General features: G+C 32.5%; 2 protein-coding genes and 1 long non-coding RNA gene across 3 annotated transcripts; 1 reads left to right on the top strand and 2 right to left on the bottom strand.

The window, feature by feature from the left end:
- The first annotated feature begins 6,801 nt into the window (after positions 1-6,801).
- LOC105346443 (uncharacterized) lies at positions 6,802-37,682 on the top strand. The gene is made up of 26 exons (XM_034462458.2): positions 6,802-6,859; positions 7,064-7,236; positions 7,646-7,716; positions 8,062-8,096; positions 8,831-8,891; positions 11,244-11,307; positions 12,278-12,358; positions 12,674-12,783; positions 13,412-13,449; positions 21,174-21,256; positions 22,931-22,970; positions 23,978-24,088; positions 24,329-24,567; positions 24,879-28,048; positions 29,209-29,287; positions 29,526-29,595; positions 30,063-30,190; positions 30,431-30,583; positions 32,074-32,162; positions 32,783-32,814; positions 33,377-33,499; positions 33,703-33,779; positions 34,177-34,297; positions 34,659-34,829; positions 35,293-35,385; positions 35,754-37,682. Exons 2-26 carry the CDS (start codon positions 7,111-7,113, stop codon positions 35,984-35,986), a joined length of 5,598 nt encoding a protein of 1,865 aa, XP_034318349.2. The 5' UTR covers positions 6,802-6,859; positions 7,064-7,110; the 3' UTR covers positions 35,987-37,682.
- On the bottom strand, positions 16,350-20,278 carry LOC105346439 (uncharacterized). The gene is made up of 2 exons (XR_010708294.1): positions 19,696-20,278; positions 16,350-17,067 (listed from the first exon to the last, which is right to left on the bottom strand). It is a non-coding gene; the product is annotated as an uncharacterized lncRNA (long non-coding RNA).
- An 11,406-nt stretch (positions 37,683-49,088) lies between the features above and the next one.
- On the bottom strand, positions 49,089-51,136 carry LOC136271065 (uncharacterized). The gene has a single exon (XM_066070167.1). It carries the CDS (start codon positions 51,115-51,117, stop codon positions 49,645-49,647), a length of 1,473 nt encoding a protein of 490 aa, XP_065926239.1. The 5' UTR covers positions 51,118-51,136; the 3' UTR covers positions 49,089-49,644.
- Between the last annotated feature and the right edge of the window lie 20,953 nt (positions 51,137-72,089).

Consider the following 72,089-nt stretch of genomic DNA (forward strand, 5'->3'; position numbering starts at 1 on the left):
AACAGATTTTTATTTGTAGGTGATGAATTATTCAAAATAAGAAGGTTATTTAGAAAACTGAAATCTTAAAGGCATTCTCGGTACATATGGCTGACATACAAACACAAACATTATTGTACGTGTACATAGATATACACTGTAAGTACAATGTGTGCGCTAAGTGCAGGTTTCATTCTTGATTACATGTAATTAAACTTGCGGGTTACCACTGTGCTTGCATTTTCTCTGCGTTTTTGAATGTTTTTATTCTATATGACCTTATTTGATGCTTTATTGTAAAAAGTAGGACACATCACAATAAAATATAAATCATGCGTTTTTATTGCAAATTTTAAGCATATTTTCTCGCTCTTTTCTACGAATTTGACGTCACACTAGCAAAATAATTAACATTAAACAGCTGTGCATTATTCAGCAGTAAGAAAAATCAACGCTAAATGGACTTTCTCATTTTTCGTACATTCCGAATGCAACACATAGAATTATTAGTTTATCCACTGTAATTGATATAAGAGAGAGAGAGAGAGAGAGAGAGAGAGAGAGAGAGAGAGAGAGAGAGAGAGATTTGTACCTCTTTTACAGTAGTCTAAACTGAAAAGTATGGAATTTATTTTCCTAATTAGGACCGCAATGCAATGGGACAATAATGATTACATATAAACTTCATAAATACACATATAGTTGGAGAGTTTTGTAGAATAATATTATGCAATGGCATTATGCATAAAATTGTACTCAATTTGGCTCAAAGAAAACTGTACAGGCACATCTATATTATATATCTTTTTAAATCAATGGTAATTAAACAAGTTAAAAATCAATAGATAAATGCAGAAATATAGTTACATTTACAAAGAAAAATAGCAGGGAGTAACAAGGGGGTGCTAAAAGACATCAGTTACTTAAAGCAGTCTTTCAATGTTAAATTTTTAAACATGTTGATGGTCAATTTCATAATATTTACACGCATGTGTCTATTCTCATATACACCGAAAGTGGAATGGGACTTAAGACAAATAATGAATGACAGATGGAAAGACAGAGGAGTGGACCAGCGAACGGTTATAATCACGAGGTTTACTCGGATTGTCCAACTCAGTGCATACTTTAACGTCCTTCCATCGGTCATTTCACGTTCCCTTATATTTACCTAATGCCGTTTCCATGTTTACGATTTTGTAAATATTCTGAATGGCGGCCAATAAAACACACATGACATGATCCATTAATGTCCGTGTGACGTCACTAAATCACCGCGTGGCGGCACCTCCCTCCCTAATGTCATACGATAGTTAACACACATCACCGTTGACTTGCAATGAGGAAGGGACAATAAAAAGTTGGACATTTACTGCCAGAGAAAATCGCAAGCACGGCCCTACTGAGATTTCTTTGAGCACGGAGAGCGAATTTCATTTGCTGTTATTTAAACTTTTGTATATATTTGTCCTGCTTTTTGTTCAGTCAAACTTTATGGTCCTTCTACTCGATGAATTTGGAAGAAATGTATTGGTGAAAAAAAAATACGTAGGTGAAAGACAAAATAAAAATATAAATATTTATACACTTTATTAAATGGAACCACCCAGATAACTGTAGATAACGAGCAAAAACAAACGTCAATGAAAAGAATATCATTTAAGACGACATTCTAATCATTCAGGGGAAGATTCAAAAAGAGAAGTAATGCAATCAAAGTGCGCAAAATGTACCAGAAAAATACACCAAAAAAAACACCAAATGATTTTACGTACAATTGCCAGTATGTGATATTTACCTTATTTGGTTCAGAAAAGAAGAGTCGCTTGTAATATTTTTTTTTCTCTTTAACATTATAATTGATTATCTGACTAGGTTTAAAAAAAAAGAAGTCAGATTTTCATTGTGAATGCATTCAGAAGTGTAGGTCTAAGCTGCGGTGAGGCAGTGTGTAAGTCTGCGGTAAATCCGGAAACATAGTAAATGTTGTACAACATTAACAAGGGGTGACTAAGCACATCTCCCTGTCGTACTCCGGGGAATTACTCGCCGATTCACTAGAGCGGATAACTTCTATTTTCATAAGTATATACCAATGACAGTTTTACGAGTTATTAACTATCAATGTATGTATCAATCAAATCACAATTTTCCCCTCAAATGCGTAAAAAAATTTAATGACAGATGTATAGAAATAATTCGTTTATCGTAAATTAAAAAAAAAATTCTTATTAAAACATTTGATCTTGTTAATAAAAAAGACTGCGCTCTTTCATCCTCCGATAATATTAAATATACATATATTGCAGATAAGTCAATACCTAATGGACAAAAATGGAAACAGGATTTAACGAAAATTTACTTTTAAAAAAATCAATAGGTCTAACAATAATGTAAAGAAACAATCTCCATTTAAAAGCAATTATTTTTGATAATGATTGATGATCAAGTTGATCTTTCTAAATAATTATACACAATCTAGGATGCAATCGAAAAATGGAATATTTCTTAAGGTGGTATGGGACACCTGTCGATTATAATGTGGATAAAAGTACATTATAATCAAAATACTTTCACCGATTTAGAATTTTCAAATTTTACAATACTTGGCTAAAAATATGTTTGAAATTTCAAAGGAAAGGTAAAAACTACAAAGCCCCAGAGGGACTCGAACACATAACTTAGAGGTTTGTAGTTGCATGATTCTCTAAACTATTACGCTGCGCTGTTTGGTACCAAACTTGGGAAGGAAAAAAATATACATCATAATACTTGATTTTATTGCTTATTTCGGAAGAACGACATGGAAGTATCACATACCACCTTAATTCGAAAAATAAGAAGGTAGCATGGAGAAATTTCATTCATTCATTTTTCCTGCTAATCTTCAATATGCATATATAGTTCAACCTCAATCGCAGCTTCTCGGGCCTTTCCGGAAGAGCTCGGAAAAACACCTCGAGGTGTTTTTCCGAGCCCTGCCGGAAAAACCCGAGAAGCTGCGATTGAGTTAAAACCATATACCTCTTATATTGTTAAGGGTGTCCATTCCTGAAAGAATATTAAGCCAGACTCTTTTAATTAAGACTTATCTCTGAAACTGTATGAAATGTAAGCACTTCATAGAACATAAATCAATCAACTCAAAGTTGAGTAAATGTATTCAATAAACATTAATTTATTATGGTTTTGAACCCTTGTCAGTTATCCAAGGTTATTGTTTCATTTTATGGAGAAAAAATATCAAACCGTTCTATTTTTATAATCATTTTATTCAAATATTATTCAAATTGACAATATGTAAAACAAATTTCGTTGTGTTAATGCTCTAGGGAAAGGTTTGGTGGTTTCTAAGGCTTTGGAATAAACTTGATCAAAAATTATAATTAACATTTGTTTTATATCACACAAAAACAATCGTAGATCATGCTGAAGTTGATGTGACAGCAAAAATACGAGGCTTGAATGTATTAAAATAATTATCATACTTTCGAAGTTTTATGTTCATGTATTTCTGTTTACCTCTCTCTCTCTCTCTCTCTCTCTCTCTCTCTCTCTCTCTCTCTCTCTCTCTCTGTGCAAGATACCAGACAGCAGCCTAAAGTACCTCTATGGAGGTAAAACATCTAGGGTAATTGTTGTTCGTGTTCAAAGTCTAACCAGTAAAAGCTTTCAACGTCAAAAAGACATCATTATTGAAGGTAAAAAATCAAAAGTCATTGCTTTGCCTTGTAATTATAACCTGTCATTTCGAAATTTCAAAGAGATGAAATGGCGGAGTGTCGCTAGGGGCGCTGTTAATTTGAGTCTGCGCAGTGTAAACCGGGAACCATTAGAGGGAATTAAGGAGACGAAAATACGGTCCAGGATGCCCAGGGGAGTAATCAAAGGACCACAACAGAGAAATACGAACCGTTTGATTTAAGCAGCGTTTATTGATATTTCAAAATGTTGGCTGAAAATATCAAATTCCAGTTGATCTACTAGCTTATTCTATTTCCAATAAAATTTGGACTTTTGGGGGAGTAAAGTTAAAAGTATATATTCTGCTTTTGTGTAAAATTGGAGAATGACGTCAGTTTTTGCGCCATTACTCATAACATGAACATCAATATTTTAAAAAGTACAAAAAAATATTATTATAATAATTAAATAATCTTAGGATTACTGAGAGATTATTACACAGAAAAGCGTCTCTATGTAATTGTATGAACTAAGAACCATCACAAATGTCTGTTCTTCCAAGACTCATTTCCAGGGACGTAGCTAAGGACTGGTTTCAATGTGTTAGAATTGCAAGGCTTTTGCAAAAGGTGATTTACGTGAAAGCAAATAAACCAAAATGGTTGTGTCGCGTAAAGGTCCCCTAGAGGTCCAGGGTAAAGCCCTAGTGGGTTAAATAATAATAAAAAAAGAACTCTTCTATTTGTGTCGTTTTTTCATATTTCATCGAAAATGACAGTATTTTAAATAACGCCCCGATACATCTTTTTTAACAAGGCTATTATCTCGTTTATATCATATGTAAATCGAACGCGTACGACTTGGTATCTCGTGATAACAACATACATGTACAATCTCGAACGTTCGACTTATTATCTCGCAAGTACGACTAAGTACATGTACCTCGTACGTACGATTAAGTACGACTTGCACCGTAATTTTGCAGTTGCATTGTAAATTATTAATATAAACGTACGTCCACGCAGTAATTCTAAGTGAACAAGCATGATCAAAGACAAATATATAAGTACATGTACAGCTTGTCGTTTTTTGGAGTTGATTTTAATCAACTCTTCTATGCAGTTACTCTGGCAAACCGAAAGTGAAACAGTGTTTGGACCTAAGCACAAATCATCACCGCTGACAAGACTAATTTCTTGAAAATAATAGAAAAAAAAATTCGATGTAATATATGCTGAAGCATTGTTTTTCAAGGAAACATATCTATAAACACTTTGAAAATAGTCAAATTTTATATACTACAAACAATTTAGATATTTTTGTAGTCTCATGTATTCTTACGCCAGAGTTAATATAGTCTCGTTCAACCAGACGCTCGGCTGTCTCCGTAAATCTGCGAAAAGCAGAGAGGGAGCTCTTAACGGATTAACGGAGACAGCCAAGCGTCTAGTTAAACGAGACTAGAGTTCGATATCAATAGCGCTTGGATCCATACAATTTTTAGAATTGTTTCGATAACTAAAACATACTATAGTAGTTGAAATCTATCTTTAAATATTACACAACATGATTCATATGGGGTTTCTCGTAATTCTTGTCGGAAAAGTCTAAATTTCATATTATAAAAAAGTGCGTAATTCAAATACAAACTAGAAACTAATTGCCATGCAAGATAAATTGCTTTTAAAAGAAATGATAATCGATAAAATCAACTCCCGTCAGTACTTCAGTACTTTGATTCAGTATTTTAACTTGCTAAATATTTTTAATTCAGAGTTTACTTATCTATCTTTTTCAGGAGAATGGTGTTGAAGAACCTAGGTACGCCTTCAGATCTTACAACAGGCACGTAGCATCAGGGGGGGGGGGGGGGGGGGCACTTTTTCTCGCAGCAAGTACATTTTTAAAATTTACATATGAAAAATTGAATTATCATGGAGTTGCCCCCCCCCCCCCACTTTTTTGGGGGATGTAAAAAATTAAATTAATATGAAAATAAAGAAAATAAATTGAAGTTATATATTACGCCATCTGGGGAAAAAACCCTCGTCTGTATGTTGGTTCGATTGACCGCAATATCTTTACCTCCCTGTTCTTGTCCATGGGTGGCAGAGGTCAAACGAGGGCCAACGATCTCGATCATATACAATTAACCAAGGTTATAATTCTGTTATACATTTATTGGAAAAGAATATGGGCGCCTTGATGGTGAAAGAAAGGAACTTTTAATATTATTTTTGTTGATTTGTACATGTACGTCGCGTCGTAGACATTTTGTTTTCGTCTTGTAGTCATTTATTTCATTTTTTTAGATGATATGTCATTTACATTTGTCAATTGCAGATAAAAAAGTAATATTTTTACCGATGAGTTATTTTTCTTGAAAACGGACAGTCTTGAATCTTGTTTTTCTTAATTTATTAAGTCGATTCCTTTACAGTAAAAAGAAGGAGTTTTATGTAAAAAAAAAAAAAGTATACCTGTATAAAAACAAAATAACATACATTTTCAGGTTAAGTTGGAAGCACTATCTCATTATTTTATAAGACAATTAATTAAACAGAATTTAGCGCTCGTCTTGGTTAAAGATGTACTCTGTACAAATGTATACTATTAGGGGCAAGGTATACAGATAATAAATTGTGTAATTCTAAATTCTGCATATATGCGTGGGTGCATTTGAATTCATAATTATTATCATTCTGGAAGTAGACAAAGATAACCCGGATGAAGGTTATATAGAGATCATGCCATAGCAAAGAGAATATGTGTACTTTAGATAAATAATTTTGAATGAACAAAATATATAAATGTATAAACCGCGTGTCTTAGACTTTTACTTAATGATTTTTAAATCACACTTGCCATATAGAAGACATGTCTTTAAGCCATGCATACTATTTAAGGAATTTAATATTACATCAATTTAATAATAAATCATATTTTTTTCTCAATTAAAAAACTTTCGAGTTTTAAAATGTTTTTTGGTATATATTGTACATAAATAAATATGTATAACCTATATTTGCACAAGAAAACGAGATGAAAATTCAAAAAACCAGAATGTCTGTGCACACGTGCGTTTGTCAAGGGCTTTGATCTTTTCCGGATTAAAAGCGTATACCGTTTTTAGGTTAATATTTTAGTTATCCGTTGGTGTTACTTTTACTTCCGGTCTGGGAAATCTCGTATTTTGGTGAGTGAAGTTTGCAAAATTCCTAAGTCTGAAACCGAAACTTGATCAAATACATTGTTTTTCTCGTTCATAACTCTCTATTTGTCAATGCACAAGGTAATATAAAGAGCTGCCATTAATAAAAATCCCCAAATAGTTCGTGTTTCAATTACGACCCTACGTTTTACGCACGTGTGTTTTGATTTGACATTTGTGTATCTTCAGTGAGATGTGATTCTCTGGTGCTTTGGTACTATGTCCAACCTGCACATATGGACGTGGTGGACAGTTTATCAACAGCGTCGGGGGCTGACACAGTTCCCTCCCTTGATTTTGACCTGATCACGACGGTGGAGTCAGAAAACCTATGGTGTGAGCAGTGTAAAGTATTTAAGAAGGTTGGTGTATATCTCTGATGCATGATGTAGATTGTAGATGTTATTTTTATTGTGGAATGTTTGTCATTATGAAGCAAGGAAGATGACGTAAATTTTCCACATTCATAGTCTGTTCACTGATGTTAGGTATTGTAAGTGTGCATTATAAATTTGAAAAGTAATATTGTTGACGCATGATGAACTTCTATGGAAGGGAATTGCCACCATTTGTGATAAACTTTTTTTGTTTCATTAATTAAATATTGTAACATCCTCAAAAGCCATGAAGTTGTTGAATCCTGAAACTTTGCTGCCTTCGTTATGATGATTATTTGCATCGTGTTATCTGGACATTTTCAGCAGAGTGATAAGAATTAAGATCGTGATTTGATGTGTATGTGATTCTCTGTTTCATTTGGTTCATTTACAGAACTACGAAAAACTTCAAGAGGAGCATGCTTTGAGCTACAACACTTTAAAGAAGAAGATTATTTCCACAGAGTAATTAAGGCTAAATTTTTGCTGAAATAGTACAAAAAGTTAATAAAACAAAACATGAGAAATTGCAAAATATCAATGAAGCTAATAGGAGTAATCAAATTTTAGATATTAAAAATTGATGAAAATGAAAGTAATGTGTAAATATTATTATAAAAACAAGATAATAAGTAATTGTAAAGACATCTTGTTGGACCTGCATGTGCAACTTGACATTTTTCAAGAATTTAGAAACGTTCCTCATCTTGCTTGATCAAAGTTCAGATGGGCATGATCAGAAATTTGCATTTGTAATAAAAATGGTAATCCTACACTTGCTAAATTCTGTGCATTTGTTTTATTTTGCAGTTTGCTGATCAAGAAATACAAGTCTAAATGTGAAGATATCCTTTTTGAAATGTTTATAATGATTTTGTTGCTACTACATGTATAACCATTTCACATGATAAAATTGATGATAAGTCATGAAAACCACAGTGGGATTGGTGATAAGCACTATTTCATTATTATTAATATTTGTAATTAGCACCATGCCATTGTAGCATGTCTAATCTCCAAAGTTATAGGTGAATTATTTCTTGAAATATCTGATATCATCAAGTATAACTTATATATACAACTCAAATTTTATGTAAAAGTTAACTGTTATTATAGAACACAATAAGCAAATGAGTAAACACTGCTAACTTTGAATCACAAGACATTAGAAAAGCATTTCTTCTTGTTAAGGGACGTTTCGCTGTTTTGTTTTACTCAGTTTATTTTGAAAAATATGAAATGACACATACATGTATAGAACCATTTTAACAAGAGCTTGGACTTTGGGTAGTTGTGTCAAACTGCACTGTGATGTAGGGCTGCCTTTTTCACGCCGGTTGGCCACTAAGCCATGGCTTTTTGAAATATACAAGATTTGTCTGGCTTTAAGCTAGGACTACACAATCCATGCATATTTTGCTGGAAACCTATGTAATTTTATCCTTGTTTTGAATTTTTGAATGATGCTTATATTTACTATTTATGTGTATCGAACTACATCTGAATTAATTTCTGTAAAAATTAAAGCCAAAAATAATTTAAGATTTTGAATACTTAATTTGACCTTGACCTGTGCTACATCATGACCAGCAAACCAGAAAACTTGAAGACTCTGTCAAGAAGCAGGAACAACTCCAGAGGTTTGTATTATCTTGGCTTATTTGTGTCAATACTCTTAAACCAATTTATTTACTATGTGTATTGTGATGTTTGGTTAAATACTGATAGGTTAAAATATTGACAAACTAAATTTACATGTAATAAACATATGCACTTTGTAATTGGTTTCTTTTTTCTATATTACATATTTTTAGAAAATGGAATAAATCTGTAACTTTTTAATTACATTTTTGTGATGTAAAAATTATAAGGTAGTGCATAATAGCTAGCAGAAGAAGTTAAATTAAAAAAAAACACCACCAAAATGTTTGGATAACTAAGAATGTCTTGATGTGGGATTTCAATTATAGACCTACAGACCCTGAAACGTACTACTACACCAAAAAAGCGTGCAACTTTCGTGCGAGAAACGTTTCGTGTAAACCGTTTAGCGTTTCGTGTAAACCGTTTAGCGTTTCGTGTGAATCGTGAAGCGTTTCGTGTAAACCGTTTAGCGTTTTGGGCAAAGGGTGCAACGTTTCGGGCAAAGCGTGTAAATCGTTTCGGGCGAAGCGTGCGAGAACCGTGTGAAACGTTCATCACATTTCATTCGGAACTCTCTGACAATTTAATTGTTTCAAAATAGCGCTCGTGTTAAACATTACGTTAAACTGATTGGCAAAACTTCTTTAAGATATTCTCGTAAAAAAAATCTATAAGAAATGATATACTTATCTTTTTACAAAATTGAATTAATTTTTAACAAACAAAAGAAAAGTACGCGTATTGAATGAAGACTAGTTACTGAGACTATTCGGCTGTGTACAACCAGTACACATAACCTCGGACATCGGGTAACATGCACCTGGCTGAACCTGTCGATCAAACTCTGTGTATTCGTTTTCATTGGATGGTCACGCGTCTGTTTTTATGTGAATAGCCAATAGAAATTTAAGACTTCAAGGCAGTCGGAATCAGTATTTGATGATGCACACAATTTCAATGATATAGATTATTTAACATTAATTTGAACAAAATTTAATGTAAACATAGAAAGAAAATATACTGTTCATTTCTATGAAATGCGGGAAGTAAATTCTTCTGAATCCTGATTAAAAATATTTCTACAAGTTATTATTTTAATTATTTAAACACTGATAACGGAAAACAACAAATAATTAACACACTGAAATTTTCCTAAAATGTACACATGCAATTAATTATTATGGGAATCTATATGCATGGTACTTAAATCAAATAGATTATGATAGATATATTGTACGCCGTTATGCGGGGCGCCGGTTATGTATACGAATATTGAGACAAAAATATAAATCATTTTTTTAATTTTTTGTTCTTTCCAAAATAGTAATGACAACTTTTTTTATTGTTTAATCCATTGATTTTTCTCTCTGATATTATTGTCGGAACATTTATTTACGCGAATGATTCGACATAAAAAAAAATCGGTTGTTTTACATGTATAGCTTATGTGACTAATTTTATTTTACATAAATCATCAATGTTAATAATTACAGGTTTATTTACAGTTAGTATTTTTACATCGTATTCTCTGAAACCAATAAAAATATTAATGTGAGAAGAAAAAACAAATCCCGCCGAATACTGAAAAACCGATTTCAGTTTGTAATCATACGCATTTTATTTTTGGTATTGAATATTGTGTTACGGTAACTTTTTTCTCTGGAATTTTTATTATTTACGGGACTAATAAGAATCATGGATATTTCTTTTGAGCAATAACTATATTTAGAGAAGTAATATTTTTGGCTAATTCTATGAATAAATAATTTTTTCCTTTAAATATAAGTACCAAATTAATTTAATTAAACAATTCAATACTTATGTACATATATGTTTCTTATATCAGTATTTCTATTATTTCGTGTTTTCTTAAAATTAATTCTTACTAACAGAGTCAGGGTAAAAATCTGAGAGAACCCGAATCGGTCAGAATAAAATTGTGTCCAAAGCGTGTGAAAAGCGAGCAAATCGTTTCGTGCGAGAATCGTTTCGTGTAAACCGTTCAGCGTTTCGTGTAAATCGTTTAGCGTTTCGGGCAAAGCGTGCAGCGTTTCGTGTAAACCGTTCAGCGTTTCTTGTGAACTGTTTAGCGAGCGTGTAGCGAGCGTGCAGCGAGCGTGTGGTGTAGTAGTACGTTTCAGGGTCTGTACATGATTGTAAATTTGTACCAAACCTATGTACCATTTTATCTTCTATTATTTATGATTTTGAAAGACTCTTTTAAATGTATTTTATTTTAATTGTATTCTGAAGTAGAATGTAAGCTTCGTGTATTATGGTATGCTGTATTGAGCTGGAATGAAGACCGACTACCATCAGTCATTTGTTGAATGTTGATCGTTTTTCAGGGAGGCGGAGACGTTGCAGTCCCAGCTGTCAGCAGCCCTACGTCAGATAGAGCCACTAAAACAGGTCAGTGATTTATTGACAATATTGGAACGAGTCACTTACACTACAGGAACAAGTCTGTTACACTACAGGAATGTGTCAATTACACTACTGGAACAAGTCACTTACACTACAGGAACAAGTCACTTACACTAAAGGAACAAGTCAGTTACACTACAGGAACAAGTCAACTACACTAATGTGTCTGCTACATTTCAGGCTCAAGTCAATTACCCTACAGGAACATGTCAGTTACACTAATGTGTGGGTTACACTAAAGGAACAAGTCAATTACACTACAGGAACATTTCAGTTACACTACAGGATCAAGTCAGATACACTAATGTTTCAGTTACATTTCAGGCACAAGTCAGTTACACAACATGAACAAGTTACCGGTAGTTATGGAATATAAATGAGTCATTTGAACCGTAGAGAAATGAGTCAATTACCTATGTTTTACACTTGAGAAATGAGTTGGTTACAGATATGCATGAGTAACAGTAGAGAAAAGATTCAAATATAGGGGGAAAATGTACAAATATTGTGAAAGAAAATGGTCAGTTACAAATAAAAGTTGAGTTGGCCACTATCAGGAATTTGACCAGTGACAGTAGGGAAATGGTCATGGGGTCAGTGTAAAATAAATCTGCCAGTTACTTAACAGGTCAAACCAACTTGTACATGTAATAAAACACACTTGAAATCAAGCTCCCTTGTTATTTGCTACTGATGATTTTAAGATGGTATTAAACTACATGTACATTAATTACTACAAGGATGTCACAATAGAAGACATTTTAAAGAACAACGAGCATTAAGCACAGTTTTGGTTTATGACACATTATCATATTACATTTACAAGTTTTGGTTTATGACACATTATCATATTACATTTAAATGTGAACTATATTGCTCTTAATCATTTTCCTCCCTCCAAAAACCACATTAGTACGTGTAATTCTCACATTTTTAAAAAAATTTCTTCTTACAGGAAAAATTGGTCCATGACCAGGAGAAGAGGAGACAGCTCCAGGAAATCCAAACTTTACGAGACCAGATAGTAGCAGGAGAGGTAACTCCTCCACATTTGTTTACATTCCTTTAATAATGTTCAAATTTTACACAGTTTTGTATTATTTTATCACTTTTTTTTTTTTGAAGAACTTTAAAATGTGTAGCTGATCAGTACTGATATATGGATTATTTTATATATATTGTAGCTATATATATAATTATAATATTATGTTATAAAGCTAGCATACATGTACTAGCAGATTTATGTTATTCATTGATTAATAAAAGGCTATTTTGCTAGATATGATAAGGCCCCCAAAAAATCACTTGAAATAAATGAAACTGCAATTTTAAAGTAAGACCTTTTTTTCAGAGTTTTAAAACTCAGTACGAACAGTTGAATCGTTCACTGCTCGAAGGGAAGGAGAAACACGATCAGGAAATAAAGGATGCCAACAGGAGAATCCGTGAACTGGAACAGAGGTACGTGAGAGTACATCTAAAGGGAGAAACAAAATATAAAACCTGAGATAAAAAGTTAAAATTTAAACTTTTTAGTATGCATGTATTTAAAACACTGAAACTGAGTTATGTACCTTTAGATACAATTTTTCATCCAATTTGGCAGAATGATTTCGTTCCATTTATTGTAACAAATTTTGCATTATATCATTTGATAATTATTAGGTATTATTAATTAATTAATTAATTAGTTCTTTCATTCATTAATTTGCTTATTTGTTCATTCAAAATGTTTCATCAGCAGAACTTGTCATCTTTTGTTGTTATATAAATAAAGTTTGTTAGTTTTATTTTTCTTTAAACTGTGTCTTTTTTGCCGATAAAAAGGAGATGCATTGTTTTTTACTTTTGTCATCTTCACTTGTGTTATAAATGTTGCCAAAGCAACTAAGATATAAACAATTAAAGTTAAGAATTTCAAGGAGTTTGAGTTGTAGGAATTTCAGTCAATAAACAATGTTTTTGAGTAGTCAGAATTTCAGTCAATGAACTAGATGAAAACAATATATGTGTACTGTAATTATCCATTCATCGATCTATTGAATAAATTGGATTGCTTTTAACTTTAGAAATATTTTTAAATTTTCAGTCAACAGAAACAGGAAATACAACTTACAAAGTTAAAAGGTGAGTCAAGAAATCTACATTATCGAATTGCTTCCAAAAGCTTTATTGAAACTCCCTGTGACAACTGAATAGTTTTTGATAAAAATCCCCAGACCACAAGGAATCTTTATTCACATCACAGGGCGAAAAACCATCTTTAAGCAAGTCCTTAAAGGTGGCTTAAAGGTGACTTAAAGGAGCTTAAAGGCTATACAACCTTTAAGCCGCCTTTAAGTCACCTTTAAGCAAGTGCTTATAGGTCCTTAATGTCCAAACTTCTTTAAGCCACCTTTAAGCCATCTTTAAGCATCTTTAAGTGGCATTTACGCTCTCTTTACACTGCCTTTACACTGTCTTTAAGTGGCCTTTAAGTCAATAATGATCAAGCTGAACAATAAAAACATATATCTAATGCAAAAGCTTTTTTATAGAGATGGGAGGGGGTCATCCGAGTGATAATATAATTTCCAAGGAAGGGGGGGGTGTTCAAGGCGGTTTTAATCGTCGCTCCATTAAACACAGATCGCTATCATCAGCACCGCTCCGATGGACACAGATTGCCGTTATAAAATTATTTATAATTTTTTGGGGGTTTCAAAATTATTGTAGGGATGAGCGCAGTCTCTGTATCTTAATATGTGCATAAAACTAATTAAAGTATGTTTGTTTCCTATTATAAATTAATTGGTAAAAAAAATCTCTCTCTCTCTCTCTCTTTCTCTCTCTCTCTCTCTCTCTCTCTCTCTATCTCTCTCTCTCTCTCTCTGTTACTCCGGTTATTAAACAAAATAAAGATAATGAACCAAAAATGCATGATTTAATTTGATAATCGGTTTAAAGTTTGTATTTTTTTTTTCAATATTCATTATTTCTAACTCTAGATCTGCTAGATACATGTTAAAGATGAAAAGACTCTCAACTGCCTTTGTTATATCGGGCAGGATATTACTGCTTTGTTTGTCTAGACATAGTTTTGTTCGTTTGTGTATATCTAATTAGAGTCTATTGTTTGTCCAACTTAAGAAAACCCCTGGAACTAACACAGAATATACAAGATATACACAACAGTTGTGTCGTGTGCCCAGGTGCCTGTTTGTGTATATCTAATTAAAGTCTATTGTTTGTCCAACTTAAGAAAACCCCTGGAACTAACACAGAATATACAAGATATACACAACAGGTGTGTCGTGTGCCCAGGTGCACGTCAGGGTTTCTAAAGGCGTTGAATCTTAGTATCTACGAGTATACGATAAGTCTAGTGAATAAAAGTTAATTTACATTTGTAATTCATTTTCAAAGTATTATTTCCTAGCTCTGGGTTTCAAAGATGTTACGTCTACAAATTAACGATACATGTATGTAAGAGTAAAATCTTGAGGCTAATTAATTAATGTACCGGTGATCATAAATAGGGGTTGATTATTTAAATATATGTATAAGGGTAAATATGTCAAATATACCCGGCCTGGCACATCATACAATTGTATATACAAGTCATTTGCAATTGCCACATGCAGTAAATACGTCACCGGTAATTGGTAATTTTGTTTGTTATAGAATTGATAGTTCAAAAATCATGTACATACAATTACATGTAAATATTTAAACATATTGGAACGGCGCCGCGATCATGAAAACCGGGAAATTGCGGGAAATTGAACAAATACCCTAATAGTATCAATGCATTTCATAAAAGAAATGATTTCATTTTCTTTCTTACATTTTTATAGCTATAAATTAGATGAACGTATATCTACTCGGTTTAAATTTATTAACTAAGAAAGCCTACTATAGTGAACCTAACGGTTTCCATTTAGGTATAATATATTTTTGTTCACTGAAGACCAAGTTCCGTATTTCATTCTAAATACACGCATGCATGTAAATTAGATATAATTGATTGTTACAAACTGAATGGTTTGTCAAAATCTTTTCAAGTAAACACATTCAATACAGTGATTCAATATCCACTGATATATAGGATATAAAAACGATCATTCACATGTAAGTTACCGTGGCGCAGAGGAAGTGTGGTGATGCTAGTAAACTAGGGGTCCCGGGTTCAGTTCTCGCCGTGGCCGGTTTATTTTTTGTGTTTTTTTTTTCATTTTTCTTTCTAGAACAAAAACCGTTTTAATACCTTTTCTTTCATAAAGTTAATACATTTTGTTGGAAATTAAGCACAATATTGAAATATTTTTTTTTAATGGCTTAAAGGTGGCTTAAAGGTAGCTTAAAGGTGGCTTAAAGAAGTTTGGACATTAAGGACCTATAAGTTGTCCTTAAAGGTGGCTTAAAGGTGGCTTAAAGATAGTCTTTAAGCTGCCTTTAAGCCATCTTTACGCTTTCTTTAAGCCATCTTTAAGCAACACATATAGCTTAAAGGTAGCTTAAAGGTGGCTTAAAGATCGTCTTTAAGCTACCTTTAAGCATCTTTGAGCTATCTTTAAGGAGAACTTAAAGATGGTCATTCATCCTGTGGCATTCTCATGTATATAGGATTTCTGTAATCTGTATTCTTTTTCATATAAAGGTCTTTTTGGTTCATTTTTAGAAAATGTTTTTCAGTAAAAAAAAAATAAAATCTCTGTAAACATGATAAATGTGCAGTATTGTAAAGGTTTGATGCAATTTTTAACCATTAATGACTTTTAGCAATAGTGCTGCTTCTTTTCAATGAATGCAATAAAACCGGTGGTGTTATCAGACACTTTTTAAAAGGCTGCATGCATGGAATGTGATACCAGCAGTATAATATGGGCAATTCTCAGAGTATGGAGTAAACATTTATTGTTAACGAGTATATTTATTTTTGATGCATGAAAAATATGCGCACTACCTGTGCAGTAGATAAGAATATGCATTATGCTGTAAAAAGAAAACAATCATCAGACACAAAATACAAACTTAATCAATCAATCAATTAACTAGAGAGTTTATGATATAAATCAGGAAATTTATGCATAATTGTGATTTGTGTATGTATTCAATATCTTCTTTTAATTGATTGATTGATGATTTATACTGGGTATTTCATTTGATAATTTTAAAACTGAAATTTTGTTTAGATAACTTGGTCATTGTTCCTTAAATGTCATGAGCGATAGACTTTTTGAAGTTTCTTTTTTCCTTTTTGGTCTGTATATACTGGTTTACCCCACAACCAATGAATATCAAAACGAGCACAATGTTTATACCCATCACAACCATGGCCTCCGTAAAATACGACGGCATGACGAAAATCTTTAATGTTCCCGTGGCGTTCATGTCGCGTGACAGAGTCGTACAGACATACTCCCCTTCGTCACTATTCATGACATCAGAGATGGTCAATTTTCCTTCCGAGTCTAAAAACCGGGAATGGGCGGTCTGATTTACAGAAGTTTCATTGGGGAACAACCAAAGGAGTGTCTTTACTTCATCACCCGAGTAAGTGCATTCAAACTCGGCACTCTCGCCTACTCGAGCAGCGATTTGAGACGGTGAGACCTTTAATGTTGGTTCCTCTTCTTGGGCGCTGGCAATGGAGATAACAAACAGAACGGCAAACACCACCCCCTGGTTGCAAATCATCTTGTTTCAGAAAACGGCCTGGAAATGATGCAGGAAAGTTATTGTCCACTTGGATGTGTTCTACCACTATGAATAGAGAAACCAATGTACATTGCTTATTTTTGTTAGAAACGCGCATACATATGAATTCAAATATGATATTTAATTAGATATTAATTGATTTAAGTAAACAAATTGTCAGAAATTATGGGTACCAATTATAAGCTGTTGATAGATCTCTACATAGTTCAGTATTATTGCATTATTTCAGTGATTATATTTTTGAGTTGTAACATATAGCCTTTCATCGGAGAGCTTTCTAATACATGACAGACAGTATGAGCTTACAGTTGATGATTTAAAAAGATTGAATGAATTGTACAAAGTGAGAGTTAATTATTTTTTTAAAGCCACAAATGGCTTATACACATAATGTTCATCCATGAGCAAAATATTTAAAAAAAAACCATTTTAATTTTTTTTTATTGCCCCTGGCATGAAATGGCTGAGGCATTATGATATAGTGTTACCCTGTTCCGTCATTTTGTCCTTATATATCCTTCTGTCATGCCTTAATTTATCATTTACTTTCCGATCATTTTCTCAACAACCATTGCACACATTCAGCTCAAATTTGATATATGGATGTGGCTTATGAATATACAGGTTAAGTTTATGATTTTTGGCAGAATTATGCCCCTTAAACTTAGAAAAAAATGGGAAATTCACTTTCCAATCATTTTCTCGCATTATCACCGGTGTGAGATCGGTTTGTCCGGTGTGAGACAGCAGTGTGAGATTTTTCTGTCTTACACTGTGTATTACTACGCCGTTTTAAAATGTAAACAAATGTTGTCTACTGTAGGGAAATGCAAAATGGTGCATTGAGATTATCCATTAAGTAATTGTGTTGCTTAATTAATTACAATTTATCATTTTTTTATTTAAAAAACTGTCGTATGCTCTCATTTTGACTTGCACTATTTGAAGGACGCGGAGGGATAAACCGAAAGTAATCTTTTGGACGTCATAACAGAAAGTTGTCAAACATCATGTTTTAAGGAAATATAATGCAAGAAAAATAATCATTCATTATATACTCATGTGGGATAATGAAATTCCATCTCGGGGCCAAGATTCACAGTCTAGGACTCGGCAAAGCCTCGTCCTAGACCGTGAATCTTGTCCCCTCGGTGGAATTTCACCATCCCCCACTCGTAATAATGAATGATTCTATTAATCTCAACAACCATTGCAAACATATAACTCAATTGTCATATATGGATGTGTTATACTTATAGAAATATATACACTCAGGTTGAGTTCAATTATTATATAGTTTGGGTCCAATGATTTTTAACAGACTTGTGCCTATTGAACTTTGAAAAAAATGAAAAATTCTCAGTTTCCGCCCTCTATCTTTTGAAGGGATGCATATATATAAAATTGATATTTCTTTAAATGTAGGTTAATTACTAGAAAGTACAGTTCAAGTTTGAATTTAGTTCAGGTTCGATGAATTTTGACAGAGTTATGCCCCTTTGAACTTAAAAAAAAAAAAAAAAAATATATATATATATATATATATATATATATATATATATATATATATATATATATATATATATATATATATATATATATATATATTTCATATAAGATGAATATATTAGAAAATACAGGTCAAGTTTGAACTTTGTTTCAGTTCAATGATTTTTGACAGAGCTGTGCCTCTTGAACTTATAAGAAAATGGTGATATACATGTACTATATTTGGCATTGGAAGTTTTGGTCACCTTGGGGGCATTTGTGGCATTACAACACATCTAGTATATCATTGTATTAAAAAGGTAATTATGTTATCAATTGAACAACAATTCAATTTAAACCAAATGTATTGCTGTAACATTTAAATAAAAGTGGCTTTATTTGCCACCTCCCCCCCCCCCCCCCCCCCCAAAAAAAAAATAAATAAACAAAAAATTAAAACTGCATAAAGCATATAACTGCCCACCCTGCTTCCATACTTGCTTGTTTCAATTTATATGAGAGAAAAAAATGAGTTGTGAAAAAAAAAACGTAAAAATGTCATCTATGAGGTTGGCATGTGAATTTTTAATACCAGACTTCTGCTATTAAAGTGTGACTTTTATTTCAAGCTCATTTAAAATGACATGCATGTAGCTACATGTATTCTGTGCAACTTTTCTGACTAGGTAATTATTGACATATATGTTATCAAACATCAACATCATTACATTTCAACATGATGTGTTTTGTAGATATAGATAAATGAGTTGGGGGAGGGGGGATGTTTAGGTTGCTACCTTTGTAGAACTTATCTTTTCATCTGAGCTAGCTAGGCCATGTTTCAGATTATTTGAATTTAGCTACAACAAATATGATTATGAAGCCTAGATATATATCACTACCGAGCATGTATTTTTTTTTCACCATAATTTTTAGTTGTAAGGCATGCACATGTAATGCAATACAGTGTATATATGATTGGGAAAATTAAACTTACATGTGCTTAAAGTATTAATGCAACATTCAATGACATGAAGGTAAAACTTATCAGCTGGCAGGTCAAATATCAGGGCAACGAAAAGTATGTCAAAAGTGACTTTGAAATATCTCAAAACAAAAAGCCTAATGAATTTGAATAAAATTTAAAAAAAAAAAGATGGATAAATTGAAAACTAATTGTCTTACCTTTACTTGCATAGATTCCTGTCCATTACATAATCCCAGTCTTGAAGATGTTTCAAACTCGTGATATATATTTGGTTTAGCAAAACAAACTCAGGTGAATCTTATTGTACGCATCTACGGTATGTGTTCATACAGCCGTGGACTCAGATTATAGGGTTCAAGTTACATCTGGTGATAGCGAAATAAGACAGACACCACAGGGGGATTTAAATGCTTGCTTATCTATACATGTTATGAGCAAATTAAGGGATATATATACTTTTCCAATACACATTGACAGCTATGTGTTAATTGCTTGATAAGTGAAGTTTGCACGTTGTTCAAGTATTGTTGCACATGTTTTGTTATAAAAAATATGATACACATTCACGTGACATATTAAGTTTTAGTGTGCATGTCCATAGTATACTTATTTATTTACTCAAGGATGGGTCGGATATTTTAGGTGAATGTGACAGTAACTCTGTGTATGCTTAAAGGACCTTGGAAAAAAAGTTCATTTCCTGGGAGACAATTTGGGCATTTATCAGTTGTACAATGCATCAATTGATTGGTCATGTGATACATGTACATGTGGTTGAAACTTGACATCAGATTACGTGAACCTGAGGTTTTGTAAGACCAGTTTGTTAGAATGCCCAGAGAAATATTTCACCATGTCTGCAGTTAAAGATAAGCAAAAATTATCATTGAAATGAAGAAGCAGGGGAAGATAATTCAGAAATTTGTAATGTTCGTAAAATGTATTATTGTGAAGTTTTTCATGAGTAGCTTTGAAAATTGCTGCTAAATGAATTTTGAAATCTTAAAATCATGCAATTACAATTGGTTAAAATTGTTCATATTCACAAAAAAAATTAAACTTGGATGCTTAAAAAACAAATGCTGATCTTTTGAATCTGAATAATGTATTGATCAAATAGCTGCTGTATCACATGTAATTGATGTAACTGAAAATAAGCAGTTATAAGTGCAGCACCAATGTCCCTGGGATATGAATAAACTGTAGATTTCTCCCCACCCGAATCTTAGTTACTTCTAATTATTCATGATCATGCTCCCTAGTTTTAGTTTAATAGAATATAAACAAGCAATTTTGATCATTCAATGTTTTGCAGCAGATTAAATTTGTACTTAGGTCAGCATAACTATGCATGTACTTCTATATTATTCAGGCAATGCCTGGAAGGTACATGCATGTACACATTATGTATCTACATGTGCATGTGTCAGGTTTTAAGAAATTTAATTCTCAGATGTTATAAAGACTTTTAAGTTAATAATTAACATTCAATTTCCAGCTAGTATATACAGTAAAACTCATTTAGTTTGAACATGGATATAGTGAAATCTTGAATATAGTGAATGGTTTTCATCTTTTTCACAACACAATATATTAACTGAAACACCTGGGTCAGTAGGGGTTTTTATACCACATCTTTGTTTACATTTAGTTATTTTACTCTCGTTTTTTCCAGAGGAAAACAAAGTGTTAAAGAAAGAAAACAGCAGATTCCAGAAGAGAGAAAAGAAGACAGAGGAAAGTCTGACTAAGGCTCAGGTAGGTCTGTTAAGGTTATCAGAGGTCACAAAGGTCATGCTATCTAAAGGTCAAGGAAGTTCACTCTTACTTTACATATTGTACATGTAAGAATTCATGTACTAATAATGCATGCAGATTTGTCTCTAGATGGAAACTGCACTTCTATCAAAAGATCTTGTATACTAGATAATAACAGTTCTGTTAGATTGTTACAGTACTTTTTAAAAAAGCATATAAAGTTTTTGATGGCCGGGGATGGGGACAAGATAGGGTGGGATGGGGTTTCATATAGGTACTGTTACTGTTTCACATTTTATTGCTAACTTTGACTGTCTGTTGTACATGATTTATTATTTTTCAGTTCATTTGTTTTCTTTAATAGTTATTTTAACTTAAGAGTGCATCTTTAAAATTCTTTCCAAATTTCCTATTTAAATTTATTGCTGTTTTTAATGCAATATGACAGTCTGTGTATTTTCATAATTATTAGTGGGTGTTATTGCTGGGTTCACAAAATAAACGAAAATGGAATTCATTAATTGATTATTTATGTCGGTTGCAATGTTCCATCTCTTACATACTTGAATGCAATTCCGTGAGAAAATTTCCTCTATTGAAAGTTATTGTTTTCAATTTGCCAATCTAATTTGCCTCAAGAAATACATTGTGGATTTTTTTCACCCAGGTGACTTGATCTGTGTGTATGTGTGTAAGGATCATTTTAAATTGTTTATCTGTACACAATGTGACATGTTTATCTTCTTGAGTTTTGAAGTTTAGACAGTTGAGATAAGATTATTGGTTGTCATGCTCTGTCACACAGTCCAGAAGAAACAATTACAATTATGTTCAAACATTTCTAGTTTGTTGCAAGCCAGTGCATGTGTTTTTAAAAAACTGCTCTCCCAAAAATTATTGCCAGTGTGTGTTTTGGGGTATTTTAATTTGCTGCTGATTTGATTTTTAAGGAAATATTGTACAGTATTTTCTATGTTTATCTTTCACTGTGTTTCTTAATGTAGTTTTGTGAGTCAACAAAAAAGTAGTACAATTGCACTTAAAGAATAAAAGGAAAAATGCAAAAAAAAATAAATATCAATTTTGAAATATAAACAGTAGATCTTTGATTGGTTTTGTTACAAGCTGATACATGTTTGTCATTTTGTTAAAATTAGGGAAAATCTTTAATTAAACATCTTAATTGTCATTTAGTATTTAGTGGTATCAATTAACATTATTTAATATCTGACTGACAAGTACATATATGTACCTCAACATCTCTCTTTAGGATTTTAAACATTGACATTAATATTGAGCATGCATCATTATCAGATCTGTGCATAACAATACACAATTTCCAGTAAATGAGAGAGAGAGAGAGAGAGAGAGAGAGAGACAAGTACATATATGTACCTCAACATCTCTCTTTAGGATTTTAAACATTGACATTAATATTGAGCATGCATCATTAGTCACACCAGAGTAGTGTCCCCTCACTATTGTACATGTTAAGTACTTTAGTATTCTTAAATTACATGAACACACTGATATAAAGACAGTATACTGATATAGATATCGTTATACATGTATATAGTCTTTTTTTCAAGTAACTAAGTGCCTGATTTAGTTAAGAATTTATAAGATTAATAAGCAACTGTTAATGATTTTCAGTACTGATTATTTTTGTTTCAGGAGAATGTGGAGAGATTCGGGGAGATACTGTTTCAGAATGGTAAGTGTGATGATAATAATCAATCAACAATATTTTCAGATGAATGTAAAGTATGTGTGCCAAGTAGTGCTCAGCACATGCATCCACTGAAAGCTGTAAGTTCACCCAAACTGAAAGAATTCTGAATTCTAGCTTTTATAAATGCATTAATGAATTGAGAGATATTAAAATACTTAACATATAAATTTACATGGACATGTATAATTTCATATATTACATAACCTATACACAATTGTGTTTCATAGCTGTAACAGTTAGCCTATAAGCCTGTTATCATTTGTATCAATAAAGGATGGGTGTGTGTTGGCGATAACTGATATTTTGTTATTTTACCCACATGCATGTGAGTGAGTGAATATAAGCCAATTATTTTATCTTATTGACCAGTAATAGACAACGTTTACTTCCAGTGAAATATTTTTCTATTTTATTTTCCCATTGTAAATACATGTACAGGTAGTTATCAAAACATATAAATAGCATTAGGTCCCCCCCCCCAGTTTTTTCCTAGAATACATGTATATCTGGTGTTATCCTGATTGCAAGGTTTAATTCAAAGTCCAATAACTGGTACCTCTTTACTAACACCAAACTCTGCATCAAATTAAGTTGAATTTCTTCTGTATTACTTAAGTTTATAATTATTTAACTCCACACACACAAACTATTTGTAAAATTGCAAGTTTATTGTCTAACTCGAATTCAACTGTTTTCTTTGGTGCACCTTTGGTAATTTGAGTATGACAAAATTGTCCTCCAAGCCAGGTTAATAGGTAGATATTGCAATACTTTTAATGTTCATTCAACTTCACTGACAATGTGCAAGGATATACTTACTGTGTGTGTGATAAACTTGCATGTTCTAGCTGTACTAAATTGGTACAGACATCTTTCTATCTTAAAATTGTTATGTTTGTTTTCTAGTGCAAACGATGAACATGGTTAAAGTAATCAAACATGCATGATAGTACAAGTTACTTCAATACAACAGTCTTGTTTTCAAACAGGTCTCTTACCAAAGAAAGACAGACTTCAGTGGAACAAGAGAAGGGTGTTGCTTAATGGAAAGGGGGCGGGGCCAGCTACTGTTACCGAGGGGTCCTCATCACTGGAGGAGGGTGTGTATATCATGTGACCTCATATGTGCTGGGTCAAGAAATCTAGATCTCTAAAAGACTCACTTTGAGTCTTTCCTGATTTTGTGTATTAGAAAATATACTATTTAAACTAATTGTGTCTTAGTATAAGATGTGATCAGAGTGTATATAATGATTATTATTTTATTTATGAAAAATAAAAAATGTAGTTCCCAAATTTTATGTTTCTTTTGATGAAAAACATCTTTGCATGTTTTCTAGATGACCTGGTGGATCCCGGGTTTGTCTCTGACCAGGAAACGGACCTACCCCAGACCAAGGCCCGCTGTCAGCACACCCTGACAGTCAGGAAGATCGGGATAACCCACACAGAGGGGGAGAGGAAGGCCCCGATGGAACCCCCCGAGGAGGAGGGAAGCTTGATGGAGTTCCCCTTCGCCTTCAGTCCCCTGGTGTCCGTCCTCTCCCCTCTACCCCCATCCCCACAGTCCTACAGAAAGGTGAGACACAAACCTAATGGGAAGTTTCTCCTCTAAGTGTAAAATAATTGAAACATAATTGTATTTTATAAATCATCTCCGCTGAGCTAAAATATCTTTTGATATAAAATGTCAAGTTTTAGATTTTTTAAATGAATGTTCCTATTGTTAATTTACAAGGAATTCAATTGTCCAAACTTGCCATCTGTATAAAATCTTTCTTTCTTTAGCTTTTATGCATGTCTATGACTTTTGGGAATTTTTCATTTTTAATATGTTTTGCAATAAATCACTTATCTATTAGGTTTCACTTATTCTTTTTTTTTTGTCAGGAGGTGGAAGACAATGAAGACAGCGATGAAGATTTGGAAGAGATGGCTGAACAGCTGGAGCAGGTCTTCACAAACAGTCCAAGACGATCTCCAAGGAAACGGGTACCCCCATCTCCCCTCTCGAGAGACCCAAACACCACCCTGAAGACAGACAGAGGAGGTATCTCCAAGGAAGCTGGTCAGGAAATGATGAAAGATGGAAAACAGGTCACAGTGCACAATCGGAGAGAAGATGGAAGTCTGAAAGGAAGTCAAGATGGAATTCTGGGTGGAAAAAGTGGCGGGCCTGTCGGGCTGAAGGGAATCAAGAGGATAACATTTACCTGTGAGGAGATGGATACACAGGGAGAGGTGGTCAACTCTGAGGTAGCCCTGGTCAATCCCAAGCCCATTCTCAGCGGGCATCACAACTCGGCCTTCCAGAAGTTCTCAAAGAGTAACACTCCTAAACAGGAGAGAAAAACAGAGGAGAAATCGGTGCTTCAACCATCCAGTGAAGCAGATATCAATGAATGTTCTAGAATGAAAAGTGAGGATGGGAAGGAAAGAGTGGGTAACCACACCAACATGCACCACAAGAGAATCAGGTGCCTTAGACAGCATGCCTTCAGACCAGTCTCTGTGTCCCAGGAAGATTCCAATGCATCAGATTCAGTGGAGTCCACAGGGTTCACTATAAAACTGACTGAATCACAAAGTGATAGCAAAGAGAAAAAAGGCAATGATGTACAAAACCATCAGAATGGAGAGGAAACCTTCAGGATTGAACAGCATTCTCAAGATAAGGATATGGATATTGATTCTGTGTTGTCCATTAGAACTTTGAGAAAGTCCCTCAGCTTGCCAGAAGGCAAAACTTGTTTTGAGAATGTGGGGGCTAGTTCCCCTGGAAATCGGAAAAAAAGAATATCTTCAGTACCTCACAAAGGTTCGAACAAAGATTCAAGAAAATTTGTGTCAGAATTAAAAATAGTGCCAGAAAATCCTAGATTGACTCTTACAAATAAGACAGATGATAGAAATGGACAGAAAATAATTGAAAATAATGAATTAAGTGAAGAGACTTGTAGCAAGGAAACTATACAATGTGATGAAACTTCATCAAGCAGACTAGCCAGAACGCAGACTTTACCTCTGTCTACAAGTGACGTAGACACTTTATGTCAAAGGTCAAGGTCAAGAATGAAAATCCCCAGTGGAAGGAAAAGGGACGAAGGAGTTTCTGTAACTGCGGAAACATTGACAAATACAAAAGAAATCAAGAAGGAAAATATTGGAAACAAGTGTGGACATAGTGTTGTGAAAGATGCTGAAAAAGTAGAAGATTCGGAGAGTTCCAAACTGTTGGTGACCACATTAAGACAAGACAGCCTTGGGTTCGCCCTGAGGTCTCCACCTGTTCTCAAGTCCCCTCCTATTGTATTGCCCTCTCATAAGGGGTTAGGAATAGGTGCATCAGCATCCAAAGCTCAACAAAATGGGCCACTGTTTGGCAAAGAGAAAAATACATCAACTAAAGCGGATGGAGAGCTTATCTCTGAGGATTCTAGCATGTCATCGTGTGCTGTTAAAGGATCAATGGAGAAAAACTCTGCAGAGATTCTAGAAGAAAAGGATGGAAAAAATCGAGATTATTCTAACTCTGCAACAAAATTCAAATCAACTGTTGAAATTAGTGATAATAGTAACAAAAATGACATGTGTAAAGTGCATGTGATTTCAGACAGAAATATAAGTGTAGACTTGCTAAATAAGGTATGTAGTAAACCCAGTGAAAATGAGTCGAGCAAAGAAAAGAATGAGGGGGTCATTGAAGAACCAGAATTACCTCGTCAGGAGAGCATGGGGTTTGTCCTGAGTGGAGATTCAATGGTAGAGGCGGAGATGGTACCATCAGACAGTGATAAAGTGGAGCAAGATCTGTTTATAAACATCAAGGATTCATCAGGGATAATCTCTCAGGAAGAGAAAGAACAATTAAGCAGTGCATGTGACCAGGAAAGGATTTTGCAAACAGATAGTGGGACAAAAGTTTCAGTGCAGCAGGTGTCTGAGATAGTGGTCTTGAAGACAATGGAAGATGAGCAAAGTGTGAATGTAAAGTCAGATCTTCAGCTCGTTTCTCAAGATGCTTCAAAAATGAACAGGCTGAAACATCCTGGATCGGATAGAGACATTCATGGAGAAGATGCCAGGAAATCAGTAGATCAGAATGAGGGATCTGCTGGAGAGACATTGAGTGAAGGGAATTCTGGGACAGTCTGTGATGTGAAGGGTGGTAAGTTTGATGGAGCTAGTGAACAAGTCATTGGGAGGAGAGTGTTACAAACCTCAAAATCCAGTGGAGAATCTGTGAACACTTTAAATCAACCTTCAGTGTGCCTAAGAGGCAGTGTCTCTACTAACTTGTCCCAATCAACTTCTGCTAATTTGAGTGGTGATAGTGACTCCCTTGCTCAAATGAAGCAACAGAAGGACGTTGGAAATTCAAAAACTGCAATTAATGCCCCAAGTTCTATCCAAGCATCTACTGGTGCTTCCAGAAGGCCTCCCACCTCGTTTCCCCCAGAAGGCAGCAGAAGTAGTTCCATCCCAGTGTATATACCTAGTCTTTCAAAGTTTGTTCAGAAGTCCAGGTTTTCGGCTGTGGTGGCATCCAGCACTGTGGTGTCACCAGAGATGGAGGATCTTCCCTCTCATCATCCACACACACACAGTTCCCCTACTCCCCGGTCACCCTCTTCCCTCTCAGCAGGGGGACCAGTATCACCCCTTCCACCCTCTCCATATCATTTTTTCCTACCAAATCCTATCTCCCCTCTTCCACCTTCCCCAGTAGGAGAGGTTGTCCCAATATCACCTTTATGTACATCGCCTTTTGATTTAGAAGAATCATCCATTAACATTCACATAGCATCATCTGAATCGCAGAGATTAAGCCATCAGAGTGTTAGTACTAAAACATCCATTGCCTCATCAGTGAAACAGACTTCCATTGTTCATCATCGTACAGCCGCAGTTCAAATCGCCAAAGAAACCAGGCCAAGCCAATCATGTCCTTCAGGGAAAAAAATTGTCCAATCAGATGCTAGTCCTCGAACATTTCACGCAGTGGCACCACCAGATGCAATACCAGTCAAAGCCCAGACAGCTGTGAAAGGAAAATCAGGGTATGTTTCTTAATAAGAATGACAAAACAGTTTTCTGTAGATTTCCTAGATTTAATGATAATTAGGGTTCTATGGGCCTCCTATAGTAATCCATTTGTATGACCAACATCACTTGTTTGGAACATACATGTACTTTCCTTTGCCTCAATTTTGCTTCATATCACCCTTATGATGAGAGTACCTTTTCAGTAAAAGAAAACCTTGAACCAATTTTCTACGTCTTGGCCTAAAATTACAGTGGACCTACATGTATGTGTAAAATTCATGTCTGTATCATGCATTTTTTCACTTGGCCCAAATGTAGCTTACATACTTTACCCACAGAGTCCTTCTTGGGTTAGAGTTGTGCAGTGATTTGAACATCCTTTCTAGATCAATTAAAGTTCAAAGTCATATCGGACCTCTTTTAAAACCCTTGTCTAAAACTTACATGTGTGGTCTCCAATTAGCATTTGCCTATACTTCACATAAAGAACTGTTTTAGGGATAAGGGTGTGAAGTGACCTTGGACAAAGTTTTAAGGTCTTAGGTCAAGGTCATTTAAGACCTCCATGAAAAGATATTTGTCTGAACCATGTAATAGTAATCTCTTCCATTTACATTATCTTGGTCAAAGTTTGAATGAAAAGTGCTTTGGAACAAAAAGTGTGCAGTGACTCAAGGTCAGATGTGAAGATCAGAGCATTCATTTTTTGCCTTCTCCCAATTCTGTTAGATTGAACCAAAAGAGCAGTGTGTAAGGTGTATATGGTAACCTTGAATTAGAATTTCTTTGTCCTATGCCAAGGTCATAGCAGTCCCCTGTTAAAGGTTCTTGTCCAGACCCTAATTTTTCTTTTGTCTTTCCTATATGCCTTATACATGACTGAGTACTTGTTGAAGAAAGGATGTGCAATAATCTTGGACTACATATCTAAGTCAGAGGTCAAGGTCAAAACAAAATTCTTTATCTTCATCCCAATGTCCTTAATTAAAGCCAGGCCATGTGAGATGGTTTTCATCTCATTGATGACAAGTTATATTTCAGGGCCTTGTGCACTCCTCTTTTTCAGCCAATACATGTGCAAAACAATATATTTATGATTGATTAAACCAAAACACATAGGAAGCTTTTCTTGCATTAAGTTTGATTTTGTACCTACGTTATATTTGGTTTACAGGTCACAATCCACTGCAACAAGAAAGCGGAGAAGCTTGGACCAAAATGTCCCCATGCCGGAGGTTGCGGAAAAGAAACAGGTGTGATATATTTCTAATGCTAAAAAACAATAGTGTCACCAGAAATACTGCCCAGTATTCCAACACTGTGAAAGTCTGAAAGAAATAAGCATATTCTTTAGATTTGCAATGATATAAAATACAGAAGACATGATTTTAATTGTAATGAATGAAAAATTAGGATAATTAATCTTTAAAACTATTGATTTTTTCACTGAAAAAATTGCATGTAGCTAGAGATTTATTATTCTGCTTGTAGTGTTTTGAGAAAAATGCACCAGCAAAGAAGGATGCGACCAGCCTAGCAGAGAAAGTGGATCTTTATAAAGGTAAGATAAATACCAAGTACTGAGGAGAAAATAATGATGAAAGCATGTCATATATGGCTGTGTTTTAAAGTATTGTTGGCTAAGTTAACACAGCTTGCACTAAACTAAATAGAAGTATATTACCAAATGTAAAGCAAATAACGTACATATGTATTATATGCATGATATTATATGCTTATAAAATAATGTGCTTCATCAAATCAGAATAATTATTGATAGACCATTTTCTTCCAAATCTGGTACACACAAGATACATGTATATCATGTTTTCAGTATATTTCTCTATGATTTACATCTTTGTAAATTTTCATACTGTCTTAATTCATGTATAACTCTACGGCAAACATTCATATAATTATTAAGTGTCTTTTAGCTAAGTTTTACTTGAGCAGTATAAACTAATTAAAGATCAAAATAAGCACTATTTTTAATTACTGATTAACGTATAAAAAAATTATCTGTTTCAGTGATTGAAGCAGAAATGAAGCACTATATTAATGGAACGGAGATTACTTGTCAGGAGATGGTTGATAAACTGGTTCTCCTGGCGGACCAGTCTGCAGTGTCTAGTCATTTATTGCAATGGACAATCCAGGTAAACACGGCTATAGCTTGACACAAGTCACAGGACAGTGTATCATTAGGGAATATGCTTTAAAATAATAATAAATAAATAATAAAAACTATCATGATCATGCCCTCTCTCTCTCTCTCTCTCTCTCTCGGTTTTTTCAGTCTCTCTTATAAATGAACAGTCTCTGTTTTAATTAAAATTTTATGAGATACAAGAAGTGAAGAGTAGAGAAGTATTTATTTTATCCTTTTTTTTTGGTAGTATCTGCGATGTCAGGAAGTTGAGATGTTTGGGACAATCCATTGTTACTGTGCGTATAGTAGCGACTGTCAGTCCAGGACTGATCCATTCCTCACACCAGGGGAGGCCAGGCTTCTTCAGTTTTACAGCTGTCTCTTCCAAAATCAAATATGGGTATATCTATTTAAGTGTTTCTATATATAATATATATATATCTGTTGTAACATATGTGTTTTAAAAATATTTATTTTGTATCGGTAATTTTTGTTATTGTATAATGGCTGTGACTTTTTATCTTAATCTAATATTTTTCTACATTGAAAATTGATACAAAATAAATTTTTTAAAACACATATGTTACACTATAAAAACTTGACTTATTATGTGCTTCTCAATAAACTTAATGTGTAATTTTTAAATATTAGTAAAATTTGAATGCTTCCAATAAGAAGGCTAGGTCACCATTTCCATGTATTGATCTTCTTCAGAAAAAGAGCTTTGTATAATGTTATGGACACATATTTAAAGGGACTATTAAAGACATGATTTAAACTCAAAATTTTCAGCTTTATAACTTTTTATGGTTATATTTAATGCTTCATCAATATTTAAAGTCAAAAATAGAGTTACAAGAAAAGTAAAGAACGACTCTTGATGTTAGGTGGCTGTCTTATTGTTAAGTAGTTAACAAAGTTAACAAAATTAAATATGGGATCCGCGTTGACAGTACTGTAAGATTAGAGCTTTGTTTACATAACAATGAATTCTTACCTCTGTATCTTGCTTGTAACTTTTAACATCTAAATTTTTATCAGTCATTCAAAATGCATCTGTAAGCCATTTTATGCATAACAATTGAAATTTTGATCTCCAGTCGTGTCTAGGTCAATTTTAATTTTAGAATATAAATATGTTGAAGTTTTCTTTACTAACTTAAAGTTTTTAGCTTCAAAAATAAAATTTTAAAATTTGGAGTAGATGAGATAGGTGATGTGTTGACCACCCATCCTTCATAATGCAAATGTATGTGAAAGCTGGGTAGATAACTGTATGTACAATGAAATATTTACCCTAAGGCTTGAAAATGTTTTCCCTTATATAACACTGTTTGCGCAATCTGCTGTTATTCCTGCATAACATCACAAATAAGAAAGTATGGAGCATTGTTTCATAATTTGCAACAAATGTAAATATAAGAAATAAGGTATCATTTTTGGATGTATGTCGGGATATAAATACGAGTAGGTACGTGATCAAATCTTCCATAAAGCCTATCAAATCTTTCATAAAGCCCAAAGGGCTTTATGGCATATGATCACGTGACCAACCCATATTTATATCCCGATATACATCCAAAAATGATACCTTATTTCTTAGATATTCGCCTCTGTTTTAATTATTCTTGCCCCTTTTGCTCAACGGGCGAATTTAAAACTGAGTGAATTCCAGTGTCTCAAATTATCTCATAGTAAACACAAACATGTCTGGGCAAATTCAAGACGGGGCAAAACTGAAAGTGTAGATAGGTGAAAATTACATGGGGCAAAAATAACCCTGAGTGTATACAGTATTGATGATTCTTCTCATTTTCACTTTTGAATGATATGATATACCTCCATATTTGGATATTTGTTGATTTTGTTGTTGCTCAATGATTTTGGTAGGCTCCCCAGAGACAACAGCTGATAAACATGCTGTGGAGCGCCATATTCTCCCAGGACTCTCTGACGCTGACCAGTAAACTGGCACTGTGGTAGGTCGATCACACATGACTGCTCCATTGAAAGTTTGAAACCAAGACATAATACAATTTATTTAAGGAATCATTCTTTTGGTATAATGAGGTACTTAAATGCGGTCGGGTGTGATCAAATCCAATAAAGCCAAAGGGCTCTATGATGGATTTAATCAAGCCTGACCATATTTGATCGCTTCATTATATTCAAAGAATTATTCCTAGTCACTTATATTTGAATAACTTTCATCAATTGTACAATTAGATATTATAAAAGTCATTGGTGAAATGTATTGGACTATACATTACAAAAATCGATTTGTAGTGTTATCAAAAGTACGCTAGAAAATGTAAATATATTCCATTGTGTCATCCCACATTTTACAGCCACTTGAGCTCTATTTTCTCATTAAGTATTTGATTACTTTACTGCTTTATATTATTTTTCTTTTTTAAATTGAATTGAAGTATCTACAATGAGTTAGGTTATGTAAATCAGCTAATATTTTTGTTTTTGATTTGTTTACACCATTTCATTACAGTTCATATTTTGCTTGATGAATAATCATGATTATTTTTTGATGTTTGATTTATTATATGCTCGATTTTATCTACATTACTGGGAATTTCTTTTGCAGTCGATTCTATGTGGGGCTTCTTTTGGATGCTGGTAAGTTTCTTTCATCATTTACTTTTTTATTCTATTAAAAAAATTCAAAGGCTGTAATAATCATTTAATTATCTAAATTTCTCTTAGCCAGATTTCATTTAAGGGAGGTGGTATTTAGTGGGAAAATCATACTGAAGTTTTAAAGATTTGTATCAAAGGAATTATAAATTTTGATAAAGCTATGCATGCAGTCTTTGTATAGGAGATAAAGATACATATATCCCTTTTAAAGCACACAGTACAGTGATTTCACCAGACAAGTGGAGTTCTCTGATTTCCCATCTTATTCAGTATCCAGTGTTTGGTTTTGACAGTGTATATTCCTGAATAAAATGTTGCTATTTTTATTTTTCAAAGACCATTGTCTTGATTTTGATATATTTTCTAAAGACAAAACCCACACGCATAAGCATCTTTTGATAACAAGCAGCCATCACTTTCTATAATTTTTGGAATCTCCATATGTTGAAAGTGCATGAAAAATATTTGATGGTTAATTTGGCAGTAATGAATTGTGAAGTACTTCTTTTGTCAGTGTCAGTACTTTGATTATTATCTATAGGTGATATGGAACAAGCGAGAGTGTTTTTTTACCATGTCATGACCTGCAGATTTCTCAATGCACCGATGGTTGCCGTGGCGATAGTTGGAGTATGGCCACAATGTCTCTATAGGAATTCTTCAGGTAATCATGATAACACTAGCTTCAATAAAAAAATCCAGTTAAATACAATTTTTTTTTTTTACAATCTTAGTTCATAAAAAAAACCATTCATGCATCATACATGTATATAATAATTTTTTCTGCAAATAAAAATGAATTATAACAAAACATGGATAATTGAAAGAGGTCAGTTGGTAAATAATGTTCTTATTGCCTATATATAGCAACAAGTCCAGTTCTGGTTGTCATGGAGGCCTGCATCATGAGGGAATTGCAAGAACTGCAGGAGAAAGGAGCAAAGGTACACACTTAGTTTAGAAAAAGATGCAGAGGTGCAAATAGCTGGTTTGATAAGAATAACTATTAGTAAATAGTAACTAATTGCACAAAGATAAGAATGTAAGAGTTTTTGTCAGAGAGTTAATCTGATGAAGTATTGTTATCAATAAAACTTACAAAAAATCTTGAAAAATATTTTAACTTTATGATTTCACAGTAAGGTACATATACCGTACATGTACTTGTGTTCTATAATATTGAAAGTCAAATACCTGATGGTTGTTTAAGTACAAAGTTTGAAAAAGTTAGCTTTTATATCAAAGCAAAATAGTTTTTAAGCTTCTCTGTTAGGTTAGGTAGGGGGGACATTGAAAGGTTTATTTTGTTGTAAAGCAGTTGTAAAATTGTTTTGTTTTCAGATTGCTGTCTGTCTGAAGAAGCTTGTGAACTGGGACCAGTGTGTACATCAGAATAATGTCCTCTTACAGCACCTGGTGAAGGAAATAGAAAACAAATGTACTGATTTCCATAGCAACCAAGGTAACACCCTCTGTACCTTTATTGACTGGAGAGTTCTCCAGGGTGATCAAGCATCAATAACATGTATTTGTTTGATATATTGCTTTTATGTCTCAAGAAATGAATATAAATAAATTTATAAAGCTTAAATAAATAAAAACAGAAAGAACAAGTAATACATGAGAGCTTTCATTTATGTACATTTATATATATTTATAAACTTATTTGAAATAATTTTTTATTTATTTATTTTATATTTATTGATTTAATATATACATGTAGTTAATTACATTAGAAATTTAAAAATTTAAAAACAGTATGCTATAATAACAACAAATAATTATTTTTAGATTTGGAGATGTTTTGTTTTGTGATTTTCTAGGTGAAATCTATGAATTACGGCGCGCAGCAGAACTTCTCCTGGTCATGCAGAAGGTCGGCTTCTTTAAGACGGTCTTTATCGGCGTGGCAGTGGGAGCCCTGAACAGCAAGCTCAGGTCAAAGAGGGTCAAGGTCGCAGAACATTACATTGGGGTCATAATTCAAATTACAGGTAAAGTCCAAGCTTTTTATAATTTCAATAATTTTTATTAATTTTCATAACTCTTTTCTTGATATGCAGTACCCTAGGTGCAAGATACTTGTGTGCTGATTTATTCATTTAATTGGAACCACAGAAATATTTGAAGTTGTTTATGCACTTAAGTTATCTTTATCACAGAAGAGTAGGAATTTACTGGTGTATGGAGAAGAAATTGAATCTATCCATAACTTTCCGTATAAATTTTTTGTGATTTTATCAGAAGGACTGTTATAAAAAGTGTTTTCGACAATTAGTAATGTAGTACTTGGAATAAGATAATTATAATAAATTTAAAAAAAATGTTTTGAACATACATGTATTTTAATTTGTTATGCTGTATGAATATAAGAGAGTTGTTCCGCCAATGAAAGTACCTGTATGTTTCATAATTGTATTACAGAATGTTGTTTACCTTTTACGTCTTTGATTACAGCAAGTGTTTTAATGCAGCTAACATCAATGAACGAGAAGAGCAAGTCTCAGATCATCAGGAAATACATCACTAAAATACTCATGTCTGACCTCGGTGAGCACAACCTTTCATATAAAACAGTATTATGTGGGAAAGTCTGGATTCATTAGTTAATGAAGATACTTCTAAAATTAAAATTAATGTTAACATTTTACTTTTAAATTGATCCTCCTTTTCACACATTGTTAGGTAATTTTCTTAACATTTTTAATTATACATGCTTGATTTACATGTAGTTACATGATTTCATTAATATGCTCTTTTATAGGGATTAAAAATGTCCTCAATTGATTAAAATTAGCTTCAAACATACTCAAGAACTCTGTTACACTGTACATTTACTTAATTCTTTGTGCAGTTTTTAAAAAATCTTTCTCTTCCTATACTCTGATGTTTGTCAATCTGGTGATTTGTGTTTTCAGCTAGTCCAGATTTACAGCTGAGTATTGCACAGACCCTGCTGGAGTTGTCTTTCCTTTCTCCTGTAACTGTGATGTCAGGATCTCTCTACCCATGGTTCCTCGCCAATAAGAATGTTATCCCACCAGACTCTGTGTCGAAGCTGGAACAGACTAGAAACATTTTGATTGGACAGTTTCCTTACCTGAAGTGTCCAGAATTTGTCTTAGAGAAACTGGGAAAGATGAATCCTTGAAAGCCAGAAATTTTGTGATTAAAAGACACAGAGATCAACAAAAAGTAACGGGCTTTGATTGCTGAGTTATACATGTACTTTGCATGAGATTTGATATCTAATGTCATTCTAAGCAGGTAGCATGAGTGCCTGTCAACAATTGTACATCTGAGTTTTGTATATGTGACAAAATATAGTAATTTTGTTGGAGTGAATATTATTTGAACATGCATACCACGGTAATTTTTGTTAAATTGATGATGTAAAGTATGTTCTTATCATAATCAACAGATTCCCATTTGATTTGGATAATAACATCTTGCAGTGCTGTCTGATGTTAAATGTGCTTAATTATGCCTCGCTGTGTGATCTCAGTAGTAATGCTCTAGACTACCATATGAAATCAGTACTTATCTATGTCAAATGAACACAGTAGTCAAGCTGTTTTATGAGATCTCGGTAGATATAATGTACTTCATGAAGTCAGTTGTCACTATGTGATGTAATGACAAAATAGACAGGCTCTACTATACAGTCAATAGACATCACTCAGTAGTCTGGATGTGGAATAAATAGATTGGTAGTCATGTTGTCTATTTCAACTCAGTATATAGTGCTGTATTGTATGGAGTGCTCATTAATCATGCTGCAAACTCATTACACATCCTGTATTAGACTATACAAACTCAGTTGTTATGAGTGAACTCATACTTACTTAAAGTTAGTAGCTATATTGTGTGAACTCAGTCGACATGTTGCAGTGAATGAAGTTCTACTCAAGTTGACTGTGTGAAAAAGGTGATATGTTCTAGTTATTTTACACATACATGTACATGGAAATGCTACATAGCATATGAAATCAATGGTTAATGCAGAAGTCATTCTGCTGTTTTGTGTCAGATTAAGTTGTGCCATATTTAAATTCGACTGTTACATTTTGTTTCTTTTTCAAAGCAGTAATGTTCCATTTCAATTCTCTCATTTCATTTTAATTTATAACACTAGATTGAACAAAAAAATAGATATACTATTACAACATTTTTCACAAATTTAATGTACCTAAGCAGCTTAAATAATAACTAAAATGTTGCCTTTGTGTATGGAAATGTTATTATAAGCTAAACGTTAATTTAGTGCATATGAAGTTTTAGATCAGAATTACATTTTTTGCATCGGCATATATCTTTAACGCATTGTCATTTGTAAGATATGTTTATTGTATGTGTAAGTAGAACCACCCTTTTTTTTTTTTTATCTTTTTGATTGAAGAGGTGGCTGTTGAGATATATTTTCAATACACATAAATGACGTGCTTCACACATGTACATGTATGTTCCATACATGTATATGTAAATATATGAAGATATTTCAGAGAAAAATCTTATTTTTTATTTTAGGAAAAATGTAAAATTTAAAGTAAGTTTATCATATGTAAATGTTTATATTGCATTCGAAAAATTATACAACTGCTGGTCAATATACTGACTACTGTACGTTGGATTACGTCCCTTTGATCATTACTGTGTATGACTGTGTTACTGCTTATTTGTGATACAATGCTAATGGATGTTTTATACTTTAGATATTTTGATATAAATCTGTTTTTTGTTTTTATTACAAATTGTTCTACTAGAGTAAAGGAATAGTTAATTGTCTTATAGTAAGGGCACACAAGAATGTTCTTATAAATGCGCATATATTGAATAAAAATATTTATTGTTGAAAAATTTGCTTTATAATTTTATTTGCATAAGTTTATGAGAACGTCATTCTAAGTCTGATTCAGACTTTGAAATGTCAATCAATCAAGGTCATCAAAGGTCAACAGAACATGTTCAACGTAACCTAGCTATGCAATGAACAATTGCAAGGAACATGCTTTCCTACTATTTATTAAAGAAGACTTGTCACACTTTGTAATTATATGCTGATTTGAGTTTGGTCAGTGATTTTCTGCTTAAACTAGGCATCAACAGGAAAGAAAATTTGAAAACTTTAATTCGATAACTTCGGAAGTAATTAGTATTTTATTTCAGCATATATACATTGGTGCTTACAGAAGTCCCAACCCCACTCCTTGTTCCCTAAAGCTTGAGAAGGCAGCAGTAGTACCTCCTTCCCAGTGTATGTACCTTGTCGTTCAAGGTTTTTTTTCCGAAGTAAATAGCCCGGGCAGCTTGTACATTTTACAGGAAAATCAATCAGTTTTGCTTTATGAATACCTACATGTAATAATGCCGTAAGGGATCTTAATTTAATACTGATATGGATAGTGCATTGCTTTTTGTGAACCTAGTGATGTAAATGCAAGTTTAAAATTAAATATCAAACTAAATAGAGGGACATATTTATTTACAAAACATGGGTAACATGTTACATACCTTTTTGCAATGATTGGTATTTAAAGACTGGAGGAAATAATCAGTTAATAAAATCCTTTGAAGGTTGTGGTGAATGAAAATTAAAAGGGAGGAAAACTCAGAAACAAATGTGTTCACTAAATTCAAAATTAAACATATTATTTTTGATATGTTGAAAATCGTCACACCGTATAAGTCTTCAAATTGTTCAAAAACCCTCTCAAGATTTCGATGGTAATTTTTTAATTGTTTTTTCTTTTAACAAAAGACATTTCCTTACTATTGATCTACATTGATAATTACGTTAACAAACCACCAGCACATAAATATAGAAACTCTATATTAAAAAATATATATACAAATGATCTACAATAAATCAAATGGTCTCTTCAGTATCTTTCTATACATTTTACTTGATTTAACACATAATTGTCATTATATTCTGATTATATTCTATGCAGTTTAAGAAAACGTGAATTCAACGTGTACATTATAACATGATTTTCTATAATGGACTATGAGAGATACAGTAAAAGTGGTATATGTAGATATTGAAAGTTACTACAACTGTCTGTGCATGTTTATTAAAGTTTGATTCAATAATAATACTAGTAATAATGTTGTTTCATGATTTGTACTGAAACACTTTGAGAAGTCCGTTTTCGTTGCCAACCCAGAGTGTAGATTTATACGGAGACATAGAGGTTGGCCGTGTTACTTCAGTCTCTGTCATTAAGTACTTCAAGAACGCTCCATCAGGACTGAGGAGATGGATTTGGCTGTAAAACGTCTCACATACAACGATGTTGCAGTGAGAGTCACACAAAACATCAGTTAGCTAGAAGACAATTTGCTAAGTCCCTCCACGGTAGACCGACTTCAAAGATCCAAATAGAGATAATATCACCAGTTCACTGATGTCACTTGCAATGTTTACTACACAGATATCATTGTTACCGTTCTGTCTGATTCTGACTGGTACAGTAAACAGCCTGGTCTGACCGTCCTCCTGATACTCGTACTCACGGATGACGTCACCGGTTGGTGTCAGGTGTCTGACCAGAGGTCTGTCGTGTAAGTCCAGTTGATATTTTTTCTGACTCGGTATCATTCAACGTGACCAGCAGTCCTCCTTCTGTTGATTGCTATATTACTACTGGTTCCAATGGGTCTGTACTTAACACGATGGAGACCGCATCTGACGGAGACAGACGGACAATGGAGTATTTTTCTAATTTAGTGGCGTACACATCACCATTGTCTGTTACACACATATCTTGTGCATGTATATATTGAATGTTTCTTTCGTCTTATTTTTTATGTTAATTCACACAATGTAATTTAAATCAGGATCCTTCACAAAACATGCCTCTTAGTTTATTGCTTGGACAAGATATAGTGAATTATCTTCATTTTTTTCATTTTGAAACGAATCATTCTCAGTACATGTAACAGTAATAACATCCAAATCAAAAGTTTCTCCTAATATAGATTCTAGGAACCCCTTACTGATGTCCCCTCTTTTGTATCTCACTGAATGACCCCCCCCCCCCCTTTCTATCACTGTCTGTGTTAGACACAAGGTTAGTCAAGTCTCTGAGGTTTTCTATAAAATCAGACATGGTACTGTGCTTTTCGTCTAGAAACTTCACAAGATCTTTAATATGTTCCCTTTTCTTTTCTAACACTAATTTTTTTACTCACTTCAGCATTTATTCTTTCTACATTTTCCCTCAACTAATTCTCAAAATTCATTTTGCTTTAATTGAGTTTAGAAACAAATGCATCGTAATGTATCTGAAGATTATTGATTTCAGAATCACAACATGTCTGGTTGTCCTCCACTTGTGTGGTTGCCATCTTTATATTTTCATCCATGTTTTTCAGATCTTCCACTGTAATTTTACAAAGAGTCTTCTTTAGTTCTGTCCTCCATAGACTTCCTGCTGTGGGAATTGTTTCCAGTCGTGGTCTTTATGGTCTGATTTGGCACATTGTGAACAGATGAACTCATCATAGTCCTCGCAAGTAATATCTATATTCATGCTGTGTTTTTCACACATTGGGATTTGTGTTTGAGGAGATCCAAGTGGATATTTAGTAGACATTACGCCATGATGACACATTACCTTGACCTAAATTTGAACTATTTTAAAACGTCATGCAGCTAGATATTACAGATTTAACGTGTGAAGAATTTAAAAAGTGTTCTTTAGGACTTTAACTCAGAAAAGAACAGACACAGTCGTAACTGTTTAGATTTTAAAAAAATATGATAAAATACATCGACAACGATATTTAACTTCATTTATACATTGAACTATTTAAACATGCATGAGCTTTTTGAAAAATGTCCAAAGCAAGAAACATACAATTTTTGCAGTGTTTTTTTAAATCTGCAACGTGCCCCTATTTTAAAAAAGAATTCTGCTAACATCCATTGTGATGGATATTTCCCATTTCCAAGCAAGCATCAACAGGACCTCTGTGTAAATTAGAGTAAATATCCCACGTTCCATCCTGTACTGGCTGTTATACACAATATGCCCCCATCCTTTCGTTTAAAAAGGTGACAATTAACATTTATTTATTAAATATTAATTTCCATATGTTTATCTTTCAAAGTTTGTTAGGATGTCTAGGATTTCGGTTGTGATAGCATCCAACACTGTAGTGTCAATAAGAAGGAGGATCTTCCTTTTTATCATCAACACATAAATTTACAACTCCCCGGTTATCATTTTCCCTCACAGGAGAGGAACTGTTTCTCCGACCCTCTCCATATCATTTTCTCTTCCCACATAGGAGGGTGATGAGTTCCATCCTCTCCCTATCATATTTTCTTATCAAATACTATCTCACCTCATCCATCAGTAGGTACTTCAAGAACTCAGGACTCAGAAAATGAATCTTGCTGTTGTAAAAGTAATTTCATGTTCAATGATGTTGCAATGTGAGTCACGCACTACTCAATTACAATACAAATATCTATGTCTTGTCCAGGGTAGACCAACTTCAAGAATCCAGACATAAATGGTTATCACAAGTTAATTAAAGAGACAGTACAGCTGAAAACACATGTGAGAATAACTTCAGATTTACCTATTGTATCGTTAGAGAATGAGAATTAGCGTTGATTGTAATACTTGAAATACATAAAAATCCCTTTCACATACCTAATTAAGGTAATTATGAGCTTCCGGAAATTCCTTATATCGTTTATTTGTACCACGTGGGCTTTGATTGACAGTAATTGACACGTGCTGAAAACTACAAGATCTTCATCAGACTACGGTCATCATGGTTATCGAGGTTAAAGGGACTCTCTAACTGGAACTCGTCGTCACTTTCTCGATAATTTATTAATGATTTACTAATTTTGGTTTCGTTTTAAATGAACAGACATAGATATGTCAAATAACCCCGCAAGGGGTCTCATTTACAAAAATGAATTTAATTTGTAGCAACTCCTATGGTAAACACGAATAAAACATGCTTACAAAATAATAATTGTGGTTATTTTAAAAACTTTGAACAATTATTACCTGGGAGAAGTAGAAAAGACATATTTTTATCAACAAACATGTCCAGGAGAATCATGGCGAGCCCTGAATATGTTTTGCTTACAGTAAAAACACATGCGTAATAGTATAGAAGGCTGAACCCCGTAACAAGTTGCGATGTAAATATGTAATACCTAAACCGATCTGAAATTTTTTTCAAGTCGTTTTTTTGATAAGATGCGCCGTACTTTCTCCTCAACCCACTGGTGTCACTTGTTAGGTTAGTCACGCAGATGTCAGTGTTACCGTTCTTTCTTACTCTCCATGTTGACCGTCTTCCTGGTACTCATACTCACAGATAACGTCACCATTCAGTGTGATGTGTTTGAACAGTTGTCTGCTGTGTGAGTCCGGTTGATGTTTTCTGAACCGGTATCACTCAGTGTGACTAGTCGTCCTCGTTCTGTTGAATAACATGTCCACACTGGTGTTAGTGGAGCTGTACTGAATGCTGTAAAGCCCGACAGTGACAATGACGCTGTTCTTACCATCAGTGACATACATGTACACTGGACCTTTGTCTGCTACATATGCATTATATATTAATACATATATAGTGATTTGTTTTGTTTTCTTATTGTTTTACATTAAATGTAAGATGTTCAATTCATTTTGATCCAATATCATTGACAAAACAGGTATCGTCGTTAAATACATCTATAATACATGTAGTTAAATGATCTTTATCTTCATATTACTGTAAAACTCGGTTATTGCGAAGTCCAAGGGACCGATGGATTTACTTCGTTATATCCGTAATTCGTTATATCCATATTACGAATTCGTAATATTAACCATAGCGAATTCACTATATACATATTTTCATTTTTTCTTTAACCAGACTACACTTTTTGCTTAAAGACGCTTAGAATGAAAAACATTCTTTCGAAACCTTTAAAAATCGGACTGTAAATTGAAGAATTTATGCTAAAAAAGTTCATTCAAACTATTATGATGAATGGTAGTGCAAACTTCAAAACTGTAAACAAATTTGATGTAAAAGTGTTACATTTCGTTATCATTCACCTCTACGGCACTCAAAATCAGTTTGCTATATCCGTAAATTCATATATCCGAATTCGCTATAACCGTAAAATTTTGCAAAGATTTCTTAAGAATTTTACCGGGGACTAAAAATACTTCGCTGTTCCCGAAAAATTGCTATATCCCTGTTCGTACTAAACGAGTTTTACTGAATAAAAATCTGTTTCAATAACAAGGATATTATCCAAATCAAAAGTTTTACCCATCATGGACTCCAGTAGCCCAATACTGATGTCCCCTTTTTCTTTATTTTACTGAACGATCCCACTTTTCTGTACTACTGTATCTTTTAGACACAAAGTTGCTCAAGTCTGTGAGATTGACTATCAAACTTTAGTCATATTTGGTGCCGTTTTTCTTCTTGAAAGTTCAAGCTATTCTTCCATTTAATTTTGTCTCAAAATTCTTATTTATTTTATAAGGTTTGAAACAATCGTATCATAGTATTTTCGATGTTTAAAACTCTCTGAATTTCAAGAAGCATGGCTGTTCTCCATTTATTTGGTTGCCTTTCGTGTCTTCCTTTTTATACGGTTTTTTTTTTTTTTTTTTTTTTACATTTTTTACTTTATTTAGAGTCTTCTTCTTTAGCTCTCTTCCTGCTATGTTTATTGTTTTCCAGTCGTTATCCTTTTGGGCTGTTTTTGCACATTGTGAACAAATAAACTCAGCTTAGTTATCGCAAGCACTACAAATTAAAAAAAGTACTGACATTCCCATTTTTTACTGATAAACTTAGACATTTACTGACAATGTACTGACATTTTGACTGACGATACTGAGAAACTCAGAAAAGTACTGACAAACTAAGACAGAACTGAACAACTTAGAGAAGTACTGATACTTTTTACTGACGGTACTGAAAAACTAAGAGAAGTATTGACAAGTACTGATAAGTACTGACCCCATTGTTCTTACTCCTACTGAATGAATTTTTATCTGATCCTTTTTTTTCTTTTATGTCATTTTTCACCATTAACTAATTAAGCTACCTAGATGCAGTGTAAAGTTTTTATTGACTGATATTAATTTTGAAATATTTACTGGGTCTGTTATATGATTAGAAAAAATTGACATAATTAAAAAAAGTATAATATAAGGCTTTATTTGTTACTTATTAAATTGTGTTGTAAAAATAGGAACGGTGTGGAATTGGAATTGGAGTTGGATGTTTGAGAATGACTTTGAATGCCACGTTTTTATGTTCCATTTGTAGACGTAAAACATCTTCTTGTTTTAATTCAATATGATTTGCCATATGCACATCATCACATATTAAACAAATCATTTGTATATAAAATTTGATGCGGGATACAACGCAAGGCTTACCGGACGGGTAGTTAGACCTACCGCGCTCAAAAAATAAAGATCAACTATTACAAGGTGCATGGTGACATGGTAAAGTCGTGTTAACTTTATACCAACATTGGTACAGTTTGTCGGAGAGAGAGAGAGAGAGAGAGAGAGAGAGAGAGAGAGAGAGAGAGAGAGAGAGAGAGATTGCATTAGTTTTGAATTAAATTTACAAATAGTTTACCCGGGAATTCATTTACTAATATGTTTACTTGCAATCCTAATTTGATGACCAATTATTTAATATTCCGCGGACCTGGTAAGAACATACACGACATACATCTAAATGTAAAACTAGTGTTTTCTATACATGTAGGAGTTGAGAGAGAGAGAGAGAGAGAGAGAGAGAGAGAGAGAGAGAGAGAGAGAGAGAGAGAGAGAGAGAGTTTGTATTGATTTTAAATTAAAATTTACAAATAGTTTACCCGGAAATTGATTTCTCAATAAGTTACCATGCAATCCTAATTAATTTTCATAACTTATAATGTATAATTATTTAGACTTACTTAGAGCGGTCAATTTAATCTTTTATCCATCAATGGTTTATTGTACACTAGATAAAATGATCAAAGGAACTAAAAACACATGTTTAACAACTGGTTGATTGAAGTTAAAAGTTTCAAAGGAGAGGATGTGAACATTTTTTACACTCGGTCAGTGGTTATATAATAGCTACTGTACACAGCCCTTCTTGACAATTTGCAGTGCAGGGTAGCGAGATTTGGAACAATGAGGTGACAGACACACGTGTACATGTATATATACACACACTTCCTAAGATCTGAACGGCCAGTATGTGATTATATAATGGCTACTGTACACAACCCTTCTTGACAATTTGTAGTGCACGGTTGCGAGATTGGAAACAGTGAAGTGACAGACACATGTGTACTTGTATATACACACACGTCCTAAGATATGAATGCTTGGTACTGGTAAACAAAAATGCACTATGTTGTTTTAACACCCCTTAATACTTTTTCCCAAGTTTGTCAAGTAAAGAAAACAGAATTAGAAAATTTTGATTTATCAGTTCTAAGAATTTCAAACATGAAAAGGAAAAGTTTTAAATTCGGAACATCATTTGACAGGGTGATTTGAATTAAAACTGAATTGCTCTCTTATATTTTTATTTTCAAATAAAATCTAAATAAATGTATGATATTTTTTCTAATCTTAAACCCGAAACATTGTTTTGAAATTATACATGTGTGTATTTACGTTACCCGTTACCGGTATTTTTATAAATACATTAATCATTTATGAACTGTATCATTGCTTTCTACATATGTAAGTACATGTATACAATAATGCATATGAATTACTGATCTGGACAATGCACACTGTGAAAAGTTAAAGTTTCAAGAACCGGACTAATCCCAACTTCCGAAAAAATCAACTCTCTCTCTCTCTCATGATTTATCAGGAAAAAAACAATGGCTATCATCGATTGGGATTTACATGATTTAGATATTAACTAATCTACTTCCTGCTAAATAGAATCAACAGACATTTCATGGAGACTATGTTATTCTATGCATCATTACACCAGGCAAAACAGTCAAATTATAGGTGATCGTTTCGATCACCTATTGTGATTATCTGCACGTGCTAATTATGTTGTGTTATTATGCGCTTTAATTCAGGCAGCTAGGTTACATGGGTCATCCACTTGTTTTGTATTTTACAAATTACAAAACACGGTCATTTGTTAAATACATTAAATATATAAGCGGTTTATCGGTATACAAGTCTAACTAGATTTGTGTCAATGTTAAGTCAGATGTTAAGATTAAATCCAGCCTCCTCCAGCTTCAATTGATGGATAGTGTTCAATTCTAGATTTATGCTATTTCACAAAGATAAAATAATTGATAAACACGTTCGGCCTCTGTCCCAAACGCTTCAGATCCAGATCCCCCGTAAATCCGTGCATGGGCAATACGGGTAGATTGAATGCTAAAAACTAGGTGTTGTAGTGTATTGATGTTTAGCTCAAGTGTCATTTTTTTTTACTGACCTTTAAAATGTTATTTATAAGTTTAATAATCGTGTAATTCTTTATCATAATTAAAAGATACTCTAGTGGGAGTAAAAACAATGGTGTTAGTACTTGTCAGTACTTCTCTATGTTTTTCAGTACTGTCTAAGTTTGTCAGTACTTTTCTAAGTTTCTCAGTACCGTTAGTAAAAACGTCAGTAATTTTCTTAGTTTATCAGTAATGTCAGTACATTGTCAGTAAATGTCTAAGTTTATCAGTAAAAAATGGGAATGTCAGTACTTTTATGACTTAGTAGTGAAGCGATATCTATAATTATATTGGTTTTTTCAATGCATTGTGACGTGCTTTTGAGGAGATCTAAGTGGGTGTTTGGGAGGTATGGCCGCCATAATGACACTATAATTCCTTACTATGACCTAAATTTGAGTTTCGTTAGAACGTCATGCTGGTAGATAAAACATAATTGACTTGTTTAGAATTCAAAAGGCATGCTAGGATTTAATTTCAGAAAACTGCAGACTCAAATGGATTTTTTCTCAGTAAAGAATAAATATTTAAATGTTGTAAAATCATCACACAAGTATTAAATATTTTTTTTATTATTAGAAAAAAATTATGTACTTATTTAATTTTAGTTCATTAGTGTTTGAATAATTCTTAGGGAAGTTCTTTATATCTTTCCATGTGACGATTGGATATTGTGTATATTATACATTTTCTTGGTATAATTCATCGTTTTAATAATTTAAAACATTACATACTGATAGAAAGTTAATATACCTACTAGACATTAATATTCAGCTCTAATGTTTGCTATGTTAACAATTCTTGCCGTTTATACATGCACAGCATTGACACTATAGGATACTCTGAAATTTTACTCTGAAAATAAGTGCTAGAAAATTGTAAAGCAACTAATACAATGTATTAGTATTGTAATAACTGTTGAATTTTCCATACTTTATTTGGTACACTTTCAATGCAAATATAAAACATGCTTAATTTATAAGGTGAAAGTTTAATGTCATTGTGGACAATAAGTTAAAATTCTTAATTAGCCCTATCTTCCATAATCAGATAGGGTAAATCCATTTAAATGGCGTTTCTTCATTAGTATGAAAACACAATAAATTTTGCTTTTAACGATTTAAGTTATCTGGTATGAATTGTTGATATTTGTGCATACTTTTTAGTTTTACTGTTGAAAGATATAATGCATTCAACTTATAACACGTACCATTGGCTTTTGTGGTGATATTTGCGGATAGTTGTATTTCAATCATTTTCATAGGCTTCCCTAATTGTTTCATTTATCATTAGAAATAGAAACGGACACAACGACGTACAGTCATTTGAACATTGCATTTTTATTTGATTTACACTTACAATTCTCCAAACATCTTCTTGTCCTTTGTCTCACTGCTTGGTTATTGTTTATTCATCATTCGCTCAGCCTTTAGTCGGGCTTTTAACAGTCACCGAGTTAATCTACATTGATCTTTGATAAGGTATATAAAACCAAATTATGAACATCACACAAATACATTTTCTGTTTATTCTGCGTTCACCGTACATACATATTCACAGTCAATTTCATGCTTGTGAGTAATAGAAGAACAAAGTTACACAAAAACAAGACTATGGATGGCAGAAAGGGTTAAAAAGACGTCAATGCGAAACAAATAACTATTTTTTAAAGATACTGAAATACAAAAAAAAACAGGCTTAAAACAATATCGACATACTCGTTTGCAAATCAACAGACACCGCCTTTACAAGATTAAAGTTTATTGATATTAGTAAAGGTTTTTCCTCAAAATTGTTGTAACTAATATCCTTTTCAGTTGATTTTTTAATGCTTGTAATTTCATTTTTCTGATAACTTTGTCATGATCAATATCAAAAAATGAAAAAAAAATAAAATATCTTTATAAGTAATTTTGTCTAAGAGCCCGATATTTGAAAATGAAAGGATATTTAAGGAAAGGTTACTGTTGACAAATGAATGTATTTGCACAAACATTAAACAAGAACAGTCACACAAGAAACATGAACAATATTCCGAAGTATACAGAGACGCTAACATTAACTGACCCATACAATGCATTACTGATAGCAAAAAATAAACCTATACCATACACCATGCAAATGTAGCAATTGTTTTTAAATGATAGTACATGTATTTAAGAAAGATGTAAATAAAACATTAGGCGATCTCCATATGATATTGTTTCAGATAGAATGGAAATGAGTTGATTGTGTTTTTTAATTAAATAGATATACAAAAAAAGAAAGAAAGAAAGAAATACAGATAGTGAGCTATAGTCTGTCCCAAGATATTTTTGCCGCATATTTTCTTAAATTATTCAATATTTATAAATACCTCTTGGTTCAGACGATGTTCATTCAATAGTATGAAAAAATCCCAAGATTTCCCCTTTGAACGCCCCCTCTAGCTTGTCGGGTATCAGTACACGGCCAAAAATAAAAAGTCTACGAGGTTTTTCCATTGCCAAGGAGATGAAGACGCCCGGATGATAACGTTGAAAAATTGCGCGAGGGGTCCCGAGTATTTCCGAATGGAGAAAAGATGTCAACATTCCCCATTATAAATCTCCGTAGGAAATCTGTTTTCGTTCCTGTGAAATTTTACGAGGGAAAAATGATAATGTGTGAATGAAGTTATCTTGGGAATTTTCCCTTTCATCGATTTTAATTGCACTTCAGTCACAGGTATGTGTATTTTTATTAAAAATCGTTCAAATATGCAGCATAAATATCTTGGGACAGACTATAACTAGATAGATGATATTTAGATAGATAATATATAAATAGAAAGATGGATAGATAGATAAATAGATAAATAGATAGATAGATAGATAGATAGATAGATAGATAGATAGATAAATAGATGGATAAATAGATAGATAGGTATTTCTGAAAATAGCATAATACTCTAACGATTTATACCATAGCGCTTTCGTCCTTTAAGATTATTAGTTGATTTAACAGTGTAAAAGTAAAATACAAAAACTGTAAGACGGTCGTATGAGCATGTTGTTTGGTAGTTTGCACTGAGACCTCTGACAAGCCCATAAAAGCAGTAGTTTGGTATATTGTAAAAGATACATTGTCCAAAGTTTTATGATATCATCATTTTACAGTTGAAATAATCAAACTTAATGTAATTTGAAAACCTTTGAACTGGTAAACTGTTACATTTATATAATACAGGTATTGCTGGGTACTTAGATTGTGGATATAATGTTTCTATTTGACTATGTTACAGTGATAATATATGATTAATTCGTACTTTTTGATGCATTTTAGACTTCAATATTGTCCCATGTGCATTATCAGTAAGTGTTGTAATGAAAAACTTTCACTATTCCTTCTGTGCTGCCAACCCAAAGCGTGGATTTGTACAGAGATATGGACAAGGGGTCTGTTACTTCATTCTCTGTCAGCAAGTACTTCATGAACTCACCATCAGGACTCAGGAGATGAATCGTGTGTCCATTTATATCACATACAATGATATTGCAGTTTGAATCACACTCGACGTCGGATAGCATTAGGTTTTGTTGATTGTAAACACACTTCATATATCCACAGAGTGAAAGAATCACAAGTTCATGCGTGTTTCTACTTGTCCAGTTCACTAGACAGATATCAGAGTTACCATTCTGTTTGACTCTATGTGGTAAAACAAACAGCCTGGTCCTACCGTCCTCCTGGAACTCGTACTCATGGATGACGTCACCGGTCAGTGTCATGTGTCTGACCAGACGTCTACTCTCAGGGTTTAGTTCATACAATTTTGATTTAACATCTCTCAAAGTGAGCAATATTTCACCCTTTATTGATTGACATATTCCCACTGGTTCCAGTGGGGCCGTACTGAAAACAACTGAGACTGAGCCCGAAGGGGAGTGTCGGATAATAAAGTTATGAGAAACATCATTGACATACACATCTCCGTTGTCAAATACACATGCATCAGCCACTTTCATTCTGATTTTTTCACTTTTTTCATTCCGTTTATTTACTTGTTCGATGTAGCCAGAATCGATAACTCCAATTAAAGAAGCTTCTTCACTGATTGCCTTCAAAACATGGATACCATCATTTCCATATCGAAATGAATCCGTCTCAGTAACACTAATGTCTTTTAAATCAATCATTTGCCCCATCATGGAATCCAGTAAGCTTTCAACAATGTCCCCTTTTCTAAATCTAATTAGATGATCACCCTCTTCTATATCACTAAGTCTGTTAGACATGAGATTGGACAAGTCTCTGAAGTTGTCTATCAAATGAAAGTCCGACATGGTACTGTGATTTTCTTCCATAAATTTTACTAAATCTATCACTTGTTCCTTTTTTTTTTCTAAGTCAGTTTTCTCTTTTTTAAGTTCGGCATTTTTAACACCTAGATTCTGTTTCAATATCATTTCTTTATTCCTCTTTATATCATTAAGTTTTGACACGATTGCGTCATGATGTGCCTGAACTTTCAAAACCTCGGAGTCACAACATTTCAGATTATTGTCCATTTGTTCGGCTAATTTCTGAATTTTTTCATCTATCTCTTTTACATCTTCCCCCTTAACCCTACAAAGAGTTTCCCTAAGTTCTCTCCTCCTCATACTTCCTGCTGTGGAAATGGTTTTCCAGTCGTGATCCTTGTGGTCTGTTTTTGCACATTGTGAACAAATAAACTCTTCACAATCCTCGCATATCATATCGATAGTTAAATCATGTTTTTCACACATTTGGATGTGCACCTGAGGAGATCCAAGCAAACATTTAGGAGCTCTGGTCGCCATTTTTTTTTCTGTACACGCCTATCAGTGACCTAAATTTTTGTTTTGATACACCTAGACTTGCAGTAGATTACGGCGGCGTGGAAGGGTCGAATGAAATATTGTTCAGACAAAATTACTTTATGCTCAGATAACTGACTTGTTTGGAGAATTAATTTGTTTTATTAAAAAAATGCGTATTTGTTTGGATGAATAAGATATTCATTTAGAATACATAATTATAATGTTTTGCGGTAACCAAAAATTGTCACAGAGAGAGAGAGAGAGAGAGAGAGAGAGAGAGAGAGAGAGAGAGAGAGAGAGAGAGAGTCAGAGAGGGTCAGAGAGAGAGAGAGAGTCATATTCAAATGTGAAGTCTATCAGTTAACAAGATGCTTACCTTAAGCTAACGCAGTTTTTTAGTGACTAAAGAACATTTTTTTTCGCGCGATGCCAGAACATATACTATAAATACCCCTTTAACGACTCCAAATATTGTAATGTATTTTGAGAGGTAAACTTATATTTTTGCAGCAAAAGTCAGATCTTTATTTAATACAAAAGACATGTACATAAATAACAAGTAAGTATTTCTATATATTTTTCATCGGACTGAAATGTCACACTGTATCAATTTAAACATGACACCGCAGTACAGTTATGGAGGAAAATAAAAATATCGGCAAATTTTTGTGATGAAAACACGTATACTTTAGTTTAACTTGCATGACCTTTTTAAAATCATGAACAGTCACTCAAATGCGACATATTTCTGAAATATATATATAACAATACAATATTTTATGTTTATTGTGGTCATGTGATATGGCAGTCGCATGGTACATGCAGATAAATTTGTGGTTTTGAGGTCATTTAAAAAATTCAATATTGCAAGGGCATAATCATGTCAAAATTCACAACTGAATTATAGAATGACTTCATGTTATATCGTGGATTTTGATAAACGTTGCGAACATTGTAAGATAAGATTATATGTTAGTAGAAACCTTAATTTATAATGCATGTAGTAGCGTTTTCTTTATATATATGAAAACTCCACGTCTCAGGTTCGATGGATTTATTATAATTTCATTATGAACCCTGTAAAAGGTAAACAATAGCGTATAAGCATTCATTATAACAATAAACATATTATATTAATACAATCGATGACATTTTCATAGAATTATACATGAATAAATTTCTTTAAAAGTTGACAATATATACTGAGTAAATTATGCAAAAGAATCATAAGAGTTATACAGCTCTTATGCATAATAAATATAATACATATTTCTATACATGTATACCTGATTATGGATCAGGGTTCCAATTAGGTGTATGGCCCGATTAATCGGTGAAAATACTGAATGGCCAATAGCCCTATTAATAAACATATAAAACCGATATACAAACTTCATATACATGTGCTTTGATTCAAACAAAGTTTAATTTGATCACTACTAAGTGAAACTCAGTATATTGCATTTAAATTACATTAAAGTTAAAAAACAGATTAATTAATGGAAAATAAAGAATTAGTATGAAAAAGAAGTCAGCTTACAGTCAATGTCCTGGAATCTTTCGTAATTAGTTAATGTATATATATATATAAAGTCAAATAACCCAGGAACCAAGATTGACCTCACAACTGGCTGAAAATATTTCTTGCTCTGACTGACCAGTACCAAGAACTTGGCGGGAATCTCCCTCAACCAATGAAAATCAAGGATTTCAATAACTAGCCTCAGGACTTATATGAATAAGTAAAATAAAAACCAAAACTATTGTATGCTTTTATTAATTACGGAAAGTCATCGCGGATATTCAAAACGCGAATTATAGAAATTATTGGTTGCATTTGCTATTTAATCATTTAAATAAAAACAAATTAAAAATAACACTCTACCACATGCATATGTTGAATAGTTTTGAAGATCACAGGTTTAATGTCATTAAAAATAATTAGTTTATAAAATTTTACAAGGATCGTAGAAGTTTTTAAATTACATAGCATATTTCAAATTCACATGTAAAAGTTTGTCAGGGTCAGTTAAGTGTTTGCCCTCGCAATTTAGTGATTTATTTAATAGGTACTCAGCTTTAAGATATATGAAATTTTTCACCAAACCGAGGTTGCCTCTTTAAACCATGCATACTTGTAACAAAATGAAAATAAGACTATATAGGTAGCATTTTACTTATAATAATGTTAAAAAAAATATTCATTTCTAATGTTCCGTTAATATATGCCATTTATTTTTCTTCGCTAAAAAACTCCATGATAGCCTTCAATGACTTAACTTAATGCGTCATTTTGATGCAAATGACGTCATATTTTGTAGTACAACGAGAACGACATCTTGCTTAATTTTTTATGTGTGTACGATATAACGGACATCACAATTGTAAATAATAGCATTTGTTGTTTTCAATTAAAAGATTGATCGGCATTAATTAATTTTGCTAATAAATAAATTAAAAAGTACTTTTGAGGTTTGTAATATTCTGTGATGTCATAATGCACATTTCCCGTGCTTTTTGTCTGAACGGAATTTATTGACATCATTAACTGTGCTGCGACGTCACTGACAGTGTAACAATGAATTTTGATCCGGGTTGTAATCTATCCGAGGGGTCATTTTTTCAACACTGAATATGGAGACCAAAGGTATGGAATACAGACCTTGGTCCGTTGAAAATTAACCCGCATCGTGGAATTTGGATCATGAAACCGTTTTTAAAATGAACAGCAAATAAACATATATTAATGAATTGATATTTATCTTTACTTAATATTTTAAAACATGAGCCTCTTCAATATAAAATAAAAAATATCACTAAAACAAGAAACATTTCACATTAACGTTTAGGTCTCGATTTATCAGACTAACCCTTCTTGTATGCAACTATCGTAGATATAAAGAACTTTAAGCATATCCTTAAAAATAATGTCTATATTAAAAATACTTTGAAGTTTTTTAGGGTATTCATGAGTAGTTTTTCTTAAAAACAATGCTTCCAAACACATAACATCGAATTTATCGATTATTTTTAAGTACTATATTTTGTCAATAAATTAATCTGATTTTTTTGATAAGGTCCAAACACTTAATATTGTTTCTGTTTTGCCAAAGTAACTCTTTAGGAGAGTTGAATAAAATCAACTCTCAATAATTCGTATTCCTAAAAAAAAGCAGATTTACGGCATTTCCTATACTTTATGATGTGAAAATAAATTTACATTCATGTTAATATTCCAAACTTTAATATAATGTACTATATTTTTTTATATTCATTGGGAATATGAAGGAAGCATGGATATTAAATTTAATTTTTTCTGCTTTAATGAAGACAATATTTGTTTTATGATACATGTAATATAATGTACAAGTTTTGATTTTTACTGGTATACAAGCAGGTGTATGTAACATACTACAATATAAGGTAGCATAGCAGGTTGGCGTTTTTCTTCCTTTTTTAAAAGAAAAAAACATTCATTAAAAAGCAAGTTCAAGTAAGTTAATCTGCTGATAGGATATCATATTTTCATGTGGTGGTATTTGATAAGTTCAATGAGGAAGAAAGAACATCATATAATGTTGCTAGCTTTGCCCATTATAAAAAAACTTTGAGAAAGGTCTCTCTAATTGTTTCCATTGTTTGTAAGAATATGCAAACTGTACAAGGGTAAAATAAGATGTTTTAATTCCACCTCCCTCTTTACGGAAAAGCATCGTGAGGATAGTTTTTTCGTGTTAATGTATTTTGTTTGATTTGTTTTTTGTTTTGCTTTTTGTCATTTTTTAGGTAAGTCCCACCTACCCCCACCCCGATTTGTTAAGAGCCCACAGACCACCTACATCTAAAAAAAATGCACCACGTTGTTTGAAATTGAAAATAGTTTACAGTTGATTTGTTATTAATTTTTATAACTCTTTTCTCACTATATTGAATTACAGGTGTAAGTACCGGTACTTGTGTGGAAATGTCAGGGCAAACTTGCTTGAATAATTAAAATATTTAATTGGAGTCACAAAAATAAATGCAGTTGAATGATTACCCATGTACTTTCGTTTAAACAATTTATGGTCCTATAAGAATGCCTGTTATAGATAGTTTTATAACACCAAGAATGCTCTTCAATTAAGATAATTGAACCTTTTAAAAGATTGTTTTGAACATAAATTCATGTTGTTATGCTGTATCCATTCAAGTCAGTAGTTCAGCCAATGAAAGTATGTTTTCTGATAGCATTATAAATTGTTATATTCAGTAGTATATTCTCACTATATAACTCTATATAGACGAATAGTCAATAACTAATATAAGCTCGTCCGAAAAATATTGACCGGTCAATATTTTTTAGATATTGACCGGCTAGGAATAATATCTAGAGAACATTCTCTCTATTTCAAATAATCGCTTCTGATTTGTTGATTCGTAAACGATGACGTAAATAACTCTTCGCGACTCCAAAACAAGGTGACGTCATAATAGACAGTCAGTCAAGGCAAGTAAACAACGGAAGTGCAATGCGACGGTTTGCTATCATAACGGATATAAGGATTTGCGAATTACTGTGAATTAAAATCATGTAGAACATCTGTATTTTAATTCTTACGGTCGGCGGAATATCACCAGTGACCGTTTGGTGCTGAGGGTAATTTGGAAATGAACTTTCACAAAACTGAATTCGTGAATTCTTTGTTGAGCTGAGAAAATTACGGCGATCTGTTTTCGATTACTTTCTTAAATTTTGGTTTGTTTCTTCATATAACAAAACAAATGTTGACTGTGTTTTCGGGCAACATTGATTATATTAGCCCCCTTGGGACGAAAATATTGCCCTCCGCTTCGCGTCGGGCAATATTTCGTCCCTCGGGGGCTAATATAATCAATGTTGCCCTCAACCCCAGTCAATATTTGTATATTGTTTACCTCTGACCTTTTTGATTACAGTAAGTGTTTTAATGCAGATAACATCAATGAACGAGAAGAAGAAGTCTCAGATCATCAGGGAAAACATCACTAAAATACTCATGGTGAGCACACACTTAAACAGTCTTGAACAACAGGAACGTCTGGATCATTGGTTTACCCAAACAAATTGAAAAAAAAGCTGTTCATGTAATCAATAAAAAATATTTTATTTTTAATTTATTCATTCATATTTAGTTTTTTTTTTAATATAGTTTACCTTTATATAGATTTCGTTTTTATTTTAGATGATTGGAAACTTCTGTATTGTTAGCTTCATTTTTATGCAAAAGATGTGATATGTGTACTTAAATTCATGTGCAGTTTGTTAAAAATCTTTCTCTGGCTATACTCTGTTGTTTTGTAATATATATGTACTTATAATCTGTAAAACTGTTTTTACAGGAGCTAAGTATTGCACAGACCCTGCTGGAGTTGTCGTTCCTTTCTTCTGTTACTGTGCGTCGGGATCATTCTACCCATGGTTCCTCGCCAATAAGAACGTTATTCTGCCGAACTTTGTGTCAAAGCTCGAACACACTCGACAAAGTTTGATAAGACAGTTTCCCTACCTAAAATGTCCAGAATTTATCGTAAAGAAACAGGGAAATATAAGTCCCAGAAAGCCAAAAATGTAGTGAATAAGGACCTAGATATATTCAAGAAGAGAAGGACTTTGATTGCTGAGTTATGGTGATTTGGCAGTGAAGTACATGTACATTGTATGAAATTTGATATATGTAGTCATTCTAAGCAGGTGGCACTTATTCCTGTCAACAACTGTACATCTGAGATGTGTATAAGTGACAAAGTGCAGTAATTTCATTGGATTAAATATTATTAAAACATATGTAATTATTGTTAAATTGATGATGTAAAGTATGTTCTTATTCATAATCAAGAAGATGTCCCTTTTGATTTGGATCTTTAAATCATGCAGGGCTATTAATTGTTAAATATGCTTAATTCTGCTTCGCAGTCTGAACTCAGTAGTAATGCTCTACCATATGAAACCAGTACTTATCTATGTCAAATGAACACAGTAGTCAAGCTGTTTTATGAGAACTCAGTAATATGTTGTTCTTTATGAACTCAGTTGTCACTATGTGATGTGATGACGGAATAGTCAGGCTATACAAATCCAATAATTATCACCCATTAGCCATGATATGGTTTGAAAAAAATTTGTACTCATGTTTTCTATTTCAACTGATTATGTGACGCTCTGGTGTATGAAATGCTCGTAAAATCATACTGCAGTTCAGGTTTGAAAACTCAGTAGACACCTCGTATCATACGAATTAAGTTGTCATGAATAAATTAATACTTACTTGAACATAGTAGTTATGTTGTGTGATCTCAGTAGACAAGTTGCAGTGAATGAAGTTATACACATATTGGCTACGTAAAGTTTGTGATATGTTGTAGTTATTTTACACGTACTTGGAACTGCTGCATAGTATGTGAAGTTAATAGTTAATGCAAAGTCAATGCTTCTGCTTTGTGTCAGATTTATTTGTGCCATATTTCTAGTTTAATTCATACTGTAACATTTGGTTCCATTTGTTTATGTAAAATTCCGTCATTTCATTTTTAATGTATAGTACTACTATGGACAAATAGAGAAAAGATATACTATTACGACATTTTTTACAAACATAATGTACTTAAACAGCTTAAAAGTTAGCTAAACATATTACCTTTGGGTTTGGAAATGATATTATAAAAATATTAATTTAGTGAATATATGAAGTTACACCAAAATAAAATTTGTGCAGCAGAGTGTATATTTAAACGCATTTCAATTTGTAAGATAATATTATTTGTATATGTATGTAGAACCTGCCCTCCTTTCATCTTCGTGAATGAGGAAGTGGCTTTTGAGATATATTTTCATTGCACATGTATACAACTGCATCACGTATGTTTGTTCGAGATATCTGATTTTTTCTTTCAGGAAAAGTTCAAATTTTAAGTAAGTTAATTATATGTTAATGTTTTGATTGTATTTCAAAAAATAATACAACTGCTGGATTTCTTTGAGTAAAAATATACTGACGACAGTGTCCATGATCATTTACGTCCCTTTGTTTATTACTGCGAATGACTGTGTTACTGCTTATTTGTGATAAAATTTTAATGGACGTTTTATATTAAAGATATCTGGATATTAATTATTTATTTTTTTTACTTGTATTACATATTGATCTATTAAATTATATGTTTAGATATTCGTCTGAATAACGGGACTGACAAATTGAATACTTTGATAATTTGTCTGCACCGCTTGGTGTGTTATAGGACCGACGACATCAAAAAATAAGCATCCAATGCCTATATCTCTATTTGTATATATTGTGTATCGCCGCTATAAGGCTATTATTTTCGCTTTTAGTCGGGGATATAAAACATACATGAAACGGCCATATTACTATGTTATTTAGTTAGCTTCCGCGACAAAAAAAATAGTGCCAAAAATTTAATGGAGAAAAAAAATCCTTTTTTGTTAAGGAGTAGACATATATTATTGATTGTTTTTCAAAAGTGCACATCACATTGGATATCTAAGATTGAAAGTTTCATTTAATCTTACAATAATAAATATACTCGAAACACGTGGAGACGTTTATTTTTATGCACATGGCACATAAATTAGCCAAGTGTATTCATAGAAAATTGAACGTCGCAGATTTCCAATGAAATATACACTGAATGTAAATATTTTTATATAAATGTCATTCAAAGTATGATTCATGCTTGGGAATGTCTATCTAGGTCATCAAAGGTGCTTATATAAAGCATGTTAAACGTTAACTAGATAGTCAATGAAAAAATGAAAGGAACAGGCTTTTCTAACATTTTTGATAGAGACTTGTCACACTTTGTGATGATATGCTGATTTGAGTTTGGTCAGCGATTTCTACAAATCTCTCTCTCTCTCTCTCTCTCTCTCTCTCTCTCTCTCTCTCTCTCTCTCTCTCTCTCTCTCTCTTTGTTCCAAAAATAGAGACATATCCATATACAAACGTCGGTAATAGAGCTCTATACTTTTTTGCAATGGTCAGTATTTAAAAAAGGAAGATTTGAGAAAATGTTCGGTAAATGCAACCCGGTGAATGCAAATCAAAAGAAAACGCAAGTACATATGTTTTCGCCATGGATACAAATTGTAACCAACATGAAACAAAATATTTTAGACATGATTACACAACATCAACATACTACTTCAAATGAATGTTTAAAAAGCCTATGAAGTTTTCAATGTAATTTTGTTTTATTAATTAAGGATGATCGTAAATTAATGAAAACGGCACACTAATTTACTATTTTAGCTTGATTTAATTTATTACATCACATATGATTGTAGTCATCCTGATTGTATTTTATGCAATTTATGAAAATATGAAATCAACCTGTACACATAGCCTGATTAGCTATGCTAGACTATCAGAAATACAGTAAAAAAGGTACATTTAATTGTTGAAATTTATTACAACAGTTACCGTGTGTACATTTTTATCAAAATTTGATTCAGTAGGTGGACTTGTTAAAAAGGCTGTTCACTTTAAATCTACATATTATTTTAATATTAATGTTGTTTTATGATTTGTACTGAAATACTTTGAGAAGTCCATGGTAGTTGCCAACCCAGAGTATTGACTTGTACAGAGACATGGACAGTGGATGTGTTACTTCATTCTCCGTCAGTATGTACTTCATGAACTCTCCATCAGGACTTAGGAGATGAACTTGGCTGTAAAATGCCTCACATACAATGATGTTGCAATGGGAGTCACACAGAACATCAATTAGACGACACTCTTCTATGTCCTTTCCACGGTAGATTAACTTCAGAGATCCAGATAAAGATAGTATCACCAGCTCACTTGAATTATCACTTGTCCAGTTCACTACACAGATATCATTGTTACCGTTCTGTCTGACTCTGAGTGGTACAGTAAACAGCCTGGTCTGACCGTCCCCCTGGTACTCATACTCACGGATGACGTCACCGGTCAGTGTCACATGTATAACCAGATGTCTGCTGTGTGAGTTCGGTTGATATAGCTCCGACTCAGTATCTCTAAATGTGACCAGCAGTCCCCCTTCTGTTGATGGACAGATTCCTGCTGGTCTCAGTGGATCTGTACTGCATACTGCAGAGACTGAGTCTGACGGGGACAGACGTACAATGGAGTTGCTCCCATTATCAGTAGCATACACATCACCGTTGTCTGTTACACATATGGCACCTACATTTATATTGATTTTTTCTTTCTTCTTATTTTTTATATTAATTCGTTCAATGCATTTTGGATCAAAAGTATGCCTTACAAGACATGTATCATCGTTTATTGCTTGCACAATAGCTATGCCAAATCCATTCTCATTATATTGAAACGCGTCTCTCTCAGTAACATTAATGTCATCCAAATCAAACGTTTGTCCAATCATTGATTCCAGAGATCCTTCACTAATGTCTCCTATTTCATATCTCAATGAAAGATATCCTTTCTCTATATCACTGTCTCTGTTAGACACGAGGTTGGACACGTCTCTGAGGTTGTCTATCAAACTATAGTCAGACATGGTATTGTGTTTTTCTTCCAGGAACTTAAGAAGATCTGTGATATGTTTTCTTTTCTAAATCTACTTTTTTCTCACTCACTTTAGCATTTTTTGTTTTTAAATTTCCCCTCAACTTTGTATTGAAATTCTTCTTGATTTCATTATGTAAAGAAACAATTGCATCAAAATGTTTCTGAAGCTTAAAGATCTCAGAATCGCAACATTTCTTGTTTTTCTCCATTTGTTTGGCTGCCTTCTGTATCTTCTGATCCATCGTTTTCACATCTTCCTCCTTAATTTTACACAGAGTTATATTTTATTCTCTCCTCTTTAGACTTCCTGCTGTGGAGATAGCTTTCCAGTCATGATCCTTGTGGTCTGTTTTGGCACAATGTGAACAAATAAACTCATCACAGTCCTCACATGTTATGTCTATCGTAAAATTGTGTTTCTTACACGTTTGGATGTGTTCTTGAGCTGATTGAAGTTCATGTTTATTTTTACTAGCCGCCATTTTTCAGTTTCTTTATACACCTTACCTTAATTTATATTTAAAACTTGTATAGAGAATATGCAGGTAGATTTAAAAACATGTGCTGCTCAGGTCTGTTAAGAAAAACACATTGTTTGCCGAGTCAACATTCAACGACAAATGGGGGAATGGGCTGGATAAAGCTGGTACAGAAAACACAAAAGCTTCTGACTGGCCCGGTCAGAATCAACTAGGCCATATTATAGGAAAAGTGGCACAGAAAATCAGAAAAAGGAAAAAAAAGCGACCAGTGGAGTCAGCCTAAACAGAGCTCGAGACAGCAAAAAAAGCACAGTACAACGCAGAAAAATATAGCAGAAATGCTTCGCTCCCTGCGCGCCAACACTGATGCCGAATCCGCGTCAGGCTGTGATGCATCTTCAGAAACTGACTCCGAACCCGAGGAATCCGGTAAAGGATAGACCAAATACTGTCACCCGAGTTATAAATCAATGACCACATGTTCGTTATTTGGACTCGCCTTAGGAACAGCGGTATGGCAATTATATGTACGATTACTAGCAAATGCTCTTGCTATGTTCTATATTTTATGCACTTGATAGTTATTTTAATATACATTTCTAAGTAATGGAAAAAGTAAGCTTTATATCAGTAAATGTTAGAGGTCTAAATACAGACGAAAAAAGGAAAAAGATATATTCATGGCTTTATGAGAAAAAAATAGATATCGCACTTCTGCAAGAAACACATTTTGTTCAAAAATATGAATGTAAATACAACACTGGTTGGAAAGGGAAAACTTTTCATGCATATAGTGATTCAGTTTTTAGTAGAGGTGTAAATATTCTTTTTAGAGAACGTCTTGATATTAAAGTTATGAACTTTAAAAAGTCATTAGATGGAAGGAAAATGTTGTTAAACGTTGATATAAATGGTGAAATTTTCTCCATCATTAATGTTTACGCTCCTAATATATTAAACAACAGACAAATTTTCTTTACAAAATTAAAATCTTTTATAGAAAAAAATTGCTTTAATGACAACATAATTCTTTGTGGGGACTTTAATTGTCAAATTAATGATACAAGTGATAAAAGTTTACACGTTTTGAAAAATATCATGAACAAATTTAACTTAATTGACTTTTTGAAAAATGAATTCCCCGAGTTGAATGGTCTAACATGGTGTGATGCAGAAAACAACCCTAAAAGTAGGATAGATTATGTACTATTAAATGAAAATATATATCGTAAATTTGGTGGATTAAGAATCAGAAAAATTCCTGGCACTCATTCTAAAGGAAATCGCATGTCTGACCATAGGTTTTTAAAATTTCACCTGAACTTATCATGTGAAAAAAGAGGCCCAGGCTACTGGAAGTTAAATGTGTCAAATATAGAAAACGATAAATATAAAAAGGAGATTCATAAAATCATTGATAATTTAGATAACTCCTTGAACCCAGTCGACAAATGGGAATGTATTAAACGTAAGATAAAAGAATTTTCTATTAATTTTTCGAAATATCAACAGAGATCAATTAAGAAACGGAAAAAGGAAATTGAGAAAGAAATTGAAAATATAGTAGAAAATAGTAAAACTGAGGAATTCGATTATAAAAAGCTTAAACAGTTAGAAGCAGAATTAGATTCTATTTATGATAAACAATCAAAAGGTGCACATATTAGATCTAAAGCAAGATGGGTAGAAAATGGCGAAAAAAAACACATCATATTTTCTAAATTTAGAAAAGCAACATCAATCATCAAACGTAATAACGGAACTTTTGACTTCAAACAATGAAAAAATTCATAATACCAATTCAATTATGGGGGAAATGTTTAAATTTTACCAGAACTTATACGCAAGTAAAAACATTAATAATAAAATAATTGATGATTACTTATCTGAAATCAATGTACCAGTAATAAGTGAGGATATTAAACGTATGCTAGATAAATTTCCGGCGTTCGAGGAATGTACGGAAGCTGTCAATAGTATGAAACACGATAAATCGCCTGGACTTGATGGATTACCAAGTGAATTCTATCAATGTTTTTGGAATGTAATTGGCCCTTATTTTTACGATGCTCTTAAAGATATATATGAAAATAAAATGATGACATACACACAGCGGCAATCAGTAATATCGTTAGTGTTTAAGAAAGGAGAAAAGAATTCTTTAAAAAATTATCGTCCAATTAGTCTTACAAATACTGATTACAAAATCATAGCTTTTGTTTTTGCAAAAAGACTACAGAAGATCCTAAAAGACATAATCAATGATAACCAAACTGCATATATAAAAGGAAGATACATTGGAGAAAATGCCCGGCCTATATTAGATATATTTGAATTTTGCGAATCAGAAAACGTGGGGGGAATTCTGTTATTTTTAGATTTTGAAAAAGCATTTGATTCGGTTCAATGGAATTTTCTTTTTAAAACTTTAAAAAAAGTTTAATATCGGAAAAAAATTCATTACATGGGCAAACATTTTGTATACAAACCCTATATTTAAAATGAAAAACAACGGCTGGCTTTCAAAATCATGTTCAATGACAAGAGGAATAAGACAAGGATGTCCTTTATCAGCTCTCTTATTTCTTTTTGTTGCAGAAATATTGGCGACTAAAATTAAAAATCATCAAAACATAAATGGCATTAAAATAAATAACTATGAAATTAAAAGTATACAACATGCAGATGATTTAACAGTGGCTTTGAATGACGAAATCTCAATGAAGAATACTTTAGATGTTATTAAAGCATTCTGTGAATGTGCTGGGTTAAAAATTAATACTAATAAAACTGAATGCATATTATTAGGAGATATGAAAAACGAATTTGAAGAGCTTCATGGAATCAAAGTAACAAATAAAGCAATTAAATGTTTAGGTATTTATGTAGGCCATGATAAGGAAGAATGCTGTAATAAAAATTGGATGAGAATTTATCATGACATGGAAAAACTATTTGAATCCTGGAAACGAAGAAAAATTAACACTCTTTGGAAAAGCATGTATTATTCGGACTCTAGCTATTTCAAAACTTGTATATACTTCGTCAATACTTAGTCTTCCTGATAGCAATTTTATTAAAAGAATACAGAGATTGATTTTTAACTTCATTTGGGAAAAAACGGAAAGAATCAAACGAAATACTTTAATTGGAGACATAGCAAAAGGTGGATTATCTAAAGTAGACATAGATTGTAAGTTAAAATCATTAAAAGCAGCGTGGATTCCAAGATTACTTAACTCAAAAGGCATCCTATTTGATATTCTTAGTAACCAGTGTAAAAAACTTAATATCGATATACACTTTCTTTTAAAGTGCTCCACTACTAAAACAGAGACCTTAGATAGCATAAAATTACCCCTATTCTACAAAGAAATATTTTGTTGTTTTAATGAATGTAAACGTGAACTGCACTTTGAAAAAAGATCACCTGATGATATTTTACAACAACCAATATGGAATAATTGTAACTTAGTATATAAGGGAAACTCCGTTTTCTTCGAAAACTGGATTAAATCAGGAATACTATACATTAAAGACTTGTTTGACGACGAGGGTAACTTCAGACGATTAGAACATTATACAATTATTATTAATAAATCTAACTGGTTATGTGAATACAAAATTCTTTTTCAAATAACTAAATCAATTCGAAGACTTTACTCATTCAGCAATGTAAACTTTATAAACATACAAAGCGTAATGAGTTTCAACTTCTCTCTGGGATATTACAACTTAACTGATAAATCTAGTAATTTTTTCTATAATAATCTCATTGAAAAAAAGTTTTGTAAGCCTTCTTTTCAATTAATACTGCGTAAAGAATTTGAAATATACGATGAGAAGAGTTGGAAAAACATTTATGACTGCAAGATTAAAGATATAAAAGATAAACATGTAGCTGAATTCAGTTGCAAGCTTTTAAATAATATATTATGTAATAATGTATATGTGAGTAAATGGAAAAAAGATATATAAAATCAATGTGTACACTGTAAACAAATAGAAAATATAAAACATTTGCTTTTTGAATGTAACAATGTTAAAAACATATGGAATACTGTTAGTAATTTATTGTCATTCAAAATACAATGGAAACATATTGTTGTTGGTTTCTTCTATGAAAAAAAGCGATAAAACTAAATCTCTAAATTTACTTATCACTTATGTAGCTTATAGAATTTACAAACAAAAATGCTTTGTAGATTGGATTCTATGAATGAAACTGAAAGTATCATATATAATCATGTTAAAAAATCCACTTGTTTTTATGCCTCAGTCTTACGTTTTTTAAATGCAAATGCTGAGTGAAAGTTTTTTGAAAATCTGTCAAAGATGATGTGATATGTCTTATTATCATAGTGTAAAATATTCTAGATCTATTATCCTAAAACTACTGAGAAGAGACCTGTCTTCCAGTAGAGCTGTCATAAAAGGGAGGATATGGACTGTAAAACAAGATCGAACCTCCTTATTAAGACAGCAAACTCTTTTTGTCCATGATTTTTATATCATAATTATATAGACAACTACAGTGAACAATTGTAATATAGTAAACTGTTATATACCATGGATACATAGAGTCTGCCTATGTATCTCTACACCCAGAGACTATGTGATTGATAATGTTACTACTTGTACATTTATTTAAATCTCTATACACTGTACACCATTTTTTTACTTGCTTTATGAATCTATACTAATTGTATATACATGTGTAATACACTGAAACATTATCTGTAGAATCTATACAACTCTAAATACTCTTTAAAGTATTTTTTTCATAAGCAATATAAAAATAGATGACAAAATAATAATCATAGTATCTTATGTAAGACAATGTGCTGTCTTGTAGATAGCTTATTAGATCTCTGTGCTTGAAGTTATTGTATACTTTGTTTGTTCTTGCCAATAAATTATCAAGAAAAAAAAAAAACAAAAACAAAAAAAAACCCAAAAAAAACATGTGCTGCAGGTTGGAGCGATAAGGAGTGCAAATCTATTAATTTTTGAACGAACATGCGGGTAGAAATTAAGTATTACTATAGTGAAAATTTTAAAGGTTTGCCACAGCTTGTACATGATGTACCCTAAAAGAAGTTTTATTTTCAAACTCAATTTCTTAATAGATTTTACATATGATGCTCAAGAACAAATCGTATTGTAACTTAAATATTCACTCTGACCTTTTTCTGGAAAAATGTTTTATTCTTGTTAGCATGTACAACACAATTTAGCTTAAGGTTATTTAGAAAGGTACAATAGTATTTACAAAATAAACAGGTTAATAAAAAGCAGTTTAAAAAAAAAAGTCGAGAGATGATAGACAATAACGAATACTAGAAAGATAAATTAATGTTCGCAATTCCCATGATCTTGTGTGGTTTTGTCTGATTTTTTTCTATAAGTATTCCTTTTCTTAATAAAATAAAAATATTTTCTCTTGTTTCATGTATTAAGTTAACTTGTATTAAGGTATCTTATGACATTTTTTGGTTTCTTCAAAAACTTGTGCGCAAGTAATGCATTTATGCAAGTTTTCCATCTTTTTATAAACGAAGGATTGAATTAATTATAATTTTCTACTGATAAAAAAATTCTTCAAAAAGAATTATTTAGTTGTACAACTTTAAATCTTTTATTACAGGAACTAATACGATTATCATGGTCATCAATTTGTACTATGTACGTGACTGTACGGGCATTATGTAAATGAATAACAATAGTTCAAACTCAGGAAACATAATCTGATCGAAAAATAGTTTTGCTTGATAGTCGTGAACACACCACAGAATCATGGCTGTCTTTTGCGATTTTTTTTATGACGTTGATACTTCGAAACGCGGACGACGGATAACTTAATAAATAAATAAATAAATATATATATATATATATATATATATATATATATATATATATATATATATATATATATATATATATATATATATATATATATATATATATATATATATAAAAGGATTGGAAATTAAAAAAAAACCCAGTTATAATTCTTAAATCAAAAACTTATTTCTGGATGTGACTAAATAACATGCTATACCTTAAGTTCTCTGTATTTTATATGAACCATATTAAAACTTAGTATATATAAAATAATAAGTTGAAAAATCACACCTTAATGTTACAGATCTATACAGGTATGTTACCATTGCACGTAAATGTAAATTGATTTAAATCCTAATTGGCTTTTCATTCTTAAATCTGAATAAATGAAAACGTGGAAAACCCTTTCTATGAGGGGAAAAAATATATAATAGTGCCTCCCCTCGGGGAATATATATATACATGTAGTCATTAAATAGCAAACTCAAATAAGTAATAAATAAGTGAGGTATCATAAATTGATTTAAAATCAGTTGATAAGCTTGATAATGAATTACTTTAATATTTCGAAATAAGATATATTGACGGAGCTTAATGAATAGATTTCACAATATGGTGACTTTTCGGTGATATACCTACGTTATTCATACATTATATTTAAGTAGATACTTCAAATTCATATCAGAACCTTCAGTTAATGCAGACATTTCCAAAAAATCAATTGATAATCTTTTTTTACTGTTAAATAACTATAACTAATTGCTACAAAAAATGTGCTATAATGATCAATGATTCGCTTCCTAATTAGTCATTAATGATAAATGGGGTTAATGCAATCAGTATATCTCGCCAGAGACTAGTTTGCACTTGTACAGGCTTGAAGAAAATTATCTGCAATTAAAGATGTCTTTTTATTACATTTGTTGACTTTGGCTGGTAAATTCCTTTTTCTTTCTAAAATTGGGGATAAATTTCTTTTTACCGTAAGTAACAAACAGTAACGGATAGATGATGTGTTGAAAAACTTATTTTTTTCTTAGGTAATAATTCAATTGATAATTTGGTACATTATCCCTCATTTAATCAAACTTTGATATTGTCACATGATTATATTTTCCTATGTTTTGTCCTGAAATACGTTGACATGACAACGGCAATCCACAAAGTGAATTACTGGTATACAGGGATATGTACATTGCATTTGTTACTACATTTTTTGTCAGTACCTCATACACTCTCCATCAAGACTGAGGGGATTAACCGGAGAATTAATTATATCATATACGATGGTACTGCAGTGAGAAGCACACAGGACATCACTTAGAAACCACCTTTTATTGTTCTTCACACGGTACACCAACTTCAGAAAGATGTTAATATAAGTAGTTCACTCGAAGTGGCACGTGTAATGTTCACAACACAGCTATCATTGTTACCTTTCTGTATGACTCTCCATGAATGAGTTATCAGTCTGGTCCAACCCTTATCCTGGTATTCATACGGATGACTTCACCGGTTAGTGTCACTTGTGCAAACGTCTGCTGTGTGAGTCTGACTGATATAATTCAGACTCAGTATCTCTAAATGTGACCAGGAATCCTCTTCTTTGGATTGGCATATTCCTAATGGTCTTCTTGGAGCTGTACTGAATACTGTAGAGGCTGAGTCTATATAAGAGGAACATACGTACGGAGAATGGAGCTGTTCTGAATGTCAGTGGCGTGGAAAACACCATTTTCTATTATAAAAACGCCACTTACATTCGTATTGAATTGTTCTTTATTATTTTTATTTTTATTCGTTCAATGTATGGTCAATATCAACCAAAAATCAGGTATCTTCATTGATTGCCTCCATGCCATTTATATTCTAGGAAATTTACAAGATCTTTGATTAGTTCTCTTTTTTATTCTACGCCTAATATTTATTTTACCTACTTCAGCATTTTTTTGCCGATTTCTCTTCAATTGGGTCTCAACATTTTTTTATCATCAAGTTTTGACACACGAAGCAGTGACCTAAATCAAATATTTGTTCTGACATGCAAGCAACTGATAAAGTATTGATTTAGTAGAAATTTAAAAGCTTGCTATAGGATTTAATATAAAAATAGTTCATCTGATTTTTTTTCAAAATAGCCGATTTTTTTAATGATTTGATATAGGAGTATTAAGAATGCATAATAATACAAGTGTTATATTTGCTTCTACAGTCTTTTATTATAGCAAAATTCTAAAAAAAATTGTAACTCGAAAATTATATGTTTTAAAGTATGTGAAAAATGTTTGAACAGTACTGTAGAATACACGACAAGACAAGAGTAATGTGCATGGAAAATGTGCTGCATTGTACGTAGGAATTTTTTCTGCATTAGGAAATATACACTTAATATTCTAAGATCCTTCAACTAAAATCACTTGATAACATAACAAAGTGTTTTTTTCAATAGGAGACAGCTATGGCCTCTCCCAAGATTTTTATGCTGCACATTTGGACGATTTTTAATAAAATACTCATACCCGTGAAAGAATTGCAATTTAAATAGATAAATCAATCGTTTTTACCAGTGTAATTAGCAAATTAGGATTCAACAACATCTATTGTAATATCATTTTTTAAAACTAATGCCAAGATATATAAGTAAATAAAAGATGCATGCAGGTTTAAGAAATTCTTTCAACGATGCTTCAATACAATAGCTTTGTTTAAAATGCGGTAACGGGGCTTGAATGCTTGAGAAATAAGTTAAATTGATGTGTCAATTGTTCAGTTACATGAAATATAACGGAAATTGTTAACAATTGAAAATCTCACAATTTTGTTTATTTTTTATTCATGATATAGATCTCGATTGCCTATTTATACAGCCTCTCAAAAAATGGCATTAAACAAGCTCTTGGCCTCTTATTTAAAATGATGTCAAATTGATTGTCAGGATTTGTTTTATTTTCTACATAATTCCTTGAAAAAGGCATGGTCACGGTTTTGGTCAAATTATATTTTTCTGTTTCTATTATTTACAATGATTAAGGACTGAATTTCAAATGATCAAATGAAATTCGAAAGTCAGTCTTTACGTTATAATTGAGCAAGATTAAGAGCTTACAATTCTTTGTCAAGTAAACAAGGATGTTCCGTGTTTTTGTTTTCATGGATTCAATATACATGTACCAGTAAAAAAAATTTCAAATTGTTTGTCCATCTTCTTATTGATTTTAAGCATCTATTTTATAAAGAGTTCCTAACGTTTAACACATTCATTTTAGTCTAAATTGGAATTTTCACTTCCACATTCAAAATGTAAATAACAGCTTTGTTTACATAGCAAACAAATGTAAGCTCTGTAACTCGCTTATAACTCAACAAATGACACTCAAAGTTTGGTAGCCTTTTTAAAACGACCTACTAAAGCATTGAAAACATTAAAATCGGAAAAATAATTTTTGACCAAAATCGTGACCATGCCCTTTTAAAGCCGTTAAGAAAAATGAAAAAGGTATGACGTCATAATGGTTTAAAACCATAAAGACACTCTGAAATCATTACTGTGGATACCTAATTAAAAGCGAGGAATTAATATCTGCGTAAAATCGCAGGAAATCTAGCTTTCATTTTTGGACAGATCTACACTAAATGTAACTTTGATAAAAAATCCGATAGAATCAACAGTAAGCTTTGACCCAGAACATAAACTAATAAGCAATTGCCCAATATAAGCCTGTATAAAGTTATTTCATGAAATATATCATCAGTCTGAAATAAGAGTTGACTGATTTGAATAGAAAATAATTTTTCAAAAGTATTTTCATTAATTTTGTATCTAAAAATAATTTAGATAAATACACTGTAGCTTTTTTCTTCATATTTTGAGGTTTCAACCAATGCAAGCACTATAATAGATGTTATTCATGTCGTAAAGGTGATATAAATGTATTTGTTTCATATAAAAGTTAATGGTCATCGTGGACCTTAGGTGAACTCTCTTACATATAAGCATTTTGAAGATTGGGTTTTTGTTTCTTTCTTTGTTTGATTTGTTTGCGTTTTCTTTGCGACGTTTTAAGGGTAAGTATACCCCTCCCATAATTCGTTTCGCGCTCACAGACCACTTACCTTTGAGAATTAAAAAAACACGCCCTTCCCCGTTCGAAAAAAATGGATCCACTTCTGTAATCTTATATAATTTCTTTCTATTTCCTTCTTTCTAAAATTAGTGACCTAAAAAAAGAAAAAAAAAAGAATGACAATTTTTAATTGCTAATAACTAATCCAAAGATAACTATATGAGGTGATAATTTTTTGTCAGAGATTTAAATGCAAAATATTGTCAATGATACTCATAAAATCCTCTAATAATATGTGTGCTTTTACACTTGTGTACTAAAATATTAAAAGTCAATTGTCCGATGATAGTAAGGCAACTTGATATTAAGCTTCACTTTAAACTAGTTAGGAAGTGGGGTATCAAAAGTTTTTTTTTGTTATAAAGTAGTTGTAAATATATTTTTTTTAGAATGCCGTCTGTCTTAAGAAGCAAGTATATTGGAACAACTGTGTTCATCAGAACAATTTACTCTCAACACCTGGTGAAATGCAAATTTGCTGTTTAAAGTAAAGTTTGTCATCCCACTTGTGTCTGAAGTTTTAAAATAGTTTAGCCCATCAAATTAAGAGTTACGATTTGAAATCAAATGTTGTTTACCTTTGACGTCTTTGATTACAGCCAGCGTTTTAATGCAGCTAACACCAATGAACGAAAAGAGCAAGTCTCAGATCATCAGGAAATACATCACTAAAATACTCATGTCCGACCTTGGTAAGCAGAATCTTTCGTGTTCATTAGTTTATGAAGATATCTCTAAAATCAAAATTAATGTAAACATTTTACTTTCATAATAATCCTCGTATTCACACAATGTTTGGTAATTTTCCAAACATTTTTGATTGTGAGTGCTTCATTTTGTTGCATAAATAATAAATATTGTCTTTTATAGGGATTAGAAATGTCCTCAACTAAAAAACAATTTAGCTTCAAATATACTAAAGAACTCTGTTAAACTGTACATTTATTTTATTTTATGTGCAATTT

This window comes from Magallana gigas, chromosome 8 (genome assembly GCF_963853765.1).
Source record: "Magallana gigas chromosome 8, xbMagGiga1.1, whole genome shotgun sequence".
In the NCBI taxonomy this organism is placed as follows: domain Eukaryota; kingdom Metazoa; phylum Mollusca; class Bivalvia; order Ostreida; family Ostreidae; genus Magallana; species Magallana gigas.

Coding starts and splice junctions, on each gene's coding strand:
- LOC105346443 (XM_034462458.2), top strand. CDS start 7,111: ATGGACGTGGTGGACAGTTTATCAACAGCGTCGGGGGCTGACACAGTT. Junction 8,097..8,830: donor ATACAAGTCTAAATGTGAAG/ATATCCTTTTTG, acceptor GACCTGTGCTAC/ATCATGACCAGCAAACCAGA. Junction 32,163..32,782: donor ACCAGTAAACTGGCACTGTG/GTAGGTCGATCA, acceptor TTTCTTTTGCAG/TCGATTCTATGTGGGGCTTC.
- LOC136271065 (XM_066070167.1), bottom strand. CDS start 51,117: ATGGCGACCAGAGCTCCTAAATGTTTGCTTGGATCTCCTCAGGTGCAC.